The sequence below is a fragment of the Rutidosis leptorrhynchoides genome, chromosome 3, assembly GCF_046630445.1.
Source record: "Rutidosis leptorrhynchoides isolate AG116_Rl617_1_P2 chromosome 3, CSIRO_AGI_Rlap_v1, whole genome shotgun sequence".
NCBI classification, from domain to species: Eukaryota; Viridiplantae; Streptophyta; class Magnoliopsida; order Asterales; family Asteraceae; genus Rutidosis; species Rutidosis leptorrhynchoides.
In genome coordinates this window covers 476,184,464-476,256,552 of record NC_092335.1, presented here as the reverse complement: position 1 = coordinate 476,256,552, position 72,089 = coordinate 476,184,464, and the positions used below count along the sequence as shown (strand labels likewise).

Genomic DNA, 72,089 nt, shown 5'->3' with positions numbered 1-72,089 from the left:
ATTTTGATAAACGATTTGTATGAAACAACTGAAATCTTGTGGTCCACCTTTATATACAGATTATGCGCAATATTAAAACTATGAACTCACCAACCTTTGTGTTGACACTTTTAGCATGTTTATTCTCAGGTCCCTAGAAGTCTTCCGCTATTTGCTTATACGATATACAAGTTATGTGCATGGAGTCATACATGCTTTATTCGAGAAAACTTTGCATTCACAAAATCATCACCATGTATCTTATTTTGACTGCATTGTCAACGGATGTATTATTGTAAACTATTATTTACGGTGATTGTCTATATGTAGAAATCATCAGATGTCAAAAACCTTGGATTTAGATAGTCATTTATGGTGTGCCTTTTCTAAAGAATGCAATGTTTACAAAACGTATCATGTAGAGGTCAATACCTCGCAATGAAATCGATGAATGATGTATTGCGTCTAAAGGGATTTGGACGGGTCATCACAGTTGGTATCAGAGCCAGGTTTAATGTTGTCTCGTTGGCTTAATCGTAGAGGAGGTTCTCACAGTGTTACCTGTGACGAAACATTGGCTCTTGCTCCTCGCGATCCTTTTATGGTTGGCTTTCATCGAAAGGCGGGCCGTAAAATCAGTGTCTGAGGTACGCTCAGTGGTCACCAGGCGGTTAGCTGGGAAGGCACTGGGTGGGATGCGTCCCCAACAATCACAGTTGGTATCAGAGCGTTGGTCTTAGCGAACCAGGTTTTGCATTAGTGTGTCTAACTGATAGTTGTTATGATGCATTAGTAAGTCTGGACTTCGACCGTGTCTGCATGTCAAAAAGTTTTGCTTATCATTTCTTGTCGAAAATAACTTGTTTATCATTCCTAAGTCTAGACACGTCTTACTGCATTTATTGCATAGATAGTGTATAGATAAATTCATATCTTAGCATATCTGATACTGTAACCTTTGTCTGACAGCTTCCGAAAATTCCTTCGTAATTTGCGGGATCCTTTGTACTCTATATAGGTATTCTATGCAAATAGAATATCATCCGATATCCGAAAATCATTTCATATCAAAAATCCTTTATCTAACCGTGTAAAGATGAATCCTGCAACTAGTTCAAGTTCCTCAGATTCCGACAGCTATTCCGATATGGATTTCTACCTGAGCTCCAAAAGCAGTGTAACCGGAATGGACCAACCAATCAGCCATCACCAATTCTGGATGAATTGGGGATGGGTTCATAGTTGACTTAATCAGTGGAGACAAAAAGAAGGCGATCCCTTCCATCCACCAAATTTCCCTCTTGGCGAAGAACCTGAAGCACTTACCGGCGAACCTGTCCGAAACACCATCTTCACCCTCATTTCCAGAATAGCTCGCAACGATTACGTCATATCTACTATTCTAAACCTTATTCATCCGCTCATTCTGACCGTCCATCATCCCGGAGTAATAGAAGAAGTCAACGAACTTCGCGATCGAGTAATCAATCTGGAGAATATGGTGCACAACTTACAAGCACCAGCAACACCACCGGCATCACCAGTACCCCCATCAACAGCACCTGTATCACCAGCAGTCTCACCATCATCAGCAACACCCGCTGTACCACAAGCTCCACAAGTTCCATAACCACCGCAGATATCAACACATCAATCACCAATAAGAATATTATACTATCGAGTTATGAAATATTAACTCATTATTTCCAAAGAATTTATATATAATTATATATATATATATATATATATATATATATATATATATATATATATATATATATATATATATATATATATATATTATATGAATTTTGAAACCATATTATATCTTTTCATACTAAGCTGATACGTGTGAATTTTGAAGGGTAAATACTACTTGATTAATTCACATTACTAAAATGCTATGATATACATCCTTCGTTAACAACCTAAATCTCTAATTCAGCTCAATGAACTCTATCCCCTAATAAACTAAGTGTATTATTCAATTAGGTTTGATTTTACACTTTCATTTCAGATGTACTTGAAACGTTCTAGAAAATATCATTCGTGCCTTGCGGAATTCACAAGAATTCCACGAACACCAACATCTTCCACCGAGAAATATTTAAGTTCACAATTAATATGTTACACTGTACACTCTTCAATTATTTGATATTGATTATCTATACTCATTACTTTCACAACGATATACATTCTTCCATAGAAATCAGAACAACCATTTTCATTCAGATTCAATTACATATTCTGGTTTTGACAGATCAGAATCCAAGACATAACAGATGACATCACTCTTAGATTCTTACACATTTCAAAACCATACTTTGAATTCAAAACTGTACTAGAACATCACTCTTATTCATAAAACCCAGAAATATATTCAAAATCCTAAATGAATTCATTTTAAACATCACATGTATATCAACGATTACAACCTACGTTCAAGCCCTTCATGATTTTTGAAAACACCTCAACTATTGAACAAACGAGAAGATGAACCAACCACACAATATCGATAGAAGGAAATAGTTATACTTATAGTCATACACCTGGAAAGCTCTCAAAACCTAGATAAGACTTTAACACGTATCTGTAATAAATCCTTCGGCATTATTATTACTGAAAATAACTTTGAAATTCATTTTCAAGTAGCCAGTTTTGTCACACCTTCAGCAAGTCAACTTCGACTTTTCATTCGGACAAGCCTTAATTAAACCTTGACATATACGATTGTCTTTATATCGTTGTTACCTGGGAACCTTTTATGTTCCACCATATTAGCGGTAAACGTACCAGCGACTCCGTTACTCTGCAACTTAAACCTCTCTGGAAATCACTATATTTATTCCTTGAAATTTTATCATGTACTCATCAAACGCCTTGTAACGATAGCTGCCATACCAATGCCAGGAAGCATCAATCATTGATTCCGCAGCGTTTCTACGTCAACAGTTACATATATACATATGACGTATATCTCCTGGACTTACGTACTCCAATTCTGGAATTCTGAAAAACACCCAACCTGCGAATTAGCTCTCCGGGTTTGAAAATGCTGATGAAGCAGCAAAAACTGTAAACGACCTTAACAGTCAAAAGTTTGACGATAGAGAATAGAGTGTTGGAAACGCTCAACAGAAAAATTGGTACTGGAAAGCGGATTAAGCAAAACTATGAAGGAGACGGTGAACAAATCACAAGGACTAAACTCGTACATAAAGAATCCAGATGATTCTGTATCCGATAAAATCTTTAGCGAATATCTTGCTCCTTACTTATTCTATATTCTTGCGGAAGAATTTTCCTCATCAACCTTCGATCTTAGAAATTCCAAAAATATCATCATAAATATCCTCGATATTTCTGAGGATATTTTCATAATTATTCTTGTCCGAAATTATTTATCTCTTCGTGCTATCCGTATTACATCATATAGGAAACTGTTTTAGTTTATAAATTTCTATAAACTTCGAGTTTAAATTATGAATGTTTTTGAAGTAGTGTTGAGAATTGAAGCATGAATTAGTATAATATAATGACGCCTGATCAACGTGGTTATATTACAGTAAGTCATGCTAAGTTCTAATGGAACGTAATGATTCACAGATCATACCATCATCATGTGCCATGTTACACGATTTTTTCATTCTATTTAACCTCTAAACATATCAAAAACACATTTTCTTGATAGTTCTATCTTTTCCGTGATACCGGTATTTTACCAAATTAAATCGTGCTATTATAATTCCTTTCTGCTTAGAACATTAGTTATGTTCATTAGAAATTTCATACCTACATATTCGAGACGTCTTGATCGCTTTACTTAAAAGTCGAAAAGAGAAAACAAAAGCATGGAGCTCCGAAATATAAAGCACAATAACAATACAGAAATTACAAACCGTGTATATCAATGCGTATAGCAATATAAAGACACGGGAGAATGATAAATACAACAATCCCGAGAGCATAATAGAAATAAACGGTTTCCTCCGGTGGGAGCTAGAAAAGAAGGATAATGGTGGCGAACGTCAATATTAGGTCAAGAACCAGAACTGGATTGAGCATTTCCACAATTTTGAATGTATGAATTGGGGAAGAAGGTATGGATGGTGAAAATAATGAGACGGAAGAGGTCAATTTATATGGGTAATATCAGACAAAGCAATCGAGGTAGGTTACCGGATTTAATTAAAGAGGATCCTAATTTTCTTAAATCCCGAAGAATCAAATCTTATATAAATTTCGAAGATTTTCTTTACATTCCTTGAAATCCGGAAATCAACTATGACTACGTCAAAAGTTAAGACGAAACTTTATTTTCTCAATTCCATCTTTTACGATAGCTTCATTCATACTCTTCGCGTAATCGAATTGTTCTATCCATATTTTCGCAAAGATGAAAAACTCTATATTTATTGAACTCGTGCTATTCATAAACGGAACTCGACTCATTCAAGGTATTCAAAATACTCCATTAATCTATTTCCTTAATATTAATTATAGGAACAATCGAATTCATGATGAGAATTCAAGTTATATCATATTCCTTGATACGAGAATATTCTGGTTTTCGTTATCAACTTTCCTTAACCAAATTTCGGGACGAAATTTCTTTAACGGGTAGGTACGGTGACGACCCAGAAATTTCTGACCAAATTTAAACTTAATCTTTAAATGAATTAATATTTCCGACACGATAAGCAAAGTCTGTTAAGTTGAAATTCAAAAAAATTTGGAACTGTGTTCATGTAACCTTCGACTTTTCCGGATGATTCACGAACCACTATTTGTAAATAAGATATGTATATAAATATAGGTATATATTTGAGATTGATATTTACATATATATAAATGTTTCCAACATGTTAAGAAATCAAACTTGTTAAGACTTGATTAATTGAAACGGATTTTATGTAAACGTTTGACCACCCAGTTTGTCCGACGATTCACGAACGTTAAAACTTGTAAAAACGACATGATGATATATATATGAACATATGTATATATTTAACATGATACAATGATAAGTAAGTATCTCATCAAGCATATTAACAATGAGTTATATACATAAAACGAGACTACTAACTTAAGGGTTTCGAAACAATATATATATGTAACGATTAACGACTTAATTAAAATGTATATATATGTAATGTATTAAGAAGTATTAATACACATTTGAAAGACTTAAAGACATGTATCAAAATACTTATACTTAACAAAGATAGTTATATTCGTATTCCCATTCGTTTTCATCAAGAATTTTACTCGTATTCATACGGTATTTTCACCCGTATAATACCCAGCTTCTAGATGTATGTACTATTGGTACATACACTCAAATGATCAGCTCTTAGCAGCCCTCAATTAGTCAACAAACATGTAGAACTAACCATTAGACAACTAGCATGACTTATGAGCAAGAAAACAAAACAAGAACTCCTTTTAACCCCACTCATCACTCACCACTCACCATTCACTTCATTTCACTTCCCATTTTCTTTTTAATTTTCTCTCAAAACACACACACACCCTCAAGAACGAAATTTTCAGTAAACTAATCATCATCTTCATAAAAAACTACTTCAAGAATCAAGCTATAATCATCATAGGAAGAACACTTCAAGAACACTTCGAAAATCCTTTCAAGTTTGCAAGATTACTTTCAATCTTTCTAGTCCATTCCAAGTAATCATCTAAGATCAAGAAACTCTTATTATTTACAGTCGGTTATCATTCTAAATCAAGGTAATATTCATATTCAAGCTTTGATTCGATTTCTATAAACATAACTATCTTAAGTCAAGTAGTAATCTTACTTGAACTTGTTTTTGTTCCATGATTCTACTTCAAGAACTTCCAAGCCATCAAAGATCCTTTGAAGCTCAAGACCATTTCTCATCATTTCCAGTAGGTTTACCAACTATACTTGAGGTAGTAATGATGTTCATAACAACGTTCGATTCATACTTATATAACTATCTTATTCGAAGAAAATAACTTGTAATCACTAGAACATAGTTTAGTTAATTCTAAACTTGTTCGGAAATAAAATTAATCCTTCTAACTTGACTTTTAAAAACAACTAAAAACATGTGTTATATCTATATGATATGCTAACTTAAGAATTTAAAACTAGAAAACACGAAGAACACCGTAAAACTGGACATACGCTGTCGTAGTAAAACCGGAGGCTGTTTCGGGTTGGATAATTAAAAAAAAAAAACTATCTTAAACTTTGAATTTAAAGTTGGTTTTCTGAGAAAATGTTATTTCATATGAACATAATAATATATCTAAAAATGGTGGTTAAACTCAAAGTAGAAATATATTTTTTTTTTTCAAAATGGTCATCAAGGTGTCGTTCTTTCGACAGATATGACTACTCTTTATAAATAGACTTGTAACCTGTAACTCCGACTATAAACCACCACTTTATCAGTTTAGTTCTATAAATTAGAGTTCATTACAAAACCATAGCAATTTGATTAACTCAAAACCGATTTGTAACGAAGAAGTTATGGGCAAAACAATATTGGTTAAAAATGGCTAAAATGACTACGGGATTGTTTTTATAAAATCTATACTAACCATATCCTAGCTAACTTTTTCTGTATTATACATGTATTTATACATGTCTTGACTATTTTCGATGTACTATACTAGTCTTGGTTAATCCCGAGACAATATACAATACGTCAGATAAATCGTAAGACACATGTACACAATACGTTGAGATTACTTCAAAGACAATAGTTGTACAATGGGTCATGATTGAGTCTTAGACAATACATATACAATACGTCAGATAAATCGTAAGACACATGTACACAATACGTCGAGATTACTTCAAAGACAATAGTTGTACAATGGGTCGTGATTGAGTCTTAGACAATACGTCTTGATTATTCCAGGGTGATATTTTAGACTATATATATGGACTACTAACATTGGACTACTAACGTTGGACTGCTAACTTGACAATTTAAATCATCAACACGTAAATAAAAATATGATGTGAATATATTTCTATTATACTTTGATATATATATGTATATAATTATTATAGGTTCGTGAATCGATTCGTGGCTAAGTCTGATTTTCGACGAATTGAAAATCTGTGAAAGTGAATTTCATTACTCCCTTTTTACATATATTTTTGGGCTGAGAATACGTGCGCTGTTTTATAAACTGTTTTACGAAATGGACACAAGTACATACTTAATTCTACACTGAGTTTAAACCGAAAATCCCTTAGCTTTGGTAACTAGTAACTGCCGGTTATAAGAACTGGTGGGCGCGAGTAGTTGTATATGGATCCATAGGGCTTGACATCCCCGTCCATTCCAGGTATAGAGACCCTAGCCTGAACTATAAAGCGGACGTATGCTATTTGAGTTTAGTACATGTTGGTTTGCGTGTATTGTACATGTTGGTTGCATGTATATTAAAACAGGGGGTACTTATTATATATACGTTAAGTTTAGTTACCAGGGTGCTCAATTTCGTAGAATATTTTGATAAACGATTTGTATGAAACAACTGAAATCTTGTGGTCCACCTTTATATACAGATTATGCGCAATATTAAAACTATGAACTCACCAACCTTTGTGTTGACACTTTTAGCATGTTTATTCTCAGGTCCCTAGAAGTCTTTCGCTGTTTGCTTATACGATATACAAGTTATGTGCATGGAGTCATACATGCTTTATTCGAGAAAACTTTGCATTCACAAAATCATCACCATGTATTTTATTTTGACTGCATTGTCAACGGATGTATTATTGTAAACTATTATTTACGGTGATTGTCTATATGTAGAAATCTATCAGATGTCAAAAACCTTGGATTTAGATATTCATTTATGGTGTGCCTTTTCTAAAGAATGTAATGTTTACAAAACGTATCATGTAGAGGTCAATACCTCGCAATGAAATCGATGAATGATGTACTTAGGATAATATTTCTACTACTATATTACTGGTTTGGGTCGAAGATTAATTTGTACTTGTGCTTTAGGGTCAAATCTGCTTAAGCAAATGAAATTTGGGTGATGTTTGATTAGGGTTCGTTAGTCCGTATTTATTTGGATTTTTGTTTTCATATCGATTTCATGTTTTCAATCTCCTGTAAATAAATCCTCTTGCTTGGTATTTGTCTGCAGATTCAATCGAAACGCCCAATTCGATTTTTCATCTCAAGGTTTGATTATTTTTATTTATTCAATGCAATTCAATTAAACTAAGTATGTTCGTATGTGCCTTACATTAGAGAAAACACCCAATAGTTATTTCCTTAAGCAATTTGAGAATCCAGCTAACCCGCAGGTAATTCTGTATGAATATATTACTCTGAGGCTTGAGGTGTCAAAATGGGTGAGTTATGACTATTGGGTGTTGAACTTTTATTGAATGCTCAGTTTGAGAAGAAGTCATAAACATAAACAGAATCAATCTATTCATGATTCATATGCAAATGGGTCAATTATGTGGTTATTACTATGAACTTTTCTTTTGTAGATTCAGTATGTGACAATACAATATTTTTCTATTTTAACACACATTACTTACTTATTTTGGAAATTTTTTATTCGAACCGGTACAAAGATCTACTACTGTGTCATATTAGACATACTACATGTTCATTTTTAGAAGCAGTTTCTAGCAAAAGAATCATCATCTGTCCATTGCCGGGTGCTATTTTTAATGCAAGGCAGTTAGAATTGCATCTAAGAATGGGATAGAAATGCAAATCAATGTGAAGGAAAGTTTTCGGATGGTCTTTACAGTGGTATTTATACATGACACATTATTATGACTAGCAAGATGGTCATTCTTTTTTTCATAGTTTTACTTTCAATTATGTTTGATGTTTCAAAACGTAACCAAGGGTTCACTCTGCATCTTTATTATATAGGTGAAACAATAAAGTGGAATACAAGTGCAGCCACATAGAGTGACCGTTTTTGTTCATCAAAGTGGAATCAATCAGGTTGGTGTTTGGTTATGTAGAGCCCTTTAAGGTTGGTTTCTGTGTTTTTGCTGGAGATTGTTTTTGCTGTTTCTTTTGTTTGATCTGATCATTATGATTATGGTTATAGTTGTTTATCAGGGAATGTTACTTTCAAGAATTTGAAAGAGGTGAAAAAAGAATATGAGCATAGAAACTGCATAGGATAACTTAGTTGATACATTTTAATTGGATAAGCAAAGAAGTTCATACGAACACTAACAAAGTAATTTTCCAATGTTTCTCTCCTGTTCATTTTATGTACACACTCTTCTTAGTTTAATGTAAGACGTAGCAAAATGGGTGGGTCAAAATGCGGGGTTATATGTCAAATTGGGTTTATAGTCAATCCATACCTATTTTGTATATTTTTTTCATAAATAATTGGTATGTATAATATGATTGCATAAGTTTTGACATTTCAAATAGTAAGTGTTGTCTTTTTGATAGAAGTATTTCAGAGCTAAGGGTCCTTTGAAAAGTGAGAAAAATTCAACACTTTGGGAGACTTTTAGACGCTTATCTTTTTAGCTACTAGGCTAATTATATGTTAATCTACCTCTTTCTACTTGATAAATCATACCGTTGTGACCCATATTGTTCATGTGAATGATAACTTGAATATGTCTAATTAGAAAATCTTTGATGTAATTAAAAGAAAGAATCAACGATGAACACTTTAAGATCACGTGGTTATTAGGTTTTAAAAGTTACTACTTCAATATATGGAATCCGTTATATCATATTACTGATTTGATACTGAGATAAATGTATAAAGTTATTTTCTGTATAAATTTACTTTATTTGATGTATCTATCTTTAAATGTATAAATGTAACATATGTTATGTATTTTTATTCTGTTTTAATCCTGACAAATTCTTTGAAAAAAATATGTTTGTAGTTGTTATCAGTCTTCAGGAGAAAGATTTGAGCTTACTGATCTGTTTTTTTTTTTTTTTTTTTTTTTTTTTTTGTAGTATTAGCACCTACAAGTTACAACTAATTATTCAATGTGTATTTATTATTAATTGAATTATTTATTGCTTACAAAATCATATTTTTTAGGTTGACCAGGAGCTGGATTCATGTCGCATATACTTGATGTTAAATCTGGAGAGGTCCGTTTATGATCCTTCTTTGTTTTTTAATAATTCATCATTATGTATTTATACTAAAAAACATATTTATTACTTTTTAGACATCAATCCTTTTAACTGAATCCAATAAGAAATCAAAATTTTGTAATTTAGTTTATCATATTCTGGTAACGATGAGATAGTAGGGAACCACTTGCGCAATTAATTTATGATGGACTCTATACAGTTACATATTAAGCTTGCTGCATGGTTTTTGGTAGATTGATAATGTATTGATGTTCTTGATAGTGTATTGTTGTTTCATAAGTGTATTGATAGTGCATTATTGTTTTACATGTGTACTGCTATTTTTTGGTTTATTAGATTATTTAAAAGAGGATGTGTATGAACAATGTTTTTTACTCTACTATACATGCTATATCCTTCCCTGTATATAACCCATCTCAATATGTATTTATTATTTAATACAGGATGTATTGTCCAAACTTGTGTGGTTCTCCTAAAATAGCACTGCGGTATATGTTTTCAATACAATAGATGGTTGTCTTGGTTTATGGTATATAAATATGATTTGGAGATAGTTTATTGTTGTTTTTGCTGAAATTTGGGTATTCAATGGGTCACTTTGAACTGCATGCTAACAGGGTCCTACATATCAACCTTATTATTTTTTATGTGGTGTTTGGCTTGCTGGTGGACCCCACTGTTTATGATGTCATGTATATGGCCTGGTGTGCTCCATCTATTAGTACATCTATTAGTATGTTCTATATCCAAATGGTTAGAAAGTATAAAAATGTTCATATTAAGGTTTATGCTGGAATGCTGACTTTAGAAAGTCAACAGGTCATGTTTAAAATGCGTATAAACAGGTGTGAGGTAAAAAGTGTTTTAGATAAGTCTGGTGTGGATTGGTGGGTATTTAGGAACTTTTTTAGTGGTAATAGGGTGTATTTGGGTATAACTTTGACTTTCTATAGTCAAAAAGCAGGCTCTTGAGCTGAAAATGGTGGTGCTTATTTGAAACGAAATATGGTGATATCATGTCCATGGATATGAAGATATATGGTAAAGCATGTGATAAAGGTTACATCAGAGGAGTTTGGATCTACCCATCTTATTGTTACTACTCCTATCCTATGAAAATGTCCACAAGCCTCAATTTTTAGTTTTGCTGAAATGTTGACTTTCAAAAGTCAATGGCTTATGGATTTGAAAGCTGCATATTCTGTTATGGGTGAACAAATTTGGTATAGAGATGGGATTGGTGATACAAGGTATACAAGCATTGGAAGCATCAAGTTTGGTTTAAGAGATGGAAATAGAATAAGTTCTCCTATCAACCTCATTCGTTTCATTTATGTAAAACATAGATTACTTTGGTATATGTTTATTTCTTTTGTCATGAGTCATCTTAAGTATGACAATTGGTTAGTAGATGTGCGTTAAAACATCCTTTAGGTTTGATTTTTCTGGTCATTCTTTTTATAGGTTTTTGGTTTTCATTTGTAAGTGTTTTTAGGTGTTCACTTAACACCCCCTCCCCCTCCCCCTCCCGGACATACCCATTGTAGTTGTACCTATTTTTTTTCTTATTCTATTGGATTTTTTCGGGGCATGTCTCCTTATCCAATAAAAAAATGATGTACAAATAGCAACGATTATAAAAACTATTTTTTAGAGTCGCCGTGCAACGCACGAGCTCTTAAAAGCTAGTTAGTAACAAAGTGGATCACATATTAAAAGTCGGTTAGTGGGAATATGGATTAAGATGCAGTTGTTATTTTTTCTATTTTGTGGTAATTAAACGTTAAGGGAACATATTAAAAGTCGGTTAGTGGGAATATGGATTAAGATGCAGTTGTTATTTTTGCTATTTTGTGGTAATTAAACGTTAAGGGTAGGTATTTATTTACAATATATTTTCCTTTCAACGTATTCAGTTTTTAATTCGGTGAAATAAACAAAAGAGAAGACGCCCCAAAAGTTTCATCTATTTGCTTTCTATTTGTTCCACAAGCCCAATTTTTATTCAATTTGTATTTGACCTAAAAGCGTTTGGTTTTATAGTCTTTTTGCTTGTTTGCGTACCGGTGTGGGATGAAAATATAACTATTTCCCCTAAAAGCATCTGTTGTTTACTCAAAATTTTCAATATAACCCTCAGAAAGTTTCAACCTAACCCTCATTTTATAAAACTTACTAAATCTACCCGATAATGAAACTAAATGTCATTCAGTCACTACAAAAACACTATTTGAATTTCAATTTGATACGACCTTGTAAAGGTAATTTGTCAAATGTGTTAATAATATATGCTCACGAGTTTATAAAATCAAATATTTCAAACAATGAAAAATCATCTTAGATATAATACATATACATAGTTACTATAGAAAAATCATCTTGTAATTTGCAATATTTAAGTAATTTTTTTGCCCCCGTCGACAAAAGTTTTTGAATCCGCCACTGTCCGTGAATATAATTATATAAATGTTGTGCTTATATTTTGAATATATAGTACTCCGTATTCGTGTTAATCTGTTTTTTTTTTATTGAAAAGGGAAACTAAAGTAACTGTAAGTTTTTATTTTATGCTTAGAATGAAGATTGAGTCATTTACATGGCGTAATCGTGACTAAATTCTTGCAAATTACTGCAATTATTCGCTAAATTTCTAACACGTAAATGGCTTATCTAAGGGCATTTTTTCCCACCTCGCTCAGGACACTCGAATTCTCGGGACCAGCCATGGTTACATTAACTATGATTTCTATTTTTATTTATTCTTTATTTATTTGAATAATAGAAGATAGATTTTGAAGATGAAAGGGGAAGAAAGCAATAAGGTGGCGTTTGGTTCAAGTTTTTGAAATCCCGGGATTTGAAATCCTGAGGGATTCGAAATCCCGAAGGATTTAAAATCCTTTAACATGTTTGGTTGACAGTTTTGTAACAAAGGATTTCAGAATCGATAACTAAATTATCTTTTTAACAGTATGTAATCGCATACTGATATCATGCTCCTTGTACTGTTTCCTTTTTAATGAAATGCTTTGCTTTTCGAAAAAAAAAATAAAAAAAATCTACTACTACATAATGAAATTAAAACCTGAAATAAGAGTGCCCGGGCTAGATTCAGTAGAAGACGGAAGCAGTTCATCAATCAAGGAAGTAAGATTTTTTGTTATAAACACTCCACAACAGTTGAGATCCAACTATTTGTTAACAAATAATTTATCATATAGCCACAAAATCATAAAACAAATTGCCATCAATGATATTTCAAAACATAAATAAGAAATAGGACTTCAATCAAATGTATGGAACTAATGTAGGCCTACAGTCAAAGGAAAATAAAATACAAACCCTATATTGGAAAGATAATGGATATAGAAGCAAAAATCGAGTAAGAATTAGAAGTGTAGAACGTATCGAAGTTTGAAGCTCACTGACATTTGATGAAGAAAATTTAATTATAAGCTCGTTTGATGATGTGCTGAGGTTGCTAAGAATTTAAGGTGGGTTTTGATATTTTGTGGAGCAAGAAATTTTGGGTGGGTTTTGAAATCCTGCTCTCATCTTAAGACCATCTCTAACGTACCCGTGCTAGAACTCAAGTGCACTCAACACGCCGCCAACACGTGGCTAACGCGGCATGTTGGTGGTGTTGAGGGGTGGCGTGAAGGATGTCAACACACGAAAGCTGGTGGCGTGTTTGAGCTTTTTTGTAGACATGGTCGAATGCTGATGGTGATTAACGGATATATTTGTTTTATTTTGCAACGGATATGTTTTATTTTGCCAATATATATACACATATATATCCCTTCACATCTACAAACATCCATATACATTTTACACACATACATTTTATCAAACACAAATAATGAATTCGAACAAAGTTTCCATTGATGTACATTACGGGGGTAGAGCTGAGTATGACTGGAAGTCATACATTGACGTGGGAAAAAAATCTTTTGAAGATGTCGACGTTTTTCACTTTGATTGGTCAAAGTTGAAAAAGTTCCTCGAAATAGAAACACCATACGTATTTACGCAAATTGTGTATTTCGACGAGGAGCATCAATTGTTGATGTTTCTGTTTACGGATGAGCAATGGGATGCGCAAAAAGAGCGAGTTGATATTGCTCATCCACGCTATGTTTCTCACGCAATATCTACCTCGTTTTACTCGCTTTTCGTTTCCAAAGTGCTCAAAAAGTTATGATCTTGGGTTTAATCGCATTCTGAGTACTATTGCAGTTCTAAGTGTGAATTTGGTGTAAAATTGATCAAAGTGTGCAAATGTATCAAGAAAACTGCAAAGTGCTGGAACTAGCGACAAGAACGACGTTCCTGTATCTAAGAACGGCGTTCCAAAGCTAGGAACGACATTCTACCTGGGAATTTACAAAGGAAATGGAGACAGAAAAATGGCCATTTAGAGAACGATTCAGGAACGACGTTTGCAGCATTCAAGAACGGCGTTCCACATTAAGAGCCAAGGAACGGTGTTCCTAAAAGAGGAACGACGTTCCTCTGTATTTTCTGGGCAGTTTTTGGAGAGTATACATAGAATGAGATGAAGGTTTTATCATAAGAACATTAAATAGAATAGTGACTAGTGCGTGGTGGCTGATCAAATTAGGGTTTCATAGCTATTTTATTAAGTTTTTCATCAAGTTTTCATCCATTCTTCCATTCTACATCAAGGATTTGAAGATTGAATCAAGATCTAGGGCTTGTTCTTCATCATCTTCATTTAGCTTTATTGTAACTTTCATAATTTTGGTACAATCTACTCTTGTTTATTGATTAATGATGCTTAGATTTACTCTTATTTCTTGTTTTGATCTTGTTCTAGCCATGATTGGCTAGATTTACACTTGTTTATGAGACTTGATAGCTAAGGATTGTTCATATATATGTTATTGATTGTGTTTGGATGAATATTTAAGTTGATAATTGTGGTTTGTCATTAGAATTAGTCACAAGATCCTTTGTTATGCTTGTTTTGGACTTGAATTTGATTATGTGAGTTGTGTAACCTTCAAAGGGATTTGATTAGTGAAGCAACTTGTACTTCAACACTTAGGTGATCTAGACAATTGATGTCAAAGCTAAGGGGTATAAAATACTATTAAATTTTAGCAGGAAATACTATTTAATACGATACAATTTTACACAAGATATTTATTTATTTAGAGAACGGATATACTTAAACCTTGCTACAACACTTATAGGCAGTGTACCTAATCGTACAGTAGTGTAGTTTTTAGTAAGTCCGGTTCGTTCCACAGGGAATCTTTTTAAACAAAGTTTAACGTTATATTAGTTTACTTTTATAGAAATACATATATATATATAAGTAATATTATTATTATAAAGGGGGGTTTTTACCGTTTAATGACCGGTTTGTCGATTTTAAAACTTTAGTCGCAGTTAAAACCTAATGTAAAATATTAAATAAATAAAAGACTTAATTTAAAGCGTAAAATAAATAACGATAATGAAATTGCAATAAATAAAAGTGCGATAAAATAAAATTGCGATAATTAAAAAGTACGATAATTAAAAGTGCGATTAAATAACAATAAATAAAAGTGCGATAATTAGAAGTGCAATTAAATATAAAATAAAGGAAATTAAATATGAAATAAAAGAATTATGCTTATTTAAACTTCCGTAATCATGATGTTTGACGTGTTGATTTTAGTTTTATGCCCATGGGTTAATTGTCCTTTGTCCTGGATTATTTAATATGTCCATACGGATTTGTCCATAATAGTCCATCAGTCATAAATATAAAGAGCGAAAGCCTTCGTCAAATTATTCTTATTCCCGAAGTCAAATATTCCAACTAATTGGGGATTCGAATTGTAACAAGGTTTTAATACTTTGTTTAATGAATACACCAGGTTATCGACTGCGTGTAAATTAAGGTTTTACTACTTTGTTAACAATTACACCAATTACCCTTGAATGTAATTCACCCCTGTTTCAACAAGTCTATTAACTATTAATCCAATTCCGTATCCGGTAAAATGAATAATTATTGGTATTTATAGATATCCCGCCCACCGTACTCAGTCAAGCGTATGTGGTTATATATAAATATGTCGAATTATAAGTTTGTATATTAAATTAACAAGGTATTGTTTAGTTAATATAAAACCCATTAATAGCCCATAGTCCAATTTCTACAAGTGTCGTTCTTTTATCCAAACCCCAATTATGGTACAAAGCCCAATTACCCAATTTTAGTAATTAGCCCAACATCATGATTACTTCGAATTAAATAAGCATAATAATAACTTAGCTACGAGACATTAATATAAAAAGGTTGAACATAACTTACAATGATTAAAAATAGCGTAGCGTTACACGGACAGAATTTCGACTTACACCCTTACAACATTCGCTAACATAGCCTTATTATTAGGATTAAAATTAAAATTAAAATTAAAATATAAATATAAATATATACGATATAGATAGAGAGATGGATGGATTTTTGGTGATTTTTGCGATCAGAATTCGTTTGCTTTTATAGGGATTTTTGACTTTTGGGGCTCCGCGGCTCGCGGCATTTTTGCCTTCAAACTCCGCGAGTCGCGGAGTTTGAAATTACAGCTCAGTCCCTTTTGGAGTCTTTCTTGCCGACGGTTTTAAATATTAATATAATATATATATAATTTTTAAGAATTATTTATATATTATATTATATTTATGTGCATAGTTGACTTGTAATTTTTAGTCCGTTGCGTCGAGCGTTGAGAGTTGACTCATGTCCCGGTTCCGGATTTTCGAACGTCCTTGCGTACAATTTAATATCTTGTACTTTGCGTTTTGAATCTTGTACTCTTGTAATTTCGAGACGTTTCTTATCAATAATTGGAACCTCTTTGATTGTCTTTTGTACTTTTGAGCTTTTTGGTCGTTTGCGTCTTCAATTCGTCGAATCTGTCTTTTGTCTTCACCTTTTATTATTTAAACGAATATCACTTGTAAATAGAACAATTTCAACTAAAAGCTTGTCTTTCTTGAGGAATAATGCTATGAAATATATGTTCGTTTTTAGCATTATCAAATATTCCCACACTTAAGCGTTGCTTGTCCTCAAGCAATATCGTCTTGAAATACTAGAATCACTTCTTTATTCTTCACACTTTGTACATCAGTGATTTCTATACGGTGATATAAACAATGGTAGTAACGATATGGTTTACAGTCCCACATGACTATAAAAATTTAGATCCATTAAGGAAATTGGATCTTTATGAAAACATTTGATCTTTTGAAAATTAAATCTAGTTTTTACCCTAGATAAGTTTTCCGGAATAACCCTTTACCGGTGTTTGCAAAATATTTTTGTGGGTTTGGTGGGTTTCAGATTTGAAAATTTTAGCTCAAAACTTGCGGTTTTGTGTCACCCACTTGCTAACCTTGTATTTGGAAAGCAACACGTCCAGTTTACTTGTCCCGTATATTACCTTTCGGTAAACTACCGTCCGGTTGTAAAGGAAAGCGTTTGAACAAGCAACTGTTAAGGCAATGTCCCCTGACATGCTTTTAATTATGGTCTATAACGTGTCGGACGCAATTTACTATCCTTGGTAGGAGCAATAGTAAAGCTCACCCTTATAATTTTCCGGTCTGGCACAAGGTCCTGTCTTTGACCATGCTATGCAACCATCGTTCTTACGGTTGACACCCGATTTGGTTCAGGTGACCTAATGAATTCTAGGTGAATTCCTAGGATTTTACGTTCAATGGTAATGAACGCATTGAAAATAGGTTTTCAGAAAACAAATCGGTTTGTAATTTTTGATCAAAATATTTTCTCGTTCAAGCTCGAGTTTAGATATCATTGAATTCCATGAGTTTGAATTCTCAATCTTTAAGGTCAATCTCAAGGATTAAGTAATATCAGTCTTAAAAGCTGATTTTTGATCTTTTAAGGAGATTATCCTTTCTGGGGATCTGATTCATTAGTCTTATCAAGCTAATTTGCATGGTGCCCCCCATTGTACGAGATAAATCCTTCTCATGGTTAGGATAAATCTGACCACTTGGCGACCCTGTTTAATGCTGAGGTCCGTGGATTTCCTGCTGATTTTAGTGATGACTTTTCTAGATTTTTCGTCAACCTAGAGCTGGTCTGGACGACAACTTCATGACCTAAATCAAGAAGCGCGTGTCTTTTTCGGAAGACTTTACTTCCTTTTAATTATGGAATTAATTCATCGTGTAGATCCATCTTTCTTTTCTTTCGTCGGGTAAAACAGTTTAGTTTAGTCCAAAGCAAAAGTATTTTCAGTTATTTGTTACAGATATATGTGACATATGTTTAAGATAACTTGGTAAATTTTCTCACACTTGGCTTTTATTTTCCTTTTTATCGTCCTCTATTCCATTTTAAATGAATTTTAACATTTTGGTTTGTTTCTCAATTTATGTCCTTTCCGAGGTAACAATAATTTCGGTGTTAAAACCTAGTTTTATCGTTCATAAATATGTATAAACATGATTTTGAGTTCATTTAATTGAAAATTTTGAAAAATTTTACTAGAATTGGGTAGTCAGTATATAAGACTAGGGCTGTTCTTTATTATCAGAGAGCACTAGATTCTAATACAACTACTGCTTTACTAGTATTTTTAATGGTAACCAAGTGTATAAAGTAAAAAATTTTAAAATCCGAAATAATTTAACCCCTTCCCACACTTAAGATCTTGCAATGCCCTCATTTGCAAGAAATCAGTAATAATTTAAATTATTGAGGGTGATTTGTGTGAAAATGATTAAATTTTTACCAAAGTTTCCAAATATATTGGCGTTTGTTTGCTGAATGATAAATGGTGCACATCATTTGTTCATTCCGTCTTGTTGTTATTTCACATATATTTTGCATCTTGTCGTCAAAATTAGTTGCTTTTGCTGAACTTAATGCCAGTCTTTGAAAATGCGTTGTTTTACCCTGTTGTGTACATAAGATAAACTGCAAACATATATACATATTTTTGAAGTTTGGTATATTACCCCACATTCAAAAATTATTAAAATCTAAGAATAAAAGTTAGACAATTATAAAAACTATTACAATATTAACAAAGGTATTAAACGTATCAATCATTACAAATTACAAAATAAATAAAACTAAGTATACTAGGGATGATACTGGTACCAATAGGGGTTCCAGGCATAACCATAGGTGCTATAGAATGCTTCGGCAGGGTTATACGTAGGATACGGTGGTTGCATCTCTATAGACCAGGGAGGGAAGATGGGTTTCGGTGTAGGAATATAGTTTCTACCTATATGTTGGCAATGAGCTATGATTTGGTTCTGATGAACTTGCCAATCTTCAAATGCTCTCTGTCTAGCATTTTCGTACTCCTGAGAAGCTATAAACCTTTGCATTTCTTGCATCTCATTCCCCCCTCCTACATTACCTTGCTGTTGGTTTCTCTCAACCTGTGGATGTCTACCATGGTATGGTACTGCGGCGTTATTTCGCCTTTTCAAAACTTTCGCACCATGGTATACATTTAAACCTATAGTATCGCGGGGTTCTGGTTCTTCGACTAATAATTCCCCCCGACTTATATCCACACCGAGATATTCACCAATCAAAGTAATAAAAATACCACCTCCTATTATGCTATGCGGTCTCATCCCCCTAACCATAGCTGATAAATAATAACCCACACAATATGGTATACTTACAGCGCTTTGTGGGTCTCGAATACACATATGGTAAAACAAATCCTGTTCATTTACCTTTTCCTTGTTCTTACCCCTTTGTGTAATCGAATTAGCTAAAAACCTATGAATCACTCTTAATTCGGCTGTATCTATATCCAAATAAGAGTAATTCCCCCCTTTGAAACGGTGATGGCTTGTCATTTGACTCCACACACCGTGTGTATCAAAATTTTCATCTATCTTTCTACCGTTTAGTATCAACCCTCTACAATCGGCAGATGCTAACTCCTCAGGCGTATATATACGTAAAGCCTGAGCCATGTCCAGTAAAGACATGTGGCGCATCGAACCGCCTAACAAAAATCTAATAAAAGAACAATCGATTAAACTAGCTACCCGATCATTCAACTCTATACTACACAACAATTCTTCACACCATACTTTATATACAGGTCTACGCATGGTGAATAAACGTACCCAGTCATTAAAAGTAGAATTACCATACCTCTGTACAAGTAATTCCCTAATTGGCCCGGCCAATTCTACAGCTTCTAAGGGTCCCCATTCTATGACCCTCGGTACCTCAACCACCTTAGAATGAAGAGTATGCAAACCCCTTTGGTATTTTGGATAATCTATCCAAAGTCTGTCAAATCTCAGGTTCGGGTGCAACTCTTCCAAGTGCATATCAGAAAAGGTCATGACTGGATGAGGTATATCCTGCTTGTAGTAGTTATCCACCTCCTATTGTTCCGCATTCTCAGCAGGAGCATTGCGGGCTTGGGATGAAGATTCACCCCTTTCAGTCTGCAAAACACATCAAACACAATTTTTGTGCATCCAAATATGCATTAGTGTCAGCAAAATCATCAATCAAAATAATTACAATGACATGATCAATTTATATCAAACTTAAGCTTATTTTCATATTTTCATCAAATCTACACTTTTTCAAATAAGCATATATGAAAATATTCGCCAAGTTCATAAGTATTCAACTCAAATAACATGTCAAAATAGTCATTACTAGCAATTAAACAAGTTTCAAATGGCATTATCTCTCAAAAATCAAGTTCATGAATTTTAGACTTGAAAAAGTCCACTTTAATTCTCAAAATCATGTTTAGGCTCAAAGTTTGGATCATTTAACTACCTAAACATGTTACACTACTTAATTTAGCAACAATTCATGACAAAAATTGGCCATAACCTGTTTATATCAAAAATCCCCAAATTTGCTCAAGAACACAAACCCTAGATTACTCAAAATTTGAAGTTTAAGGCTTCTAATCATGTTAAACAGCATCAATCTAGGTTATACAAGCATAATACATAAACAATTTAAGCCTAATTACACTAAAAAGCATCAAAATCAAATTGGGAAAAAAATTGCTCAAGAACACTAATTTCGGATTAAATGGTGTTTAGGTGTAGAAATTTACCGTTTTTCTTGAGTAATTCCTTGATAGCATCCTTCTCAACATGATTTTAGTAAAAGATTTGATGATTAACGGTTAAAAATTGTGATTTCGGGGGTTTTTTTTTGGGTTTTTCGTGGGTTATTTCGCAGTTATTTTGCTGTATGTTTGAGTTGTGTGTGTTGTCTGAGCAGTTCTTTACGTTTTATTTTTTTTCTGTATTTCGGTCCCTCCGCGACTCGCGGAGATTTCTCCTTCAAACTCCGCGAGTCGCGGAGTTTGGTATATATTTTTTTTTTTTATAATCTTTAACTTATAAAACAATTAAGTAAATAATTTTTAAAATTTTGTTTACCTTATTATTGAGGACGAGGTCGTTTCGGATCGATGTCCTAGTCTGTCCCTCGACAAAATTTTAAAATTTGTCTTTTTGTAGCGATTGTTTTAAAAGCTAAGATTTTTGGTTTTTAATGTTTTTGGCATACTTTAATTCAATAAGATTAAAAATAATAATAATAAAAGTTCTCGTCCCTCCCTTGGGTAAAGCAATTTCGGTTCAAAGACCTAGTCTTCAACTTACGACGAATTTTAAAAATCATATTTTTAACTTAATGAGATAAAGTAAATTTTTGTTTTTAAATTCACACAACTTAAATATAAAATTCAAAATTAATATTAAAAATTCACACCAAACTTAAAATTTGAAATGCATAAAATTAAAAATTCATATTTTAAAAATTCACACCAAACTTAATTTAAAAATTCATATTATAAATTCACACCAAACTTATATTAAATTTTCAAATAATTACAATTTTAAATATATTGTTTTTTACCAAGGTTACAATATTAATTTAAGATTTAAATATTAATTTTAAAAACATGGTAAAAATAAAATTAAAAATCTTTTTGGCTTTTTATCCCACTTTAATCAATCAAATATTATCAAAAATATGCGCCCCTCTTTTCGGTAAAGTAATTTCGGTTTAAAGACCTAATTTAACTCATGACGAATTTTTGAAATATTTTGGGTTGATTGTTTAAAGATATTTATACCTTAAGAATAAACGTTAAATTTCGCAGTGATGTAATAAATTTTTGAATGATATCAATAATTTTGGATGCCAAACCTAATTTTATTCAATACCAATTTAATACTTTTTAGCGAACAAATTAGCGTTTATTTTCAAAAGGTTAAAAATAAAAATAAAAATAAAAACTGTACAGACATACCTGTGAAATAGATTTCTTAGTTATATGATCTATCCCATTCATAAGATAGTTGGTTTAATTGGTTTTCCATGGCTACATAGGCGTAACCTCGAGCATTCAGTGTCTTTTCTTCTAAACATATGAACGGTCCGTCTCTGCATAAAGTAACAAATTCGGTATTTGAATAGGTTTGATTATTTGAACATTTACCTCCATGTGACCATTTTCCGCATTTGTGACATCTTTCTAGGTGTCGTGCTCTTCTTTTCGCTACGGATTTTGATTTTCCTTTACCAAATTGTAACTTATTATCTTCGCATCTGGATTCTTTTCTAACTCCGTCCATTCTTTCTCTGATTACTTATACTAATTCACTCGGTAGTATGTCATTATTACGTTTAGTGATCAAAGCGTGTAGCATTAGACCATGGTTTAGTTCACAGGCAGTCTTCATTTCGTAAAAACCTAAAAAAAATAAAAATTCAGAATGGGGGGAGAAGACTAGTTCTTTAGGGTCTGCTAGGGAAAGACCATTCGGGTTCCATTTTCGAGAACTACACGAAAACAGACAATCTAACTCTAACATAAATACATAAACCCCTTTGATTCTCCCCACACTTAGTTGGCTGTGGTATCGAAATTGTGATTAACATTATTTTCAATTGAATCATCAACAACTTGTATATCTTTGACTTTTACTTCAATCCATTTGTTGATTTTCTCCGTAACTTTCACAAATTCAACTAACATTGCTTTTTCTTTTGACGATAAATTGGATATTAATCGGTTATATAACTTAAAGTTTCCTTTAATCTTAGCATCGTGAATCCGTTTATAAAGTTTCTTCGTTGAACTGTTAAAAATGGATTCATCTAATTTCGTATCATCAACGGCATTCTTTGTGATTGGATCATCATTAAGTGTTTCTTCATCTTCCCCACACTTATGCATTTTTATTGGTCTAACAGTTTTGGTTTGTGGAGATCTAAACTTTCGGTTCACAAAGGTGATCGATGTATCACCATCCCTAAGTGTTATTCTACCTTCTCTTACATCAATGAATGCCTTGGTGGTTGCTAAAAATGGGCGACCTAGAATTAGAGGAATATCAAGGTTTTCCTCCATATTAATCACTATGAAGTTTGCAACAAAGGTCAAACTTCCCACGTTAACAAGTAAATTATCTGCTATTCCAACCGGGTGTTTAATGGTTTGGTCAAATGTTTGAACACCTATTTTGGTTAGTTTTAATTTATCCATGCCTAATCTTTTGTATAAGGAAAGAGGCATAATATTTGCACTTGCTCCTAAATCTGCGAGTCCATTATATACAGCACCATCATTAAGTAAGCAAGAAATGATAAATTCACCCGGGTCTCCTGCTTTAGTAAGTCGAGTTGGTTTGTAAAACTTTTTCGGGTGTTCTTTCCTTGGTTCTTTCATTTTGATTTGAATTTCTTGTTCACATTTTTCTTCGTTTCTTGGAATGGGAGGTTTGTATAGGAATTCTTCTTCATCACTCAAATTTGAATCCTCCCTATATTCCAGTTTTAATTTTTCATATGTTGTTGATAACATATTTATGTTTTCATTTTGAAGGTTTTCTTGGGTGGTGAAATTATGATTAACTTCATTGTCAACTTCCATCGGACCATGTATGTAATGTTTAACTCTGTGACCATTAACTTTAAATTCAATCCCATTTGAATTTATTAATTCTATCGTTCCGTATGGGAAAACTCTTTTGACTATGAATGGTCCAGACCATCTTGATTTCAATTTTCCAGGAAATAGCTTGAATCGTGAATTGAAAAGAAGAACTCTGTCTCCTTCTTTAAATTCTTTTGAACTTCTGATTCTTTTATCATGCCATTTCTTCGTTCTTTCCTTATAGATTAACGAATTATCGTATGCTTCATGTCTTAATTCTTCTAATTCGTTTAGTTGACTTAATCGTAAACGTCCGGCTTCATGTAAATTAAGATTACATGTCTTTAAAGCCCAAAATGCTTTGTGTTCAATTTATACTGAAAGATGACATGCTTTTCCATAAACAAGTCTAAAAGGTGTGGTTCCAATTGGAGTTTTGTAGGCTGTTCTAAAAGCCCAGAGTGCATCCTCCAATTTAATGGACCATTCCTTCGGATTTGATCCTACGGTTTTCTCTAGAATACGTTTTAAGGCTCGGTTGGTATTTTCAACTTGTCCACTTGTTTGTGGATGATATGCGGTGGAGATTTTATGAGTTACTCCATATCTTTTAAGAACTTTCTCAAGTTGATTATTACAGAAATGAGTACCCCGATCACTTATCAAAGCTTTCGGTGTTCCAAACCTTGCAAAAAGACTTTTTAAAAAGTTGACTACAACTCGTGCATCGTTAGTTGAGAGAGCTTGTGCTTCCGCCCATTTAGATACATAATCAATGGCTACGAGTATATATAGATTATTATGAGATTTTGGAAATGGACCCATAAAGTCAAAACCCCAAATGTCAAATACTTCACATACTTGGATGACATTTTGTGGCATTTCATCACGTTGACTTATTTTTCCGGCCCTTTGACAAGCATCACAGGATTTGCAAAGAAGGTGTGCATCTTTGTAAATTGTAGGCCAATAGAATCCAGCATCATAAACTTTTCTTGCTGTTAGTTGAGGCCCATAATGCCCTCCTGTTGGTCCTGTGTGACAATGGTTTAATATTTTACTAGCTTCATCTCCAAATACACATCGGCGTATTATTCCATCTGGACTACTTTTAAACAGATGTGGATCTTCCCAAAAATAGTGTTTTATATTACTGAAGAATTTCTTTCGTCTTTGGTACGATAATCCTTTTTCAAGGAATCCACAAACTAGGTAGTTTGCATAGTCTGCAAACCATGGGATTTCTTTATAATCTATCTTCAATAGATATTCATCAGGAAAGTTGTCTTGTATGGCCGATTCATTTAGAACTTCTAATTCGGGATTTTCAAGACGAGAAAGATGATCAGCGGCGAGATTTTCTGCTCCTCTTTTATCTCGGATTTCAATATCAAACTCTTGTAAGAGTAAGATCCAACGAATTAATCTTGGTTTAGCATCTTGTTTTGAAAATAGGTATCTAAGAGCAGAATGGTCGGTATAGACCACCGTTTTTGCTAGAACGAGATATGATCGAAATTTGTCAAAAGCAAAGACAATAGCAAGGAGTTCTTTTTCAGTAGTTGTATAGTTTGTTTGTGCTCCTTGTAACGTCTTACTAGCATAATATATAGGTTGAAATCGTTTTTCAATCCTTTGTCCTAAAACGGCTCCCATTGCAAAATCACTTGCATCGCACATTAGTTCAAATGGTAGATTCCAATTTGGTGTTATCATGATCGGTGCATTAGTGATTTTCTCTTTAAGAATATTAAAAGATTTGATACACTCATCTGAAAAGATGAATGGAGCATCCTTTTCTAGGAGTTTATTCATAGGAGTGGCAATTTTAGAAAAATCTTTTATGAAACGTCGGTAAAAACCGGCATGCCCTAGAAAACTCCTAACTCCTCTAACATTGGTGGGATGTGGAAGTTTAGCAATTACATCTACTTTAGCTCTATCCACTTCAATTCCTTCTTTTGAAATTTTATGTCCAAGAACGATGCCTTCTTTAACCATGAAATGGCATTTCTCCCAATTAAGTACTAGATTTGATTGTTCGCATCTAATTAGCATTCGTTCCAGATTAACTAGACATGTTTCAAATGTATCACCGAAGACTGAAAAGTCATCCATGAATACTTCCATGCATTCTTCTATCATGTCGTGAAAAATCGCCATCATACACCTTTGAAAGGTTGCAGGGGCTTTACAAAGTCCAAATGGCATGCGTTTGTAAGCAAAAGTACCATAAGGGCACGTGAATGTGGTTTTATCTTGATCTTCGGGTGCTATTGGAATTTGAAAATATCCGGAAAATCCATCTAGAAAACAATAGTAACTATTTCCGGCTAATCTTTCCAACATTTGATCTATGAAAGGTAAGGGAAAGTGATCTTTTCTGGTGGCGTCATTTAATTTTCTATAATCAATACATACACGCCATCCTGTTACGGTCCTAGTAGGAATAAGCTCATTTTTATCATTTGTAATGACAGTCATGCCACCCTTCTTTGGCACGCATTGAACTGGGCTTACCCATGGACTATCAGAGATTGGATAAATTAGACCTGCATCTAGCAGTTTAATAATCTCTTTCTTAACTACATCTTGCATATTAGGATTTAGTCTTCGTTGGCGTTGCACATACGTTTTATGACCTTCTTCCATAAGGATTTTATGTGTGCAATACGAAGGACTTATTCCTTTAATATCATGAATCTTCCATGCAATGGCTGGTTTATGGGCTTTCAACACAGAAATGAGTTGTGATTTCTCATTTTCAGTAAGAGAAGACGATATTATTACAGGTAATTCAGATTCACCATGTAAATAAGCGTATTCCAAATGGTTTAGAAGTGGCTTTAACTCTAATTTCGGAGGTTCTTCTATCGATGATTTATATCGATATCTGTCTTCTTTTTTTAGCATTTGAATTTCTTCTGTTGTTGGTTCATATCCATTAGCTATAAGTGTAGCTAACATTTCAGCTTCATCAATTGGTTCATTACCTTCTCCTAAAGAACATTCTCCTGTTCCTTGTAATTCTGGAAATTCTTCTAATAATTCTGCATGTGCATCTATAGTTTGAATATAATAACATGTATCATCTGCAGATTGTGGTTGTTGCATTGCTCTATCAACTGAAAAGGTAACACTCTCATCCTCTATACTTAGGGTCAATTTCTTACCGAACACGTCTATCATTGCTTTAGCCGTGTTTAAGAATGGTCTTCCTAATATGAGAGGAACTTGAGAATCTTCTTCCATGTCCAGAACAACAAAATCTACTGGAAATACTAAAGTACCAACTTTAACTAGCATGTTCTCCATTATCCCTCTAGGATATTTTATTGATCTATCGACTAGTTGTATGCTTATTCTGGTTGGTTTCAATTCTCCAAGGTCTAGTTTAGTATATAGTGAATACGGCATTAGATTTATACTAGCACCTAAGTCTGCCAATGCTTCTATTGAACTAAGACTACCCAGAAAACATGGAATTGTGAAACTTCCTGGATCAGATAGTCTTTCTGGTATCTTATTCAACAGCACTGCTGAACAATTAGCATTCATAGTAACAGCCGAGAGTTCTTCCATTTTCTTTCTATTTGAAATTAGATCTTTCAAGAATTTAGCATATCTAGGCATTCCTGAAATCACATCAATGAAAGGAAGATTTACATTTATCTGTTTAAACATATCCAAGAATTTGGATTGCTCGGCTTCAAGTTTCTCTTTCTTCATTTTACTCGGGTAAGGAAGTGGTGGTTGGTATGGTTTAACATAAGGTTTAGCCTTAACTGTGTTATCTTCATTAACCTTTTCAACTACCGGTTCTTTTTCCTTATCTTGATCAGGTTGTGGTTCTTATGGAGTAGGAATAGCTTCATCAGAAGTTACAGGTATTTCAGGTGGTTTAAGTGTTGTACCACTTCTTGTGGTAATAGCTTTAGCTGTTTCATTCCGGGGGTTAGCATTTGTATCACTAGGTAGACTTCCCGGTTTTCTTTCACCTATTAACCTTGCTAGGTTACTCACTTCTTGTTCCAGATTTTGAATAGAAGCTTGTTGATTTCTAAATGCTTGAGCATTTTGTTCATTGGTTTGTTTCTGAGATGTGAAAAACTGCGTTTGAGTTTCAACTAGCTTCGTCATCATATCTTCTAAATTCGGCTTTTTATCATCGGTTTGTTGTGGTGGTTTGTTTTGAAAATTAGGTCTTTGCTGATTGTAATTATTATTAGATACTTGTTGATTGGTAGGACCTTGTTGGTTGTTGTATGGAATATTTCTGTTATAATTCTGGTTTTGATTGTAAATCGGTCTTGGCGGTTGATAATTATTCTGATAATTATTTCCAGGCCTTTGGTTTATGTATGAAATATTCTCTCTTTGTTCCATTGTTAATTCAATACTGAGACAATCTTTTGTCAAATGTGGTCCTCCACACTGCTCACAACTAATTCGTATTGAGTGAATATCCTTAGTCATCTTTTCCATTCGTCTCTCGACAGCATCTATCTTTGCGGAAATGGAATCTAAGTCATGGCTAGAATCGGCTCTAGCTGCTTTAGATGATCTAACGATATCTTTTTCTTGGTGCCACTCATGTGAGTGGGAAGCAGTGTTATCAATAATTTTGTAAGCATCAGTTTCGGTTTTCTTCATAATAGAACCACCAGCTGCTATATCTATATCTTTCCTTGTAGTGATGTCGCATCCTTGGTAGAATATTTATACTATTTGACAGGTGTCTAAACCATGTTGCGGACATCCTCTTAACAATTTTCCATATCTAGTCCATGCCTCATATAGAGTTTCATTCGGTTTCTGTGTAAACGTAACAATTTCTGCTTGAAGTCTTACGGCTTTAGATGCAGGAAAGAATTGTTTAAGAAATTTGTCAACTAAAACATCCCATGTATCGATCGCCCCTTCAGGTAACGATTCCAACCAATCTTTGGCTTCTCCCTTTAAAGTCCAGGGAAATAACATGAGATATATCTGTTCATCCTCCACTTCTCGGATTTTAAATAGTGTGCAGATCCTATTAAAGGTACGTAGATGTTCATTTGGATCTTCCTTCGGCGCACCACTAAATTGGCATTGATTAGTCACCATGTGTAGAATTTGTCCTTTGATTTCATAATCTGGCGCATTAATGTCTGGATGAGTAATTGCGTGACCTTGGCCAGTGCGTTTAGCTCTCATTCGGTCTTCCATACTTAAAGGTTCCAGATTCTCCATAATTGAATTTGTTGAATCGGAATCACTAGAGGATTCTGATTTAATGGTTCGTTCCTCAACAATCTCTGTTTGAATGATTGGTGGTTCCGGAGGAAAGTTTAATGGTTCAGGATCTACGAACCGTTCCTGAATATTCTCCGGATTCTCAATTGTGAGGTCGGGTTCAAAAACTGGATTATCAGAAATTTGAACTGAAGTACTTGGTCGACTGGATGACGATTCTAAAGAAAAATCAACGGCGGTTATATTTGCTAAATGTCTTGATCTAGTTACAGGTGGTGAACGTACAAAAGATGGTGATCGTCTTGCTCGGTGCATTCACTGAATATCCTATTAGTTTTTAAAAGGAAAGAAAAATTATAATAAGTTATCCAACCAATAGACTTTTCTAATTTTGCCCACGTTTTGAATAGCCAAAAGATGCAGCAGAGGGGCAGGATTCGTTTGGTCTCAATATAATTGAGGACTGTTTGGCTCCAATAACCCGGTCCACGTACAAATCCAACTATTACTACGAACCAGAAAATTTTGATGTCTATCAATTTAACCACTTAAAATAAATTTTCGTAATTTTAAGAAATTTAGATAAGAAGTAGAATAAAAATCTATGTCCTAAAACTAGAAAAGCGAGAAATAAGAAAGAAAAAGAGTTCGTCGGAAAAGGTCGAAAAAGAAAAATGGTTGAAAAATAAAAGGTGACGGAAAAATTAAAGAAACTTATAAAACTTAAAAGTACTTTGACTAACCTAACCTCATTACTACAACTAACTTAAAATTATAATCGCAAATTGAGATTACTAATTGGAATGATAATTGATACATAGGTAAAAGGTGTCTAAAAATATTAAAGCTTACAGGAAAAACTAAATCCCTAATGGAAATAACTTAAAAAGAAACTAAAACTTAAAAAGGCGTCGCAAAATTCTAAAGCACCTAAATCTTAGTCTAAAGAAAAAGCACTTAAGGAATTCTACAGCAAAGCCTAAAAATCTAGAAATAAAAATAACTATGGCAAAAACTAAGTTTAAAACTAAATATGAGCTAAAAATACAAATATTACGCTAAAACGATTAAAAAGGGACAAAATATAAAAATATACAAAAAGTTGTAAAAATTACAATTTTTAAAAATATTATTTTTATATTATTTATTTATTAAAACTACTAATTTTACAAATTAATTAAACTAAATTAACTAAAATATAAAATAAATAAAAAGTAAAACTAAAAATAAAACTAATTATAATAATAATAAAAACTAGGGTTAATAATAATAATAATTAATAATCACCCGTAATTAATGCTAATTTAGGGTTCTGTCGCCTGTCAGAAAAGCTCCGCGAGTCGCGGTATTCCAAGCAACAAACCTCCGCGAGTCGCGGGGTTCAGAAATTCAATTGACAGCTTATTTAAAAATCGACGCGTTTTTAGTTTTATTTTTATTTTTTTATTTTCTGTTTTTATATTTTTCTGTTTTATAATGTATAATAAAAACTTATAATTAAAAACTTAAATAAAAATAGAACTTCTTTATAATTTTATAAATAAAAACCTTAAAACTAGATTTATATATATATATATTTTTTTATATGTTTTTAAATAAAAACAAAATACTTAAATAAAACTTATATAAAAATAAAGAAACTTTATAAAACTTAAATATTTAACAAAATCTTAAAAATACATAATTTTTTTTTTATATTAGCGTTGCGCTTCCGGCTTTTAAGAGACTCCCCGGCAGCGGCGCCAAAAATACTTGATGTCAAAGCTAAGGGGTATAAAATACTATTAAATTTTAGCAGGAAATACTATTTAATACGATACAATTTTACACAAGATATTTATTTATTTAGAGAACGGATATACTTAAACCTTGCTACAACACTTATAGGCAGTGTACCTAATCGTACAGTAGTGTAGTTTTTAGTAAGTCCGGTTCGTTCCACAGGGAATCTTTTTAAACAAAGCTTAACGCTATATTAGTTTACTTTTATAGAAATACAAATATATATATAAGTAATACTATTATTATAAAGGGGGGTTTTTACCGTTTAATGACCGGTTTGTCGATTTTAAAACTTTAGTCGCAGTTAAAACCTAATGTAAAATATTAAATAAATAAAAGACTTAATTTAAAGCGTAAAATAAATAACGATAATGAAATTGCAATAAATAAAAGTGCGATAAAATAAAATTGCGATAATTAAAAAGTACGATAATTAAAAGTGCGATTAAATAACAATAAATAAAAGTGCGATAATTAGAAGTGCAATTAAATATAAAATAAAGGAAATTAAATATGAAATAAAAGAATTATGCTTATTTAAACTTCCGTAATCATGATGTTTGACGTGTTGATTTTAGTTTTATGCCCATGGGTTAATTGTCATTTGTCCTGGATTATTTAATATGTCCATACGGATTTGTCCATAATAGTCCATCAGTCATAAATATAAAGAGCGAAAGCCTTCGTCAAATTATTCTTATTCCCGAAGTCAAATATTCCAACTAATTGGGGATTCGAATTGTAACAAGGTTTTAATACTTTTTTTAATGAATACACCAGGTTATCGACTGCGTGTAAACCAAGGTTTTACTACTTTGTTAACAATTACACCAATTACCCTTGAATGTAATTCACCCTTGTTTCAACAAGTCTATTAACTATTAATCCAATTCCGTATCTGGTAAAATGAATAATTATTGGTATTTATAGATATCCCGCCCACCGTACCCAGTCAAGCGTATGTGGTTATATATAAATATGTCGAATTATAAGTTTGTATATTAAATTAACAAGGTATTGTTTAGTTAATATAAAACCCATTAATAGCCCATAGTCCAATTTCTACAAGTGTCGTTCTTTTATCCAAACCCCAATTATGGTACAAAGCCCAATTACCCAATTTTAGTAATTAGCCCAACATCATGATTACTTCGGATTAAATAAGCATAATAATAACTTAGCTACGAGACATTAATATAAAAAGGTTGAACATAACTTACAATGATTAAAAATAGCGTAGCGTTACACGGACAGAATTTTGACTTACACCCTTACAGCATTCGCTAACATACCCTTATTATTAGGATTAAAATTAAAATTAAAATATAAATATAAATATATACGATATAGATAGAGAGATGGATGGATTTTTGGTGATTTTTGCGATCAGAATTCGTTTGCTTTTATAGGGATTTTCGACTTTTGGGGCTCCGCGACTCGCGGCATTTTTGCCTTCAAACTCCGCGAGTCGCGGAGTTTGAAATTACAGCTCAGCCCCTTTTGGAGTCTTTCTTGCCGACGGTTTTAAATATTAATATAATATATATATAATTTTTAAGAATTATTTATATATTATATTATATTTATGTGCATAGTTGACTTGTAATTTTTAGTCCGTTGCGTCGAGCGTTGAGAGTTGACTCATGTCCCGGTTCCGGATTTTCGAACGTCCTTGCGTACAATTTAATATCTTGTACTTTGCGTTTTGAATCTTGTACTCTTGTAATTTCGAGACGTTTCTTATCAATAATTGGAACCTCTTTGATTGTCTTTTGTACTTTTGAGCTTTTTGGTCGTTTGCGTCTTCAATTCGTCGAATCTGTCTTTTGTCTTCACCTTTTATTATTTAAACGAATATCACTTGTAAATAGAACAATTTCAACTAAAAGCTTGTCTTTCTTGAGGAATAATGCTATGAAATATATGTTCGTTTTTAGCATTATCAACAATCAAATTGGGGCTTTCAAGGGATTGGGATCTTAGTTTGGATTGGTTTTCGATTGGTCCTTAGTCAACATAGTGAAGTTGGGTTTCTTAAGGGATTTTGATTACCAAAGGGTTTTAGGGGACTTTAAGCTAGACTAAGTGCTAATGATAATTGCATGATTCAACTAGATTCAATTAATGCAAGCTTATGGGAATTTGTAAGTGTTGATTGATCATAATAACATCTAGTAGGGATACTAGTCCAAAGTTTGAACACATTTAGCTCTTAAGTGAACAATAGAACAATCTGAATGCTTCAAGTGGATTAAGCAAGTGTACATGCTTTTAATATTGATATTTACTTAATCACTTTAGTTCTTAGTTTAATTTACAATAGTTTTCTTAATATCTCAACTTCAAACCCCCCCTCCCCAATCAAACATAACTTAGGATGATTATGAGTTTTCATCGATTCAACTAGCAATCACAGTTCTCTTGGGATGAAATTTAAACGGAAAACTTGCTAGTTACAACTACCGAGTCATTGTTTCTCGTGAGTTTGTTTCAAGTCGAGGCAAAGTTTAATTCAATTATAAATTTAAAAGAGAGCAAGTAAGCATGTTTGCAATGAACTCATCAAACTTTTTGGCGCCGCTGTCGGGGAGTGGTTAGCTAGTTGTATCTTTGTTTTAAGCTTTTAATCGTTCGATCTTTTTATAAGCATTTATTCTTGCAAAAGTTACTTTTCTTGTTTTTATATATTATTTGTGTTTGGAAACCGTTCGTGTTTGTGTTGTGATCGAAGGTTAGGTACTTTGGTGTATGAAAAGGAGATCCAAAAAGGATCAAGAGTGCAAACATCCATTTTTCGATCCGGAGAGACACGTTCACGAGGTTTACAAGTGTAGAGAAGAAAGGGTATTAAGGAAAAATTTTGAGGTTTTGCCATTTTGTATTGAAGATATGGATGATAACGGTCAACCAATTAATCCCGAAGGTAATCCGTTTGGTCAAGGTCAACCACCACTCGTTAATCAAGAACGGATCGTTGGCCAAGAATAAGTTGATCCAAATGACACACCCATGTGGAACGCTAGGTTGGTTGCACCTACGGTGGTGCCTTCGGCTATTACTAAATCGCCCATCGGGGCCGAAACTTGGAAAATTGAGGGTAATTTCTTCACAATGATCAAATATTTGCTATTTCACGGGTTAATGGAGGAGAATCCTTTCGAACACCTTTAACAATTTAAAGATATTTGTGATCTCTATAAGCATAAAGATGTTACCGATGATACTTATAAGTTAAGGGCATTCCCCTTTACTCTTCAAGGTGATGCGAAAGTTTGGTTAAGGAATCTACCTCCCGACTCAATTAGGACTTTTCAAGATTTAAGTGATGCTTTTATCAATCACTTCTTTCCACCATCAAAGGAGGAACGACTTAGGATGGAGATTAAGGCATTCGCTCAACAGAGTGATGAGTCTTTGTATGATGCATGGATACGTTTCAAGAAGATGCTAAGAGCTTGTCCATCACATGGATTGACCAAGAAAGAGTACATCAACACGTTCTACCGGGGCACTAATCTTTTGATAAGATAAACTCTTGATGCATCCGCGGGAGGAGTGTCTATGTATAAATCTCCAAATGCGGCCGAAACCTTGTTAGAAGACATCTCGGTTCATACTTACGAATGGACCCCTTCACCTCGAGATTTGCCAAGGAAAAGTCTAGATCAAGTGGAGAGTGACTGTAACATCCTCAATTGGGCCTAGATGTAAGATTACTAGTTTGCCCTTAAGTTTATGTTGTGTTATTATATGTTTTTATTTTAACTTAACATTTATTATTATTTGATGATGTGGTTATGACCAGTTTGTGACAAGGGTCACAGAACAGGTTTGTTTATTTAATTTGGACTTTGTTTGGGTTGCCATATGATGTACGAAAGATATCAGATAACTGATAAATACCCGTGTGTTGCACAGTGTGGGATTTTAACCCACTTTAGATGACTAGAGGGCTGTGTTCTTACCATTTCTAGACCCTTCTTCACCAAACACTCCCGTACCTTCACTCTCACCTACAATCAAACCCTAATTTCTAATCCTTGTTTTAGAGCTCGAATCATTTACATCTTTGTGTTCCTTGTGATTTACTGATTCTAACAAGGTAAGATTCATAGCTTTTCATGCTTTAATCTTCAAGAAAATGGAGTTTTTGTGTTAGTTTTTACAAAGTGTGTATTTGGGTCAAAAATGGTTTGATTTGATGTTGTTTGAGTCCAAATCTTGTGGGTTTATGTTTCTACATGTGTAGTGTCTTTGATTTGGTCAGTTTTGAGGTCATAATCGAGCTATAGAGCAAGAATTGTTCGATTTTGGGTGAAACCCGTCACTTTGTCTTCAGCTTCTGCAGATGAACTACCCTCGGCCGATGGTCTCTGACCGTCGACCGATGGTGTATGGCCATCGGCCGATGGACTAGACCGTCGACCGATGGTGTGAGTCCTTCGACCAACGGTTGTAATTTTACCGATCGACCGATAGTGAAGTCCGTCAACCGATGGTGTAGTGACGATCGGCCGGTCGTCTCTGACGATCGACTGATGGTCTATGCAGTAGAAATTTTTACTAAGTGTTGAGTTTTAGCTGTTATGGTGCCCGTTTGTATTTTGATGTTCAGGACGTAAATTTTGAAAGTGCACAAGTGTTAACTGGAGAATATAGTATATAGAAGCATGTTATATTATGATTGCCATGCTTGTTAGATATACTTATTGTTGTGGTTAGTTAGTACTTTGTGATGACTGCATGTTAGTTGATGCTTGTCTGCTGGAGCCCAGTGCGTCCCTATTGTGTGGTGGCCTCGGTAGGAGAGATCAACCTGCGGGTTGGGTTCCTCATGTGGTAGCCTAGTCAATCGTGGTGTATATATATGTGAATGACGCGTCCGTCACGTGTGGATTATATATATACATACGGTGGTGGAGGAACTTCTGGTAAGCCCAGTCCGATCAACTGGTGGTTAATGGTTTGGCCGAGCCGCCAGAGTCTCTGTAGATGGCACTTGGGTGATGTTTGTGTGTTAGACTATGTGACATGATTAGTATAACACTTATGTATGCTATGGCCTGTAGTTAGTTGTACTCACTTAGCTTCGTGCTAACTCCCCTCCATTTCCTCCCTGCAGGTTGATAGCTTTTGTAGATTGTGCTTTTTGGGAGAAGACGGGCATGGTGATGTTATGTTTGACAGAAGTCAACTCTGATGTTGTCTTGTTTTGTTTAAACAGTGATACTTTGTAAATGTATTGTAAATACGTCTTCTCCATATAAACAAGTATTTTATAATGACACGTGACACTGGTTGTATTAACAATAGTTAATGTTTATTATGTAATTAATAAATAAATGCTTCCGCCACGTATAAAAAAAAAAAATTTAGCGGTGTCACAAGTTGGTATCAGAGCATAGTTTGGCAGCATGCACATTGTGATCTAAATGTCATGTTCCCAAACTTAATAGAGTCATGTCAAACATAACATGCTGGGAATGGGTTAAGTGAGTACTAGGACAGGTTATGTGTTAGTTGTTAGTACTAACAGAGCTTATACTAAGTTTTGGTGTGAGTGTTGTGGTAGTGCAGCAATGACAGATAACGAAGCTAACGCTACTGGCCCTACTGTCCCTGGAACTGGTACATTCAGAGCCCCTGACGAAGATGGGCATGTTTCATCAGAGGAAGAAACCTCTCAAGAAGTAATAAATCTTCAGAGTCAGTTACTAGAAGCTCAAGAACGAATTAAGGTATTGGAACAAGAGCGGACACAATGGAACCCTAATATCACTGCGTTGAACACAACTTTTCCTTCAAACTTTTATACTCAAGCCGGTGGCAGTTCTCAATCACAGTTTCCTCAGACTACCTATCAAAACCTCCAAGTGCCATTCCCGTTTAACCAGTCGTTTCCAAATCAGATGATATACCCATTTCAAGTTCCCGAGACGAGAAAGAAGTGTACATACAAACAGTTTCTAGACTGCAAACCTCCAGAGTACAGCGGTCACTCAAACCCTACAGTGACACTCAATTGGTTAAGAGAAGTCGAGCGTGCATTAGAGGCCTGTTTTTGTGAACCTGAATCCAGAGTGTTATTTGCTTGTAGACTTCTTAAAGGTGATGCGATGGAATGGTGGGACTCTATCACTGCATATTTACCCAAAGAACAAATCAGTCAAATAACCTGGGAACAATTTGCTGCTAAGGTGCGTGAGCAGTATTGTTCTGAGTATGAAATGGAAAGATTGAAAACCGAGTTACTAAGTATGAAGATGACAGAAAGCATGACGATTGATGAGGTTTTCAGAGATTTTACATCGAAGTTAAGGTTTGTTCAACAATGGGTACCTACTGAGAAAGATAAGATTCAACATTTCATGCGAGTGATTAAGCCGGAATACAGAACCGTTGCGAGATTTGCAACGACTTTGGCGCAAGCTCATGAGATGGCCAAAGTTACTGAAGGAGATGTTATGGCAGCAAAGAGAGAAAGTTCAAAAGGTGGATCTTTTGGAGGAAAATCAGAAGGTCAAACAGGTGGACAGTCTGTACAACAGTCAAGTAAGCAATCAGGTTTTCGTGGCAAAAGTCAGGTGGATTTAAACAGAAGAGTAAGTCTGGTATGAGTGGATCGGGTTCTAGTCAGTCTGGTTGGTGTAATGTTTGTAAGTCGACTAACGCCGGTCCATGTTCTCCAATGACCCGAAGATGTTTGAGATGTGAAATATTAGGTCATGAAGCAACAACTTGTTCCTTTAAGTCCGATGTGTGCTGGACTTGTCATCAGGTAGGTCATAGATCAGCGAATTGTCCATCTGCGCCGAGAGCCGGTTCTGGGGCAGGGTCAGGGGCGAGGTCAGTAACTTCTGAGGGATCTTCTGCTTCTACTGCCGGGCAGAAGAGAATGAATCCTCCAACAGCAGAGGCAAGAGAATTTTAGATGACGATAGACACTGCAACCGCTACTGATGATGTCATTACCAGTATGTTCTTGGTTAATTCCTTGCCAGCTCGTGTGTTGTTTGATTCAGGAGCGAATCGATCTTTTATGTCCTTAGGCTTCTGTGATAAGTTGAAGTTGCCTGTTAGGATGTTAGATGCGCCTTTGAGAATAGAAGTAGGTAATGGTAAAATGGTTCCATGCACATCATCTGTGTCTGGAGTTACCATCGAAATTGATGGCCATTCCTTCCCTTTAACCTGTTTGTTGATGCCTATACCTAGCTTTGATGTAGTCATAGGCATGAATTGGTTAAGAGCTAATAGGGCTAATATTAAGTGTGATAAGAAGATGATTTCTTTCCATCTGGCCGATGGATCCCGAGTGATAGCTAGGGGAGAGCGCAATGGATTAAAGTTTCCTATGGTTTCCATAATGAAAGCTCAGAAGGCGGTATCGAAAGGGTGTGAATCGTTCTTAGCCTACGTGATCGATGTTAAGAAAGAAAAGAAGCAGGTGACCGATATTCCTGTTGTGTCAGAATTTCCTGAAGTGTTTCCAGATGATTTACCAGGGTTACCTCCAGTACGTGAGGTAGAGTATAAAATTGATTTGGTTCCAGGTGCTACGCCAGTTACAAAAGCTCCTTACAGATTAGCTCCGTCAGAAATCCGAGAAATGATGTCTCAGATTCAGGAATTGTTAGATAAGGGGTTTATTCGACCAAGTTCTTCACCGTGGGGTGCTCCTGTGTTGTTTGTGAAAAAGAAAGATGGGTCGCTTCGTATGTGTATAGATTATCGTGATTTAAACAAGAGAACAATAAAGAATAAGTATCCGTTACCAAGAATAGATGATTTATTCGATCAGTTACAGGGTGCTTCCTACTTTTCAAAGATTGATTTACGTTCAGGGTATCATCAGGTACGTGTTGCAGAGAACGATTGATAATGCTACAAACGAACATATATTTCATAGCATTATCCTTCCAAAAAGACAAGCTTTTAGTTGCAATTGTTCTATTTACAAGTGATATTCATTTAAATAATAAAAGGTGAAGACAAAAGGCATAATTGACGATTTGAAGACGCAAATGATCGAAAAGCTCAAATGTACAAGATACAATTCAAGTGGTTCAATTTATTGATGATTAACGTCTAAAAATGACGAAAGTACAAGTCGCGGAACGCAAAGTACAAGATATCTGAGCGTACAAAAAGACGTTCAAAAATCCGGAAACGACACATGAACCAACTATCAATGTACCACTCAACGGAGCTGAAAGTACAAGTCAACTATGCACGAGAATATAATATAATATTTAATTAATTACTTAAATATTATATTATATATATATTATGTCGATAAACTAGGATCCAAACTTGGTACCAGCTGGAAAAGGGACCTCCGCGATCGCGGAGCCCCAAGGCACAAAACCATCGCGATCGCGGAGCATCATAAATTCAGAATTGCCTATAAAAGCAGCCGAGTTCTGCTTATTTCAAATACCCCAGAGATTTTTATCTCTTCTTCTTTCTCTAAATCTATATCTATATTTGTGTTATAATTTTAAGTTAAGTTAATTTCAATAATAAGGTTATTGTAACAAATATTTTAAGATTTTGTAAGTCAAAACTCTGTCCGTGTAACACTACGCGATTTTTAATCACTGTAAGTTATGTTCAACCTTTTTACTTTAATGTCTCGTAACTAAGTTATTATTATGCCTATTTGAGCCGAAGTAATCGTGATGTTAGACTAAATATTAAAGACCGAGTTATTGAACTTTGGACCATAATTAATGTTTGGACAAAGACCGACACTTGTGGACATTGGACTATGGACTATTAATAGATGGGGGGTATTGTCTAATCGAGTGACAACTCATTGGAGTCTGTCGAACCTATCTTCAAATTAATTAACTTAATAATTAAATAATGATTATGGTTGTCCTATTTAGTGACGTTCATACGGAGTCTATTATAATCATTTAATTAATTATTCGGGTTGGGTAATTGAGTATTCAAACTGATCAAGTGGGTAAATTAATATTCATATCTAATTAAAACAGGGGTGGATTACATACAGTGATAACTGGTGTAATTGTTGACAGAAGTGATAACTGCGTCACAGTTTAAATCCTTAATTAGTTGGACTATTTGACTTCGGGTATAAGGGTAATTTGACGAGGACACTCGCACTTTATATTTATGACCGATGGACTATTATGGGCAAAATCCAGATAGCCGTATCAAATAAACCAGGCCAAATAACAATTAACCCGGGGTAATAATATATAACTAAAATATCAAACATCATGATTACGGAAGTTTAAATAAGCATAATACTTTTATTTCATATTTTATCGCTATTTTATTTACTCGCAATTTATCTTTATCGCTAAAACTAAAAATTTGACAAACCGGTCGTTAAACGGTAAAAAACCCCCTTTTATAATAATAATAATAATTATATATTTATATTTATAGTTTATAAAATATAGTATGCGTTAAACTCAGCTAGCTCCCTGTGGAACGAACCGGACTTACTAAAAACTACACTACTCTACGATTAGGTACACTGCCTATAAGTGTGTAGCAAGGTTTAGGTATATCATTCAATAAATAATTAAATAACTTGTATAAATTGTAGCGTAATTAATAGTATTTTTATATATACCTCGTTGCATGCCAAGATATTTTTGGCGCCGCTGCCGGGGAAAGATCGGTTAAACGCCATATTTTTGTAAAATATGAAAATTTATAATCTTTATTTTTAATTTTGTAAAAATAGGTTATTTTGTAATAATATAAAATATAAAACTAAAAATCCAAAAATATATATATTTATTTTTAAGAATTTTAATATATAATTTTATTTTAAGTTTTTAAATATAAGTTTATTTTTATTTTATATAAATTATATATCTTTTATTTTATAAAACTTAAAAATCTAAAAAAAATATATATATAATTAAAAAAGTACTGGGCCAGATAAATTCGAAGCCCAATTCAAATTTTAAATAAAAATTAAACTGAGCCCAACTGTTTCAGCCCAATTACCATTCGGATACTGTGGAACTCCGCGATCGCGGAGCCTCATACGCATAAACCTCCGTGAACGCGGAGCCGTCTCTGACAGACACATTAATTGTAGAATTAGGGTTTAATTAATTATTATTATTATTAATTAATTAATTAGGGTTAATTAAAATAATATTTAGTTTAAGTTTTAATTAATTTATAATTTAAGTTTTAATTAGTTTTATTAATTTATAAAACTTAATACTTTTATAAAATACTAATATAAAAATAATATTTTTATAAAAATTGTATTTTTAGCATTTTAGTTATAATTTATATTTTTATCTTTTAATTCGTAATTTTTAATAATTATCGTTCGTACTTAGTTTTAAATTAGTATTTGCTATAGTTATTTTTATTTCTAGACTTATAAGTTTTGACGTAAAATTCCTTAAGTGCTTTTTCCTTAAAATCAAGATTTAGGCGCTTTAGAATTTTGCGACGCCATTTTAAGTTTATAGATTTTAGTGCTTTTTAAGTAATTGCCGTTTTGGATATAGAATTCCTTTTAAGCTTTAATACCTTTAGACGCAACTTTTAATTCTTAGTTTCAACGCGCTACGTTTTTTTTATTATTTTTCGACCTTTTATTTTTCTACGTTTTTCGACGCAATCTTTTTCTTTCTTATTTTTCGACGCTCTAGTTTTTAGGACCTAGAATTTTCTATTTCTTATCTAAAATTTCTTTAAAATTTCGACGGAAAAATTATTATAAGCAATTAAATTGATAGACATCCAAATTTTCTGGTTCGTAGTAATAGTTGGATTTGTTAGTGGCGAGTTGTGGACTTCTGGTTTAAAGGGTCCTGGCTACCTGCTGCATCTTTTGGCTATTCGAAACGTGGGCAAAATCAGAAAAGTCTATTAATTTAATAACTTATATAATTTTTATCTTTTTAACTAATAGGATATTCAGTGAATGCACCGAGCAAAACGTTCACCACCTTTCGTACGTTCACCACCTGTAAATCGATCAAGGCATCTAGCAAATATTGCTGCCATTGAATTTTTAGAATCATCATCTAGTCGAACAAGTACTTCAATTCAAATTTCAGATAATCCATTTTTTGAACCCGACTTCACAATTGAGAACCCGGAGGATATTCAGGGACAATTCCAAGATCCTGAACTATTAAACATTCCTCCTGAACCACAATTTATTCAAACGAAGTTTGTCGAAGAAGGAACCATTAAATCAGAATCTTCTATTATTCGGATTCAACTAATCAAGATATGGAAGATCTAGAACCTCAAACTATGGAAGATCGAATGAGAGCCACACGTACGGGCCAAGGTCATGCCATAACTCAACCAGAAGTTACTGCACCAAATTTTGAAATCAAAGGACAAATCATACATATGGTTACTAATCAATGCCAATTCGGTGGTACAGAAAAAGAAGATCCAAACGAACATCTTCGAACCTTTAATAGAATTTGTACTTAATTTAAAATCCGAGAAATTGAAGATAAAACGATCTATCTTATGTTGTTCCCTTGGACTTTAATTGGGGAAGCTAAAGATTGGTTAGAATCATTACCAGAAGGAGTAATTGATACATGGGACGTCTTAGTAGAGAAATTTCTTCAAAGATTCTTTCTGGCATCTAAAGCCGTGAGACTTCAAGGAGAAATTGCCACATTCGCACAAAAGCCAAATAAAACGTTATTTGAGGCGTGGACAAGATTCAGAAAGATGTTGAGAGGATGTCCTCAACACGGTTTAGACACTTTTCAAATAGTTCAAATATTCTATAAAGGCGTCGATGTCGCTACAAGAAAAGATATTGACACAGCTGCTGGTGGTTCCATTATGAAGAAAACCGCTACTAAAGCTCACAAAATTATTGATAAAACAGCCTCCCACTCTCATGAGTGGCACCAAGAGAAAAATATCTTACATTCATCCAAAGCGGCTAGAGCTGATTCTAGCCATAACTTTGATTCCGTTTTCGCAAAAATAGATGCTTTTGAAAGACGAATGGAAAAGATGACTAAAGATATTCACGCAATACAAATTAGTTGTGAGCAATGCGGTGGACCACACTTAACTAAGGATTGTAATGTCGAGCAAACGATGGAACAACGTGAAAATGTCTCCTACATAAACCAAAGGTAGGGAAATAATTATCAAAATAATTATCAACAGCCTAGGCAAAACTTAAACCGAAGTCAAAACATTCTTTACAATCCAAATGGACCCAACAATAACAATAATAATCAAAACAATACTTTCAATCAACAAAGGCCAGACTTATATAAACAACCACAACAAACTGAAGAGAAAAAGTCAAATCTGGAAGAAATGGTATTAAAGTTAGTTGAATCTCAAAAACAATTTATTACATCTCAAACCCAAACAAATGAAAAGTTTGATCAATCATTTAAAACTCGACAAACTTCCATTTTAAATCTAGAAAAACAAGTAGGTACTCTAGCGAGCCTAATGAGTGAAAGGAAACAAGGAAAGTTACCAAGTAATACTGAAGTAAATCCTCGAAATGAAAATGTTAACATGGTTTCAACGAATTCTGAAAAACCGGAAATAAAAGAGGAAAAGATTTCAGACGATGAAGAAATTACACCACCACCAGGTTTTGAAAAACCAATATATGCACCATACAAACCACCTATTCCATTTCCTATAAAAGTTGAATATGATCAAGAAATAGGTAATAAAGTTTGTGTTGGTGATACTTCGAAAAGGAAGAGGAAGAGTAAGCAAGAACGAGAAACCAAAGCCGTAAAAATAGAACCATTAAATACTATTCCACCGGAATTTCCACCTAAGTCGGGTGATCCGGGTGAATTTATTGTTCCTTGTTTACTTAGTGATTGTGTCATGTATAATGCACTAGCAGATCTAGGTGCAAGTGTAACTATTATGCCTCTTTCATTATATAAGAAGTTAAATTTAGGAGGGTTAAGTCCAACAGAGATGAGTGTTCAATTCTTTGACCAAACCATTAGACACCCAGTTAGAATTGCTGACAACCTACCTATTCAAGTAGGTAATTTAACCTTTCTAGTCGAATTTGTTATCATAGACATAGAAGAAGACTCAAACTTTCCTCTACTTTTAGGTCGACCATTTTTAGCGTCCACCAAGGCGTTAATTGATGTAAGAGAAGGTAGAATGACACTTAATGATGGTGAAAAATCGATCACCTTTGTGAGTCGAAAGTTTAGATCTCCACCAACCAAAATCGTTGATCCAATAACTCCAACGGTAGTGCTTAACAATGTTAAAACGCCTAAGTGTGGGGAAGATGAAGTAACACCTAATGATGACCAGCAAACAAAGAACCCCATTAATGATACAAAATTAGATGACCTCGTTATTAACAGTTTAATGAAGAAGCTTTATAAATGAGTTCACGATGCTAGGATTAAGGGGAACTTTAAGTTATGTAACCGATTAGTATCTAATCTGTCATCAAAAGAAAAAGAGAAATTAGTTGATTTTGTGAAGATTACAAAAGAAACCGACCAATGGCTTAAAACAAAAATAACAGATATGCAAGTTGATAGAAGTTGACGATGAAGTTAATCATGATTTCAACACCACAGCTAGCTAAGTGTGAGAAGATTAAAAATTTTAAAGATAATTTTATGATATCTAGAAGTTTGATATTTTGTTTTCGTGTAGTTCCGAGAATAGAATCCGATTGGTCTTTTCTACTAGCAGACCCTAAAGAACTAGTCCTCTTCCCCCATTCTGAATTTTTTGTTTTTAGGTTTTACAAGATGAAGCATGCATTTGATATCAGCCATGGTTTAATAAGCTTCACAGGTAAGTTTTTATTTTTTTTTAACCTTTTATTTTTAAACGCTAAATTGTCGCTATAAAGTATTAAATTGATATTCATTAAAAATAGGTATAATAAACCGAAATTACTAATATCAATACAAAAATTTAATCCATCACTGCAAAATTTACCGTTTATTCATAAGGTATAAATATCTTTAATCAATCAATTCAAAAATTTGATTGATTAAAGTGAGATAAAAGATCAAAAAGATTTTTATTTTTATTTTTTCTTCTTTTTATTATTAATATATAACTATTTTATTTTAATATTGTATTTTAAAATTTATAAAAATTAATGTATATTAAAAATATTTATATTTTATTAATATGCATTTTAAATTTAAAGTTTTGTGTGATTTTAAAAACAAAATTTACTTTATTTCATTAAGTTAAAAATATGATTTCTAAAATTCGTCGTAAGTTAAACACTAGGTCTTGAACCGAAATTGCTTTATCCGAGGGAGGGGCGAAAAATTTTGTTATCATTATTTTTAATCTTATTGATATAAAGTATGCCAAAAACATTTTAAAAACTAAAAATCTTTGTTTTTAAAACAATCACTTTAAAATGAAAAATTTTGAAATTTTGTTGAGGGACGAACTAGGTGAACGTACCGAAACGACCTCACTCTCAATACTAAGGAAAAACAAAATTTTAAAATTATTTATTTATTTATTTTAATTAAGTAAAGGTTTATATAAAAAAAAATACAGATAAATGCTGCTCCGCGATCGTGGAGCAGTAAGGGTGAATCTCTCCTTGATCGCGGAGAGACCGAAATACAGAAAGGATAAACTGGTCGACAGACCAGTCCCCTTCCCCATTCCCTTATTTTTTTCTGCGAAAAAATCCACAAAACACCCCCCAAATCGCGATTTTTGACCGTTTATCACCAAATTTCTCACTAAAAACACAATGAGGAGAATTCTACCAAGGAGTTTTTTTAAGGAAAACGGTAAATTTCTACACATTACACTCTTTAATTCGAATTTATAGTGTTCTTGAGCATATTTTTACCTAATTTAAATTTTGATGATTTCTAGCTTGTTTATAGTTAAATTGTTAGTATATTATGCTTGTATAACCTAGATTGATGCTAATTGTCATGATTTGGAGCCTTAAACTTCAAAAATTTTAGAAATCTAGGGTTAGTGTTCTTGAGCAATTTGGGGCTTTTTGATATAAAGGGGTTATGGCCGATTTTTGTTATGAATTCATGCTAAATTAAGTAGTATAACATGTTTAGGTAACTAAATGATCCAAACTTTGATCCTAAACATGATTTTTGAGAATTAAAGTGGACTTTTTAGGTATAAAATTCATGAACTTGATTAAATTGATGTAAATGCCATTTGAAATTTGTTTAATTGCTAGTAATGGTTATTTTAACATGTTATTTGAGTTAAATGCTTATGAACTTTGTAAACATTTTCATATATGCTTATTTGAAAAAGTGTAGAATTGTTAAAAATATGAAAATGTGTATAAGTTTGATATTGTTTAAACATGTCATTATGATTATTTTGATTTATGATTTTGCTAACACTAATGCATATTTGGATGCACAAAAATTGTGTTTAATGTGTTTTGCAGACTGAAAGAGGTGAATCATCATCCGCAGCCCAAGCTTCTAATGTTCCTCCTGAGAATGAAGACGAACAATAGATCAACAATCAGTACAGGCAATATGAACCACACGCATTCATCGCATTGACAGACATAACAGAGGCGAATCTACACCCAAATTTAAGATTTGACAGATTTTGGATAGACTATCCAAAATATCAGAGGAATTTGGGCATTCTTCATCCTAAAGAGGTTGAAGTGCCCAGGGTGATAGATTGGGATCCTTTAGAGACAGTGGGATTGGCCGAACCAATCAGAGAGTTACTTTACCAAAGGTATGGTAATTCTACCTTTAGTGATTGGGAACGTTTATTCACTATACGTAGGCCTGTATATAAGGAATGGTGTGTTGAATTGCTAAGTACTGTAGAAATAAATGATCAGGTATCTAGTATAACCGATCAGAGTTTTATTAGATTTTTGTTAGGCGGTGTGATGCGCCGTATGTCTCTTTTAGAGATGGCTCAGGCTTTGTACTTATATACGCCTGAGGAATTAGAATCTTATGATTGTAGGCAGTTAATATTTAATGGTAGGAGGGTTGATGAGAACTTTGATATGAATGGATTATGGAGTAGAATGACTAGCCATAATAGATTTCGTGGGGGACATTACTCTTACACCGATATTGATAGAGCTGAGCTTAGAGTTATACATAGATTTATAGCTAACTCAATTACACAATGAGGTAAGAATAAGGATAAGGTAAATGAAAATGATTTGTTTTACCTCATTTGTATTAGAGACCCACAGAGCTTCGTGAACATACCTTATTGTGTAGGTTATTATTTATCGGTGATGGTAAGTGGTATGCAACATCATAGCATAATAGGAGGTGGTATTGTTATTACCTTGATTGCTGAATACCTTAATGTGGATAGAACTTGCGGGAGAGAATTAGTACCAGTACCCGAACACCGCGAGAGAATTGATATACGTGTATATGCTGGTGCAAAGGTTTTATTGAAAAGACGAAACGTTGCACTACCATATGAGGGTAGACATCCACAGGTAGAACGGGATCAAGAACAAGGTAATGTAGGTGGAGGAAACCAAATGACAGACATACAAAGGTTAATGGCTCAAAACGAATATGAAGCTGCTAGGCTACATGAGTTTCAGGCATGGGATTTCCATCAACGTCAAATCCAATCCCATTTAGCCTTCTAAGGTAGGAACTACATACCTACCGAGCCAACCAACTTTCCTCCATGGACTGTAGATACAAGACCACCGTTTCCTACATACGATCCATTTCAAGCATACCAGGACACGTACAACGAACCATGAAACCCCTACTGGTATCCTCATCAACCATAGTTTTTCTTATTCTTATTTTCTTATTTTTATTTAAGTTTTATAATTTGTAAAGTTTATATTCTTTAATATTTATTTTGATATTGTAATAATTTATTAGTTTTCTAACATTTTCGATTTTAGATTTTTTAGATTTTTGAATGTGGGATTATAAAACCAAACTTCAAAAATATGCATATATGTTTGTAGTTTATGTCAAATATAAAGCAGGGTAGAACAACGCATTTTCAAAGACTGACATTAAGTTCAGCAAAAGCTACCAGTTTTGACGACAAGACGAAAAACAAAAGTGATATAACAAATGAAGGAATGAACAAATGATGTGCACCATTTTTCATTCAAACAAACAATCAACAAAATGTTTGGAAACTTTGGTAAAATTTTAATCATTTTCTACGCTAATCACCCTCATGAATTTAGATTTTTACTGATTTCTTGCAAATGAGGGCATTGCAAGATCTTAAGTGTGGGGAGGGATTAAATTCTTTCGGTTAAACATATTATTAATACACTTAGTGTAAATTGCCAAATTTTATGAAAAATTGAAAAATTTCCAATTACATGAATTCAAAATCATGTTTATACATATTTATGAACGATAAAACTAGGTGATAAAACCGAAATTATCGTTGCCTCAAAAAGGACATAAATTGAGAAACAACCTTAAATACTAGAATTCATTTAAGAATGGAATAGACGAGAATAAAAAGGCAAAGAAAAACATAAATAAAAGCTAAGTGTGGGAAGAATTACCAAATTATTTAAAACATATATCACACATTTTTGTACAAGATTATTGCAGGTACTTTTGCTTTGGACTAAACTAATCAGTTTTACCCGGTTTAATGTAATATAAATATATGAGAAAGATGGATCTACACGATGAATCAATTCCATCATTATAGGAAGTAAAGTCTTCCGAAAAAGACACGCGCTTCTTGATTTAGGTCAAGAAGTTGTCGTCCAGACCAGCTGTAGATTGACGAAAAATCTAGAAAAGTCATCTCTAAAATCAGCAGGAAATCCACGGACCTCATCATCAAACAGGGTCGCCAAGTGGTCAGACTTATCCTAACCATGAGAGGATCTGTCTCGTAAAATGGGGAGGGCGCCGTGCAAATTAGCTGGATAAGACTAATGAATCAGACCCTCAGAAAGGATAATCTCCTTAAAGATTAAAAATCAGCTTTTAAGCCTGATATTACTCAATCCTTGAGATTGACCTTAAAGATTGAGAATTCAAACTCATGGAATTCAATGATATCTAAACTCGAGCTTGAACGAGAAAATATTTTGAACAAAACTAAAACCAATTTGTTTTCTGAAAAACCCATTTTTAATGCGTTCATTACCATTGAATGTAAAATCCTAAGATTTAGTCAGAATTCATTAGGTCACCTGAACCAAATCGGGTGTCAACCGTAAGAACGGTGGTTGCATAGCATGGTCGAAGACAGGACCTTGTACCAGACCGAAAAACTATAGGGTGATCTTTACTATTGCTCCTACCAAGGATAGTAATTGCATCTGACACATTGTGGACCATAATCATACGCATGTCATTAGACATCGCCTTAACAGTTGCTTGTTCATCGCTTTCCTTTACAACCGGACGGTAGTTTACCGAAAGGTAATATACAGGACAAGTAGACTGGATGTGTGCTTTCCTAATGCAAGGTTAGCAAGTGAGTGACACAAAACCGCAAGTTTTGAGCTAAAATTTTAAAAAAATCTGAAACCCACAACCCACAAAAACAATTTTGCAAAACACCGGTGAAGGGTTATTCCGGAAAACCTGTCTAGGGTAAAACCTAGCTTGAATTTTCAAAAGATCAAATGTTTTCATAAAGATCCTATTTCCTAAAGGATCTAAATTTTTATAGTCATGTGGGACTGTAAACCACAACGTTACTATCATTGTTTATACCGCTGTATCAAAATCACTGATGTATAAAGTGTGAAGAATAAAGAAGTGATTAGTGTGATTCAAGTTCTATATTGTTTGAGGACAAGCAACGCTCAAGTGTGGGAATATTTGATAATGCTACAAACGAACATATATTTCATAGCATTATCCTTCCAAAAAGACAAGCTTTTAGTTGCAATTGTTCTATTTACTAGTGATATTCGTTTAAATAATAAAAGGTGAAGACAAAAGGCATAATTGACGATTTGAAGACGCAAATGACCAAAAAGCTCAAATGTACAAGATACAATTCAAGTGGTTCAATTTATTGATGATTAACGTCTAAAAATGACGAAAGTACAAGTCGCGGAACGCAAAGTACAAGATATCTCAGCGTACAAAAAGACGTTCGAAAATCCGGAAACGACACATGAACCAACTATCAACGTACGACTCAACGGAGCTGAAAGTACAAGTCAACTATGCACGAGAATATAATATAATATTTAATTAATTACTTAAATATTATATTATATATATATTATGTCGACAAACTAGGATCCAAACTTGGTACCAGCTGGAAAAGGGACCTCCGCGATTGCGGAGCCCCAAGGCACAAAACCATCGCGATCGTGGAGCATCATAAATTCAGAATTGCCTATAAAAGCAGCCGAGTTCTGCTTATTTCAAATACCCCAGAGATTTTTATCTCTTCTTCTTTCTCTAAATCTATATCTATATTTGTGTTATAATTTTAAGTTAGTTAATTTCAATAATAAGGTTATTGTAACAAATGTTTTAAGGTTTTGTAAGTCAAAACTCTGTCCGTGTAACACTACGCGATTTTTAATCACTGTAAGTTATGTTCAACCTTTTTACTTTAATGTCTCGTAACTAAGTTATTATTATGCTTATTTGAGCCGAAGTAATCGTGATGTTAGACTAAATATTAAAGACCGGGTTATTGAACTTTGGACCATAATTAATGTTTGGACAAAGACCGACACTTGTGGACATTGGACTATGGACTATTAATAGATGGGGGGTATTATCTAATCGAGTGACAACTCATTGGAGTCTGTCGAACCTATCTTCAAATTAATTAACCTAATAATTAAATAATGATTATGGTTGTCCTATTTAGTGACGTTCATACGGAGTCTATTATAATCATTTAATTAATTATTCGGGTTGGGTAATTGAGTATTCAAACTGATCAAGTGGGTAAATTAATATTCATATCTAATTAAAACAGGGGTGGATTACATACAGTGATAACTGGTGTAATTGTTGACAGAAGTGATAGCTGCGTCACAGTTTAAATCCTTAATTAGTTGGACTATTTGACTTCGGGTATAAGGGTAATTTGACGAGGACACTCGCACTTTATATTTATAACCGATGGACTATTATGGGCAAAAGCCAGATAGCCGTATCAAATAAACCAGGCCAAATAACAATTAACCCGGGGTAATAATATATAACCAAAATATCAAACATCATGATTAAGGAAGTTAAAATAAGCATAATACTTTTATTTCATATTTTATCGCTATTTTATTTACTCGCAATTTATCTTTATCGCTAAAACTAAAAATTTGACAAACCGGTCGTTAAACGGTAACAACCCCCCTTTTATAATAATAATAATTATATATTTATATTTATAGTTTATAAAATATAGTATGCGTTAAACTCAGCTAGCTCCCTGTGGAACGAACCAGACTTACTAAAAACTACACTACTCTACGATTAGGTACACTGCCTATAAGTGTATAGCAAGGTTTAGGTATATCCATTCAATAAATAATTAAATAACTTGTATAAATTGTAGCGTAATTAATAGTATTTTTATATATACCTCGTTGCACATCAACGATATACCGAAAACAGCGTTTAGAACTAGATATGGTCATTATGAATTTTTAGTTATGCCATTCGGGTTAACAAACAAGCCAGCAGTGTTTATGGATTTAATGAACAGGGTGTGTCATCAGTATCATGAAAAGTTTGTGATTGTCTTCATAGATGATATCTTGATATATTCGAAAACCGAGAAGGATCATGCTACACATATGAGGTTAGTGTTAGAACTTCTGAAGCAGGAACAGTTGTACGCTAAATTCTCCAAGTGTGAATTTTGGTTGCGGGAAGTACAGTTTCTGGGTCATGTAATTTGTGAACAGGGTATTAAAGTGGATCAGTCTAAGATAGAGGCCGTAATGAATTGGAACTCGCCGAAAACGCCGACAAAAATCAAGAATTTTCTGGGTTTAGCAGGTTATTACCGCTGGTTTATCAAAGACTTTTCTAAAATAGCAGGCCCATTAAATAAGTTAATCAGAAAAGATGTAGCCTTTCGATGGACTGATGAACAAGAAAAGGCTTTTCAGACTCTCAAACAGTTGTTATGTCAAGCGCCGGTCTTAGCTTTACCAGAGGGAATATAAGATTTTGTGGTTTACTGTGATGCGTCACGTGCAGGTCTGGGTTGTGTTTTGATGCAGAGAAATAAAGTTATAGCGTATGCTTCACGACAGTTGAAGAATCATGAACGAAATTACCCTACTCATGATTTAGAGCTAACTGCAGTTGTGTTTGCCTTAAAGCTTTGGAGACACTATTTGTATGGTACGCATTGTGAAATCTATACAGATCATCAGAGTCTTCAATATATCTTTACGCAGAAGGAATTGAATATGCGACAACGTCGATGGCAAGAACTGATTAAAGACTACGATTGTGAGATTAAGTACCATCCGGGTAAAGCAAATGTGGTCGCAGATGCTCCGAGTCAAAAGAAAACAGTCGAAAATGTCAAATTTATGAGAATTAAGATTGTTTTAGACTTGATTGATCGATTGAAAACCGTTCAGTTAGTAGCTTTGAATGACGAAAACCTAAAGACTGAGCAAATGACCAAAAGAAAATTTGACCTATGCAACGATTCTAGAGGATTAAAGACCTATAAAGACCGAATTTGGGTGCCTAAGCTTGGAGATTTGAGGGATTTAATCCTTAATGAGGCACATAAATCGAGATTGACAGTGCATCCAGGTAGTACTAAGATGTACCGAGACTTGAAAACATTGTATTGGTGGCCGACAATGAAGACAGATGTTGCAGGTTTCGTTGAGAAATGTCATATTTGTGCGCAAGTTAAAACAGAACATCAGAAACCGTATGGGTCTCTACGACAGTTAGAAATTCCTCAGTGGAAATGGGATCATATAATTATGGATTTTGTAACCAAGTTACCTCGAACCCAGAAAGGACATGACATGATCTGGGTAATAGTGGATCGTCTGACAAAGAGTGCTCACTTCTTAGCTACTCGTGAAACTGCTTCGTTGAGTGATTTAGCAGAATTGTACTTGAAAGAGATCGTTAGTCGACATGGAGTACCGATGTCAATAGTTTCCGACAGAGATACTAGGTTTGTATGTAAGTTTTGGAACAGTTTACAACAGAATCTGGGTACACGTGTGAATCTAAGTACAGCTTATCATCCACAGACAGACTGTCAGAGTGAACGAACGATTCAGACATTAGAAGACATGTTAAGAGCATGTGTCTTAGAATATGGTGGTTCGTGGGATTCGCATCTTCCTTTGATAGAGTTTGCTTACAACAATTCATATCATTTGAGTATTGGAATACCGCCGTATGAAATGTTGTATGGTCGCAAGTGCAGAACTCCTACGTGTTGGTTAGAAGCAGGTGAGAAACAATTTGCAGGTCCTAAAATTGTTCAGATAACTGCAGAAAAGGTCGAAATTGCACGTGAGAAGTTAAAAGCAGCTAGAGACCGACAAAAGATGTATGCTGATCCGCGTAGACGTCCAGTGATATTTAATGTAGGTGATCGGGTTTATCTGAAAGTTTCACCGTGGAAAGGGGTAATCAGATTTGGCAAACGTGGGAAGTTGGCACCAAGGTATATTGGGCCATTTCCGATCATAGAAATTTTGAACAATCAGACGGTAGTTTTAGATCTTCCTTCAGAATTAGCGGGAATTCACAACACGTTCAATGTATGTTATTTAAGAAAGTGTAAAGTAGACGATGAAAGTTTAATTCTTCCGTTAAAGGATTTGAAAGTGGATTTAAGTAAGAAGTTAGTAGAAGAGCCAATTCTAATAGTAGACAAGAAGGTCATAAAACTAAGAAAGAAACAGATTCCAATGGTGTTAGTGGAATGGCGGCACAGTTTAGGTTCCAACTTGACCTGGGAAACCGAGGAGTTAATGAGGGCGCGCTATCCCCACTTGTTTGACCTTGACCAGATTCCGAGGACGGAATCTTTTTAAGGGGGGGTAGATTTGTAACATCCTCAATTGGGCCTAGATGTAAGATTACTAGTTTACCCTTAGGTTTGTGTTGTGTTATTATATGTTTTTATTTTAACTTAACATTTATTATCATTTGATGATGTGGTTATGACCAGTTTGTGACAAGGGTCACATAACAGGGTTGTTTATTTAATTTGGACTTTGTTTGGGTTGCCAAATGATGTACGAAAGATATCAGATAACTGATAAATACCCGTGTGTTGCACAGTGTGGGATTTTAACCCACTTTAGATGACTAGAGGGCTGTGTTCTTACCATTTCTAGACCCTTCTTCACCAAACACTCCCGTACCTTCACTCTCACCTACAATCAAACCCTAATTTCTAATCCTTGTTTTAGAGCTCGAATCATTTACATCTTTGTGTTCCTTGTGATTTACTGATTCTAACAAGGTAAGATTCATAGCTTTTCATGCTTTAATCTTCAAGAAAATGGAGTTTTTGTGTTAGTTTTTATAAAGTGTGTATTTGGGTCAAAAATGGTTTGATTTGATGTTGTTTGAGTCCAAATATTGTGGATTTATGTTTCTACATGTGTAGTGTCTTTGATTTGGTCAGTTTTGAGGTCATAATCGAGCTCTAGAGCAAGAATTGGTCGATTTTGGGTGAAACCCGTCACTTTGTCTTCAGCTTCTGCAGATGAACTACCCTCGGCCGATGGTCTCTGACCGTCGACCGATGGTGTATGGCCATCGGCCGATGGACTAGACCATCGACCGATGGTGTGAGTCCTTCGACCAACGGTTGTAATTTTACCGATCGACCGATACTGAAGTCCGTCGACCGATGGTGTAGTGACGATCGGCCGGTCGTCTTTGACGATCGACCGATGGTCTATGCAGTAGAAATTTTTACTAAGTGTTGAGTTGCCGTTATGGTGCCCGTTTGTATTTTGATGTTCAGGATGTAAATTTTGAAAGTGCACAAGCAAAAATTTTTAGCGGACGCTTTTTATGCAAAAATTTTTGTACTGCACTGTTTTGTGTTAATGGACAGAAACTAACTTGATTTGCCTTATGTTCAGGTGATAAGGATAAAGAAGCCACTCAGTAGTAGATTATCTGCGCTGGTTGCTGGTATTTGGTGAGTGGGACTAACTGGAGAATATAGTATATAAAAGCATGTTATATTATGATTGCCATGCATGTTAGATATACTTATTGTTGTGGATAGTTAGTACTTAATGATGACTGCATGTTAGTTGATGCTTGTCTACTGGAGCCCAGTGCGTCCCTATTGTGTGGTGGCCTCGGTAGGAGAGATCAACCTGCGGGTTGGGTTCCTCATGTGGTAGCCTAGTCAATCGTGGTGTATATATATGTGAATGACGTGTCCATCGCGTGTGGATTATATATATACATACGGTGGTGGAGGAACTTCTGGTAAGCCCCAGTCCGATCAACTGGTGGTTAATGGTTTGGCCGAGCTGCCAGAGTCTCTGTAGATGGCACTTGGGTGATGTTTGTGTGTTAGACTATGTGACATGATTAGTATAACACTTATGTATGCTATGGCCTGTAGTTAGTTGTACTCACTTAGCTTCGTGCTAACTCCCCTCCATTTCCTCCCTGCAGGTTGATAGCTTTTGTAGATTGTGCTTTTTGGGAGAAGACGGGCATGGTGATGTTATGTTTGACAGGAGTCAACTCTGATGTTGTCTTGTTTTGTTTAAACAGTGATACTTTGTAAATGTATTGTAAATACGTCTTCTCCATATAAACAAGTATTTTGTAATGACACGTGACACTGGTTGTATTAACAATAGTTAATGTTTATTATGTAATTAATAAATAAATGCTTCCGCCACGTATAAAAAAAAAATTTAGCGGTGTCACAAGTTGGTATCAGAGCATAGTTTGGCAGCATGCACATTATGATCTAAATGTCATGTTCCCAAACTTAATAGAGTCATGTCAAACATAACATGCTGGGAATGGGTTAAGTGAGTACTAGGACATGTTATGTGTTAGTTGTTAGTACTAACAGAGTTTATACTAAGTTTTGGTGTGAGTGTTGTGGTAGTGCAGCAATGACAGATAACGAAGCTAACGCTACTGGCCCTACTGTCCCTGGAACTGGTACATTCAGAACCCCTGACGAAGATGGGCATGTTTCATCAGAGGAAGAAACCTCTCAAGTAGTAATAAATCTTCAGAGTCAGTTACTAGAAGCTCAAGAACGAATTAAGGTATTGGAACAAGAGCGGACACAATGGAACCCTAATATCACTGCGTTGAACACAACTTTTCCTTCAAACTTTTATACTCAAGCCGGTGGCAGTTCTCAATCACAGTTTTCTCAGACTACCTATCAAAACCTCCAAGTGCCATTCCCGTTTAACCAGTCGTTTCCAAATCAGATGATATACCCATTTCAAGTTCCCGAGACGAGAAAGAAGTGTACATACAAATAGTTTCTAGACTGCAAACCTCCAGAGTACAGTGGTCACTCAAACCCTACAGTGAAACTCAATTGGTTAAGAGAAGTCGAGCGTGCATTAGAGGCCTATTTTTGTGAACCTGAATCCAGAGTGTTATTTGCTTATAGACTTCTTAAAGGTGATGCGATGGAATGGTGGGACTCTATCACTGCATATTTACCCAAAGAACAAATCAGTCAAATAACCTGGGAACAATTAACTGCTAAGGTGCGTGAGCAGTATTGTTCTGAGTATGAAATGGAAAGATTGAAAACCGAGTTTCTAAGTATGAAGATGACAGAAAGCATGAGGATTGATGAGGTTTTCAGAGATTTTACATCGAAGTTAAGGTTTGTTCAACAATGGGCACCTACTGAGAAAGATAAGATTCAACATTTCATGCGGGTGGTTAAGCCGGAATACAGAACCATTGCGAGATTTGCAACGACTTTGGCACAAGCTCATGAGATGGCCAAAGTTACTGAAGGAGATGTTATGGCAGCAAAGAGAGAAAGTTCAAAAGGTGGATCTTTTGGAGGAAAATCAGAAGGTCAAACAGGTGGACAGTCTGTACAACAGTCAAGTAAGCAATCAGGTTTTCGTGGCAAAAGTCAGGTGGATTTAAACAGAAGAGTAAGTCTGGTATGAGTGGATCGGGTTCTAGTCAGTCTGGTTGGTGTAATGTTTGTAAGTCGACTAACGCCGGTCCATGTTCTCCAATGACCCGAAGATGTTTGAGATGTGAAATATTAGGTCATGAAGCAACAACTTGTTCCTTTAAGTCCGATGTGTGCTGGACTTGTCATCAGGTAGGTCATAGATCAGCGAATTGTCCATCTGCACCGAGAGTCGGTTCTGGGCCAGGGTCAAGGGCGTGGTCAGTAACTTCTGGGGGATCTTCTGCTTCTACTGCTGGGCAGATGAGAAAGAATCCTCCAACTGCAGAGGCAAGAGCATTTCAGATGACGGTAGACGCTGCAACCGCTACTGATGACATCATTACCGGTATGTTCTTGGTTAATTCCTTGCCAGCTCGTGTGTTGTTTGATTCAGGAGCGAATCGATCTTTTATGTCCTTAGGCTTCTGTGATAAGTTGAAGTTGCATGTTAGGATGTTGGATGCGCCTTTGGGAATAGCAGTAGCTGATGGTAAAATGGTTCCATTCACATCATCTGTGTCTGGAGTTACCATCGAAATCGATGGCCATTCCTTCCCTTTAACCTGTTTGTTGATGCCTATACCTAGCTTTGATGTAGTCATAGGCATGAATTGGTTAAGAGCTAATAGGGCTAATATTAAGTGTGATAAGAAGATGATTTCTTTCTGTCTGGCCGATGGATCCCGAGTGATAGCTAGGGGAGAGCGCAATGGATTAAACTTTCCTATGGTTTCCATAATGAAAGCTCAGAAGGCGGTATCGAAAGGGTGTGAATTGTTCTTAGCCTACGTGATCGATGTTAAGAAAGAAAAGAAGCAGGTGACCGATATTCCTGTTGTGTCAGAATTTCCCGAAGTGTTTCCAGATGATTTACCAGGGTTACCTCCAGTACGTGAGGTAGAGTATAAAATTGATTTAGTTCCAGGTGCTACGCCAGTTGCAAAAGCTCCTTACAGATTAGCTCCGTCAGAAATCCGAGAAATGATGTCTCAGATTCAGGAATTGTTAGATAAGGGGTTTATTCGACCAAGTTCTTCACCGTGGGGTGCTCCTGTGTTGTTTGTGAAAAATAAAGATGGGTCGCTTCGTATGTGTATAGATTATCGTGATTTAAACAAGAGAACAATAAAGAATAAGTATCCGTTACCAAGAATAGATGATTTATTTAATTAGTTACAGGGTGCTTCCTACTTTTCAAAGATTGATTTACGTTCAGGGTATCATCAGGTACGTGTTGCAGAGAACGATATACCGAAAACAGCGTTTAGAACTAGATATGGTCATTATGAATTTTTAGTTATGCCATTCGGGTTAACAAACAAGCCAGCAGTGTTTATGGATTTAATGAATAGGGTGTGTCGTCAGTATCTTGACAAGTTTGTGATTGTCTTCATAGATGATATCTTGATATATTCGAAAACCGAGAAGGATCATGCTACACATCTGAGGTTAGTGTTAGAACTTCTGAAGCAGGAACAGTTGTACGCTAAATTCTCTAAGTGTGAATTTTGGTTGCGGGAAGTACAGTTTCTGGGTCATGTAATTTGTGAACAGGGTATTAAAGTGGATCAGTCTAAGATAGAGGCCGTAATGAATTGGAACTCGCGGAAAACGCCGACAGAAAACAAGAGTTTTCTGGGTTTAGCAGGTTAATACCGCCGGTTTATCAAAGACTTTTCTAAAATAGCAGGCCCATTAAATAAGTTAACCAGAAAAGATCTAGCCTTTCGATGGACTGATGAACAAGAAAAGGCTTTTCAGACTCTCAAACAGTTGTTATGTCAAGCGCCGGTCTTAGCTTTACCAGAGGGAACAGAAGATTTTGTGGTTTACTGTGATGCGTCACGTGCAGGTCTGGGTTGTGTTTTGATGCAAAGAAATAAAGTTATAGTGTATGCTTCACGATAGTTGAAGAATCATGAACGAAATTACCCTACTCATGATTTAGAGCTAACTGCAGTTGTGTTTGCCTTAAAGCTTTGGAGACACTATTTGTATGGTACGCATTGTGAAATCTATACAGATCATCAGAGTCTTTAATATATCTTTACACAGAATAATTGAATATGCGACAACGTGGATGGCAAGAACTGATTAAAGACTACGATTGTGAGATTAAGTACCATCCGGGTAAAGCAAATGTGGTCGCAGATGCTCTGAGTCGAAAGAAAACAGTCAAAAATGTCAAATTTATGAGAATTGAGATTGTTTCAGACTTGATTGATCGATTGAAAACCGTTCAGTTAGTAGCTTTGAATGACAAAAACCTAAAGACTGAGCAAATGACCAAAAGAAAATTTGACCTATGCAATGATTCTAGAGGATTAAAGACCTATAAAGACCGAATTTGGGTGCCTAAGCTTGCAGATTTGAGGGATTTAATCCTTAACGAGGCGCATAAATCGAGATTGACAGTGCATCCAGGTAGTACTAAGATGTACCGAGACTTGAAAACATTGTATTGGTGGCCGACAATGAAGACAGATGTTGCAGGTTTCGTTGAGAAATGTCATATTTGTGCGCAAGTTAAAGCAGAACATCAGAAACCGTATGGGTCTCTACGACAGTTAGAAATTCCTCAGTGGAAATGGGATCATATAACTATGGATTTTGTAACCAAGTTACCCCGAACCCAGAAAGGACATGACATGATCTGGGTAATAGTGGATCGTCTGACAAAGAGTGCTCACTTCTTAGCTACTCGTGAAACTGCTTCGTTGAGTGATTTAGCAGAATTGTACTCGAAAGAGATCGTTAGTCGACATGGAGTACCGATGTCAATAGTTTCCGACAGAGATACTAGGTTTGTATCTAAGTTTTGGAACAGTTTACAACAGAATCTGGGTACACGTGTGAATCTAAGTACAGCTTATCATCCACAGACAGACGGTCAGAGTGAACGAACGATTCAGACGTTAGAAGACATGTTAAGAGCACGTGTCTTAGAATATTGTGGTTCGTGGGATTCGCATCTTCCTTTGATAGAGTTTGCTTACAACAATTCGTATCATTCGAGTATTGGAATGCCGCCGTATGAAATGTTGTATGGTCGCAAGTGCAGAACTCCTACGTGTTGGTTAGAAGCAGGTGAGAAACAATTTGCAGGTCCCGAAATTGTTCAGATAACTGCAGAAAAGGTCGAAATTGCACGTGAGAAGTTAAAAGCAGCTAGAGATCGACAAAAGATGTATGCTGATCCGCGCAGAGTCCAGTGATATTTAATGTAGGTGATCGGGTTTATCTGAAAGTTTCACCATGGAAAGGGGTAATCAGATTTGGAAAACATGGGAAGTTGGCAACAAGGTATATTGGGCCATTTCCGATCATAGAAATTTTGAACAATCAGACGGTAGTTTTAGATCTTCTTTCAGAATTAGCGGGAATTCACAACACGTTCAATGTATGTTATTTAAGAAAGTGTAAAGTAGACGATGAAAGTTTAATTCTTCCGTTAAAGGATTTGAAAGTGGATTTAAGTAAGAAGTTAGTAGAAGAGCCAATTCGAATAGTAGACAAGAAGGTCATAAAACTAAGAAAGAAACAGATTCCAATGGTGTTAGTGGAATGGCGGCACAGTTTAGGTTCCAACTTGACCTGGGAAACCGAGGAGTTGATGAGGGCGCGCTATCCCCACTTGTTTGACCTTGACCAGATTCCGAGGACGGAATCTTCTTAAGGGGGGGTAGATTTGTAACATCCTCAATTGGGCCTAGATGTAAGATTACTAGTTTGCCCTTAAGTTTGTGTTGTGTTATTATATGTTTTTATTTTAACTTAACATTTATTATTATTTGATGATGTGGTTATGACCAGTTTGTGACAAGGGTCACAGAACAGGTTTGTTTATTTAATTTGGACTTTGTTTGGGTTGCCAAATGATGTATGAAAGATATCAGATAACTGATAAATACCCGTGTGTTGCACAGTGTGGGATTTTAACCCACTTTAGATGACTAGAGGGCTGTGTTCTTACCATTTCTAGACCCTTCTTCACCAAACACTCTCGTACCTTCACTCTCACCTACAATCAAACCCTAATTTCTAATCCTTGTTTTAGAGCTCGAATCATTTACATCTTTGTGTTCCTTATGATTTACTGATTCTAACAAGGTAAGATTCATAGCTTTTCATGCTTTAATCTTCAAGAAAATGGAGTTTTTTGTGTTAGTTTTTACAAAGTGTGTATTTGGGTAAAAAATGGTTTGATTTGATGTTGTTTGAGTCCTAATCTTGTGGGTTTATGTTTCTACATGTGTAGTGTCTTTGATTTGGTCAGTTTTGAGGTCATAATCGAGCTCTAGAGCAAGAATTGGTCGATTTTGGGTGAAACCCGTCACTTTGTCTTCAGCTTCTGCAGATGAACTACCCTCGGCCGATGGTATCTGACCGTTGACCGATGGTGTATGGCCATCGTCTGATGGACTAGACCGTCGACCGATGGTGTGAGTCCTTCGACCAACGGTTGTAATTATACAGATCGACCGATAGTGAAGTCCGTCGACCGATGGTGTAGTGACGATTGGCCGGTCGTCTCTGACGATCGACCGATGGTCTATGCAGTAGAAATTTTTACTAAGTGTTGAGTTTTAGCCGTTATGGTGCCCGTTTGTATTTTGATGTTCAGGATGTAAATTTTGAAAGTGCACAAGTGTTAAGCAAAAATTTTTAGCGGACGCTTTTTATGCTAAAATTTTTAGTTCTGTACTGTACTGTTTTGTGTTGATGGACAGAAACTAACTTGATTTGCCTTATGTTTAGGTGATAAGGATAAAGAAGCCGCTCAGTCGTAGATTATCTGAGCTGGTTGCTGGTATTTGGTGAGTGGGACTAACTGGAGAATATAGTATATAGAAGCATGTTATTTTATGATTGCCATGCTTGTTAGATATACTTATTGTTGTGGTTAGTTAGTACTTTGTGATGACTGCATGTTAGTTGATGCTTGTCTGCTGGAGCCCAGTGCGTCCCTATTGTGTGGTGGCCTCGGTAGGAGAGATCAACCTGCGGGTTGGGTTCCTCATGTGGTAGTCTAGTCAATCATGGTGTATATATATGTGAATGACGCGTCCGTCGCGTGTGAATTATATATATACATACGGTGGTGGAGGAACTTCTGGTAAGCCCCAGTCCGATCAACTGGTGGTTAATGGTTTGGCCGAGCCGCCAGAGTCTCTGTAGATGGCACTTGGGTGATGTTTGTGTGTTAGACTATGTGACATGATTAGTATAACACTTATGTATGCTATGGCCTGTAGTTAGTTGTACTCACTTAGCTTCATGCTAACTCCCCTCCATTTCCTCCTTGCAGGTTGATAGCTTTTGTAGATTGTGCTTTTTGGGAGAAGACGGGCATGGTGATGTTATGTTTGACAGGAGTCAACTCTGATGTTTTCTTGTTTTGTTTAAACAGTGATACTTTGTAAATGTATTGTAAATACGTCTTCTCCATATAAACAAGTATTTTGTAATGACACGTGACACTGGTTGTATTAACAATAGTTAATGTTTATTATGTAATTAATAAATAAATGCTTCCGCCACGTATAAAAAAAATAATTAGCGGTGTCACAGTGACAATGGTCAAGTCACACTTGGTAGCCTAAATAATCAATTTCAATCGTATGGGAAGGAGTTAAAGAAGCTACAACAATCAATAGTCGCGATGCAAGTAGGATGTGAAAGATGCGATGGACCTCACCTCACAAAGAATTGTCCTTAAATCAACCAATGCAACTATATTGATTTGAACGATATTTCCATGAATTCGGATGCTCATGTCAACTATGTGAGTAATCAAAATTATCAAAGGAGTGGGACATCAAACCAAGGCTACTTCAATCCTAACCAAAGGCAAGTTACATTCAACAACCAAAATAACCCACCACCCAGATTTACAAACCAAAATCGAAATCAAGGTTACAACCCAAACTATAACCAAAACCGCAACAAAAACTTTCAATCACAAAACCAACAACCATACAACACTCAACCTTATAACAACCAACCTAATTTAAGTTACCAAGGCAACTCAAGTTATCAAAACAACCAAGGTTATTCCCAACAACAAAATAACCAAAGTTACAATCAACAACCTCAACAAAACAACCAACAATCCCAACCTTCAAAGAGTTTAGAAGAGATTATGCAAAACTATATAAAGAAGGCGGAGAAAACCGAAACATTCTTGTTAAAGGAGAACGAGTTCTTAAAGCAACAATTAAAGCACCAACAAGCCTCATTCTAAAACCTTGAGAGCACCGTTGGAAGACTTTCAAGCCAAGTTGCCGAAAGACCTCAAGGCTGTAACGACTCGGAAAATTTCGAATTATTTTGAACCAAAACTATATATGATTTCATAGTTCTGACACGAAAAGCAAAGTCTGTTAAACTGAGTCTCAAAAATTTTTGAACTGTTTTAATATATTCATTTACCCTTTGACTAATTCCGACGATTCACGAACAAGTGGTTGTAAATAGATATGTATATATTATAATCTGAAATATATTAATAAAATATTATGCGATTTTGTTGTTGAAATTAAAGATGTAAAATAGTATATGATTTAAAAATAAAAACTTGTTAAGTAATAAATATATATATATAGTATTTTAGAATATATATTTTAAAAACTTTGAATATAGTATTTAGAAATACTCGTTTTATTTTCTTTACAAAATTAATAACGAATAATTATATATTAACAATAGTAGATTGATATATGTAATATTTATATATGTTTTCTATACATAATTGATGATTATATGTATATTGTAATATATTAAAATGTATAAATATTAAATATTCAAAATATGTTATTATATATTATATAATTATTAAATACTACATAATTAATAATATGTAATATATTAAATTTAATTACAAATTAAGATATAGTTGTCGTAGTAATATTATTATTTATTTCATTATTACTATTAATATTAATATTAGTATTATTAATATTATTATTATTATTCTTATTATTATTGTTATAATTATAATTTTAAGGTTATGAATATCAAAATAAAGATATAAAATATAAATATTATTATAAGAATGATTAAAATTATAATTTAGTTGTAATTTAAATGTTATTAGTTATTATTATTATTATTAAAAATATTATTTTTAACATTATTATAAATAATTATCATTATCCTTGTTATTAATATTATTTATTAATTATCATTATTAATATAAGTATTATTATAAAAACTATCATTTAATTATTAATATTGTTATTACTAATATTATCATTATTATAATTATGAATTTAGTTATTAATATAATAATTATTATTATTAGTACTATTATTATTAATACCTTTATTAATTAATAATATTAATTAAATATAAAAATTAAAAGACAGATGACAAAATCAGTTAGCCATCAAACTCACCTTTTTAATTTTTTTTTATTTTTTTTCTTGTCTGTGTTTGGTTGTCGACCCACATAGACTTCTTTATATAATAATTGATCTGTTTGTGTTAATTTATTCAATCTTCTATTATCAATTATCCATTACAACTGATACAAATTGTTTAATTTTGTTAAATTAAATAAATTTTTTATAAAAAAGCTCGATATACTCTGTACGCGTAACTTTTTGGCAAAAAATCGAATTCGAATCATTTTTCAAAATCTATAAATGTAGTTTTGTTAGGAATCTTGTAATCAAGCTATCTGCAAAATTTCAGCTTTCAATTCTTCATATCGAGTTCGAATTTGAGAGTCAAAGTTTTAATTCAAAAAGTCAAAGGATTTGTTCATGAAGAAATTTGAGTTCGTTTTGATGTTTCTGGATCAATTGATGATTCATGAAGTTTCTATGAACGCTTTATAACATATTTCAAGTAGCAATTTTAATCTAAAAACGTCTAGAAATCAAAATCAAATGTTGAGTTCATTATATTTTTTTTTCGCGTACCAGCTGCTGTCTGTTTTAATTTTTTTTTGTGTTTGTTAATTAAAATCACAATTACAAGTTGTATATATTTCAATATCAAATCCTAAGTCAAAACATTTAATAGATGTTAAATTGGTTTTGGTTCTCTGGTCGATTAAATGAAGAAGAAGAAGAAGGAAAACAGAATCTGGTTATATAGTTTTACGTTAGAGATTATATTAGAAAAACAAAGACAGATGGATGGTTACTGGTGTTGCGTTTAAACGAGAGGTCTAGGGTTCGAGCCCGGGCAGTGGCGTATTTTTTTTAAACCTTGTTTTAAAGGTAGTTTTGTTATTATTATTATTATTATTATTATTATTATTATTATTATTATTATTATTATTATTATTATTATTATTATTATTATTATTATTATTATTATTATTATTATTATTATTATTATTATTATTATTATTATTATTATTATTGTTATTATTATTAGTATTATTATTATTATTATTATTATTATTATTATTATTATTATTATTATTATTATTATTATTATTATTATTATTATTATTACTAATATAAGTATTAATTATCATTTATTATTATTATTATGATTAAAGTTACAATTATGATTATTATTATTATTATTATGATTGTTATAACTAATATTATTGTCATCATTAAAAATATAATTTTATCATTTTATTATCAAAATAAGTATTATTATTATTATTATTATTATTATTATTATTATTATTATTATTATTATGAAAATAATATAATTTATTATTATTTTCATAAATATTAGTATTAGTATCATTTTATAATTATTAGTATTATTATAAGTATTATTATTAACATAAGTATTATTATTAATATTATCATTATTATTAATATGATTACCATTATTAGTATTTTTATTATTAAAAATTATTATCATTTTTACTAAAATTATCATTTTATTATCATTAAAACTATTAGTATTATTATTATTAGTATTATCAATATCATTATTATTAAAATTATTATGATTATGAAAATAAAAGTTTTAATGATGTTGTTAAAGTTATAAGTATAAAAATAAAGATTATAAATATGAATATAAATGTTATTATGAAAATTTTAAATAAGATTAAAATGGAATATCATTATTATTAATATTATTATTATCACTGTTATTATCATTATTATTATTACAAATAAGTATTTTATATAAAAATACATTACAATTATATTAATATTACATATTACTATATTTTATCAATAAAATGTTATTAATTAAACTATATTAAAATTTAATATGATAAATATTAATTATATAAAATATATGAATTAAATATATTAAATTTATTTATATAACATATAATATAACAAGTATATTATTAATAATAATATATATAAACTTGTTCGATTACGATTATATGTTTTAATATATATAATTGATATAGGTTTGTGAATCCGAGGCCAGCCCTGCAATTGTTCAGTTCAGTCGTATGCATACTTTTACTACAAAATATCGTATCGTGAGTTCGTTTGCTCCATTTTTACTAAATGCTTTTACAATATATATTTTGGAACTGAGAATACAATTTGCTTTTATAAATGTTTAACGAAATAGACACAAGTACTTAAAACTACATTCTATGGCTGGATTACGAATACCGAATATTCCCCTTTTAGCTTGGTAACCTAAGAATTAGTGAACCAGTCCACTAATTGACGCGAATCCTAAAGATAGATCTATGGGCTTTGACACGCCCCAGTCAGTGATATGAACTGCTTTACTACTTCGAGGATTATACGTAACAGACGAGAAGTTCTGTATTTATCATACTGATTGCTATATGCCTGTATGTTTTGGGGATATTCTATATGCATTTTGTTAATGTCGGTTACCAGGCGTTCACCATATGAATGGATTTTATAGCAGTGAGCAGACCTGTACTTTGTACGAAAATGAAATCTTGTGGTCTATTAAAATTATTGAAATGATTGTTTATGATAAACCTATGAACTCACCAACCTTTTTGTTGACACTTTTAAGCATGTTTATTCTCAGGTACGAAAGAAATCTTCAGCTGTGCATTTGCTCAATTTAAAGATATTACATGGAGTCGTTCATGGTATATTTCAAAAGACGTTGCATTCAAGTCGTTTGAGTTCAAAAAGACTGCTATTAAGTAAATGACCGATTGGTCATTCATATTATGGAAAATGTATGTCATTTGTATCGAAAGGTTATATTTTGAAATGAGTTGTCTTTTAAAATGAATGCAATGTTTCTAAAACGTATCATATAGAGTTCAGTACCTCGCAATGAGACCAGATGTTAAAGACTTCGTCCAGGTGGATTAGGACGGGCCTTTACAGTTGGTATCAGAGAGTTGGTCTTAGCGAACCAGGTCTTGCATTAGTGTGTCTAACTGATAGTTGTTATGATGCATTAGTGAGTCTGGACTTCATCCGTGTCTGCATGTCAAAAGTTTTGCTTATTATTTCATGTTGGAAATTACCTGTTATTCATTCTTAGTCTAGACACGTCTTACTGCATTTATTGCACAGATAGTGTATAGATAAATTCGTATCTTAGCGTATCTGTTACTGTAAACTCTGCCTGACAGCTTCCGAAAGTTCTTCCGTAATCTACGGGATCTTCTGTACTATATATAGGTATTATATGTAATTAGAATACCATCTGACATCCAAAAATTATTTCATATCGAAAATCCTTTATCTAACCGTGTAAGATGAATTCTGCAACCAATTCAAGTTCCTCGGATTCCGACAGCTATTCCGATATGGATTTTCACTCGAGCTCCGAATGCAGTGTAACCGGAATGGATCAACCAATTAGCCATCACATATTCTGGATGAAATGGGGATGGGTTCGTAGTCAACTTAATCAATGGAGACGAGAAGAAGGTGATCCTTTCCAGCAACCAAATTCACCTCTTAGCGAAGAACCTGAAGCACTTACCGGCGAACCAGTCCGAAACACCATTTTCAACCTCATTTCCAGAATAGCTCGCAACGATTACGTAATATCTACCATTCTAAATTTTATTCATCCCGTTGTTCAAACCGCCAATCATCCCGGAGTAATAGAAGAAGTCAATGAGCTTCGCGCCCGAGTAGTGACCTTGGAGAATATGATGCACAATTTGTAGGCATCACATGCAACATCAGCACCAACAGCATCAATAACATTCACAACACAACCCTCAACATCACACATCTCAACATCACAAACTATACCTCGAGCATAATCTTCGTTCTACATATCATTCTACATCGATTATCTTCATTCTACGTATCCTTCTACATCGAAATTCTTTCGTACAAACTATTAATGAAGAGAATATTTTAACGGGTAGGTAATACCCGAAAAATATTTAGATTCACATTAATATGTTACACTGTACATTCTTCAGTTCTAATTCAACTGTCATTACTATACTACTTACAGATATACGTATCCGTTCACCCAAGAATAACCATTTTCGTTCATATTCAATTTCATATTCGGATTTTGACCGATCAGAATCTAAGTCAAGATTTAACAGGTGGCATAATGAATAAAATTATGGATAAAATAAAATTTATTAGAAACGAACTAATTAGCTACGTGTAATTTTGTTAAGAATCCACGCTAACCATATCCTAGCTAACTGTTTCTATATCCGTCATGACTATTTACTTGTAATATACTAGTCTTGGCTAATCCTAAGACAATATAATATAATCTTAGTTAGTTAAGACAATAGTTATGCAATACATCGGATAAATCGTAAGGCACATGTACACAATACGTTTGGGTTAATTCTAAGACAATACGCGTACAATGGGTTGAGATTGAGTCTTACACAATACGTGTACAATATATCTTGATTAATTCTAAGATTATATTAGACTATTGAACTATTGGACTATTGAACTATTGGACTGTTGGACTATATTTGGACTACTAACATTGGACTACTAACGATGGACAATTAAAAAGTATTAAAATACTGATTATAACATATTAGACTAAACACTTCTTCAAGTTTGCCACTTGATTTCATCTTAAACATCATATGTATCTTGACAATTACAATCTGCGTTCAAACCCTTCGAAATTCTTGAAAACACCTCGGATTGATAACCAGTGATTCAGTTATGGTAACATTGAATGCTGATGAAGCAGCAAAAGCTGTAGATGGCTTAATGGCCAAAAGTTGATGATAAAGAATGGAGTGTTGAAAACACTCAATAGAAATTTTGGTACTGAAAAATGGATTGAGCAAAATATGAAGGAGAGTGTGGACAAATCACAAGGATTAAACTCGTACTTAAAGAATCCAGATGATTCAGTGTCTGGTGAAATCTTCGGCGAATACCTTGCTCCTTACTTAATCTAAATTCTTGCGGAAAAATTTTCTTCATCATTATTCAATTTTAAAATTCTAAGATATCATCGTATCTTTCATTATAAATATCTTCGATATTTCTGAAAATATCTTCATAGCTATTCTTGTCCGAAATTATTTATCTCTTCGTGCTATTTGTGTTACATCATGAAGGAAACTGTTTTAGTTTCTATATCTCCGTAAAAAAATTCGAGTTTAAATTATGAATGATTTCTGGAGAAGTGTTGGGAATAGAAAGCATGAGTTAGTATAATATAATGACGCCTGACCAACGTGGTTATATTACAGTAAGTCATGCTAAACTTCTAATGGAACGTGATGATGGTTCACAGATCATACCCTCATCATGTGCCATGTTAAATAACTCTTTCATTCTACTTAACCTCCAAACATATCAAGAAAATATATTCTTGATAGTTCCATCTTCTGTGATTCTGGTAATTTAACAAATCAAATCGTGATATTACCTTTCTGCTTAGTATATTATGATCATTCGAAACTCCATACCTACGAATTCTGGACCATTACTTGCTTTACTTAAAGTCGAGAAGAGAAAACAAAAGCATGGAGCTCCGAAATATAAGGGAAAATATAAAGCCCGACAACAGCACCGAAATCACAAACTGTGTATATCACTTCATATAGCAATATAAAGACACAGGAGAATGATAAATACAATAATTCCTAGAGCATAGTAGAAGAAAACAGATTCCTCTGGTGGCAGATAAAAAAGAAGAATGACAGATGCGATAGTCAGGAAAATATCAAGGATTAGAATTAGATTAATCATTTTCACAATTTTTTGGAAGTATGAATTGAGAAAGAAAGTATAGGAGTGGTGAAAATAATGGAACAGAAGAGGTAAATTTATAATGAATTATCAGACATAGCAATCGAGACAGGTGACCTCATTTAATTAAAGAGAATCTTAATTTCCTTTTTTACCGAAGAATCAAATCTTATATAGATTTCAAAGATTTTTTTTATTCCTTGAATCCCAAAAATCAACAGTAACTACGTCAAAAGTTAAGACAAACTTGACTTCCATCATTTCACTCTTTTGCGATAGCATCACTCGTACTCTTCACGTAATCAAATTATTTTATCCATATTATTCAATGGTAATAAAACTCTGTTTTTCAACTCATATTCGTCATGAAAACATTCTTATTGTTAGCCATGACGACCTCAATCAAATTTCAGGACAGAATTTCTTTAACGGGTAGGTACTGTGACGACCGGGAAAATTTCGACTTATATTGAACCAAAACTATATATGATTTCATAGTTCTGACACGATAAGTAAAGTCTGTTAAACTGAGTGTCAAAAAATTTTGAACTGTTTTAATATATTCATTTACCCTTTGACTAATTCCGACGATTCACGAACAACTAGTTATAAATAGATATGTATATATATATATATATATATATATATATATATATATATATATATATATATATATATATTATAATATGAAGTATATTAATAAAATATTATGCGATTTAGTTGTTGAAATTAAAGATGTAAAATCGTATATGATTTAAAAATAAAAACTTGTTAAGTAATATATATATATATATATATATATATATATAGTATTTTAGAATATATATTTTAAAAACTTTGAATACAGTATTTAGAAATACTAGTTTTATTTTCTTTACGAAGTTAATAACGAATAATTATATATTAACAATGGTAGATTGATATATGTAATATATATATATATATATATATATATATATATATATATATATATATATATATATATATATATATATATATATATTATTTCTATACATAATTGATGATTATATGTATATTGTAATATATTAAAATGTATAAATATTAAATATTCAAAATATATTATTATATATTATATAATTATTAAATATTACCTAATTAATAATATGTAATATATTAAATTTAATTACAAATTAAGATATAGTTATCGTAGTAATATTATTATTTCTTTCATTATTACTATTAATATTAATATTATTATTATTATTATTTTTATTATTATTATTATTATTATTATTATTATTATTATTGTTATAATTATAATTTTAAGGTTATGAATATCAAAATAAAGATATAAAATGTAAATATTATTATAAGAATGATTAAAATTATAATTTAGTTGTAATTTAAATGTTATTAGTTATTATTATTATTAAAAATATCATTTTTAACATTATTATAAACAATTATCATTATCCTTGTTATTAATATTATTTATTCATTATCATTATTAATATAACTATTATTATAAAAACTATCATTTAATTATTAATATTGTTATTACTAATATTATCATTATTATAATTATGATTTTAGTTATTAATATAATAATAATTATTATTATTAATACATTTATTAATTAATAATATTAATTAAATATAAAAATTAAAAGACAGATAACAAAATCAGTTAGCCATCAAACTCACCTTTTTTATTTTTTTTATTGTCTGTGTTTGGTTGTCGACCCACATAGAATTCTTTATATAACAATTGATCTGTTTGTGTTAATTCATTCAATCTTTTATCATCAATTATCCATTACAACTGATACAAATTGT

General features: G+C 33.5%; 1 long non-coding RNA gene and 2 other non-coding genes across 7 annotated transcripts; 1 reads left to right on the top strand and 2 right to left on the bottom strand.

The window, feature by feature from the left end:
* The first annotated feature begins 7,970 nt into the window (after positions 1–7,970).
* On the top strand, positions 7,971–11,697 carry LOC139898136 (uncharacterized). Of its 5 annotated transcripts, none has more exons than XR_011776891.1 (3): positions 7,971–8,047; positions 8,146–9,216; positions 10,057–10,299. It is a non-coding gene; the product is annotated as an uncharacterized lncRNA (long non-coding RNA). The 5 variants fall into 5 exon arrangements; XR_011776893.1 differs by adding an exon at positions 11,080–11,697 and having other exon boundaries at positions 7,977–9,216; positions 10,057–10,109; XR_011776894.1 differs by adding an exon at positions 11,069–11,697 and having other exon boundaries at positions 7,977–9,216; positions 10,057–10,109.
* A 22,765-nt stretch (positions 11,698–34,462) lies between these two features.
* Positions 34,463–34,569, bottom strand: LOC139903172 (small nucleolar RNA R71). The gene has a single exon (XR_011778014.1). It is a non-coding gene; the product is annotated as a small nucleolar RNA R71 (small nucleolar RNA).
* Positions 34,570–42,727: 8,158 nt separating this feature from the next.
* LOC139903379 (small nucleolar RNA R71) lies at positions 42,728–42,834 on the bottom strand. The gene has a single exon (XR_011778202.1). It is a non-coding gene; the product is annotated as a small nucleolar RNA R71 (small nucleolar RNA).
* Between the last annotated feature and the right edge of the window lie 29,255 nt (positions 42,835–72,089).